At 45.9% G+C, this 71,245-nt stretch overlaps 2 protein-coding genes across 8 annotated transcripts; both read right to left on the bottom strand.

The window, feature by feature from the left end:
• Nucleotides 1–1,769: 1,769 nt before the first annotated feature.
• On the bottom strand, nucleotides 1,770–4,630 carry RPL37A (ribosomal protein L37a). The gene is made up of 4 exons (XM_077748660.1): nucleotides 4,562–4,630; nucleotides 4,055–4,183; nucleotides 3,447–3,529; nucleotides 1,770–1,893 (listed from the first exon to the last, which is right to left on the bottom strand). The coding sequence occupies exons 1-4, from the start codon at nucleotides 4,562–4,564 to the stop codon at nucleotides 1,830–1,832; spliced, it is 279 nt and encodes a 92-aa protein (XP_077604786.1). The 5' UTR covers nucleotides 4,565–4,630; the 3' UTR covers nucleotides 1,770–1,829.
• Nucleotides 4,631–11,900: 7,270 nt separating this feature from the next.
• On the bottom strand, nucleotides 11,901–69,559 carry SMARCAL1 (SNF2 related chromatin remodeling annealing helicase 1). Of its 7 annotated transcripts, XM_077748596.1 has the most exons (19): nucleotides 69,488–69,559; nucleotides 68,193–68,229; nucleotides 66,878–67,767; nucleotides 66,089–66,139; nucleotides 61,672–61,905; nucleotides 59,494–59,544; nucleotides 54,503–54,689; nucleotides 51,165–51,315; nucleotides 49,407–49,565; nucleotides 45,547–45,612; nucleotides 37,621–37,761; nucleotides 33,193–33,411; nucleotides 26,488–26,558; nucleotides 23,135–23,237; nucleotides 18,234–18,416; nucleotides 17,058–17,158; nucleotides 16,122–16,218; nucleotides 12,637–12,826; nucleotides 12,058–12,171 (listed from the first exon to the last, which is right to left on the bottom strand). In XM_077748596.1, exons 3-19 carry the CDS (start codon nucleotides 67,707–67,709, stop codon nucleotides 12,146–12,148), a joined length of 2,862 nt encoding a protein of 953 aa, XP_077604722.1. In that variant the 5' UTR covers nucleotides 67,710–67,767; nucleotides 68,193–68,229; nucleotides 69,488–69,559; the 3' UTR covers nucleotides 12,058–12,145. The 7 variants fall into 7 exon arrangements, with proteins under 7 accessions (XP_077604718.1, XP_077604719.1, XP_077604721.1 ...); XM_077748592.1 differs by lacking the exon at nucleotides 12,637–12,826 and having other exon boundaries at nucleotides 11,901–12,171; XM_077748593.1 differs by lacking the exon at nucleotides 12,637–12,826 and having other exon boundaries at nucleotides 11,901–12,171; nucleotides 69,435–69,518.
• Nucleotides 69,560–71,245: the final 1,686 nt, after the last annotated feature.

Genomic DNA, 71,245 nt, shown 5'->3' with positions numbered 1-71,245 from the left:
AACATGGAGTCAGAAACCTAATTTTCAGCCCTGCCTCCAACACCTACTATAACCTTGCCAAATTATTTCCTTATCCACAAAATATTTGTTTTAACAGCCTCCTAACTTGCCTCTATGTCCCCAATCTACTCTTCAAGTATCATAAAAACCATATTAAAAGCAATAAGTTCCACGGTTACCAACTCTGAAGCCAACAAAGCATGGGTTCAAATCCCAGCTCCATCATTTAGTTACATAACCTTCTCATGTGTAAACAGGGATATTATCTACCTTTCCTAAAGTTGTTGTGGGATTAAGTGATACATACTACCTAAGACTATTCAAGCTTAACAAATGTCAAACATTATCTCACTGCTTACTAATTCTAATGGTTCTCTACCACCTCCAGAATCATATCCAAATTCCTAAACAAAGTAACACAAAGCCTTCAAATGAGATTCCCAATTAGCAGCCCTAGCTCCCATCATACTCCATTTTACTACCAGACATAGCTCAGGAAACTGAAGCACAGGTTAAGTAACACAGACCACATTAACTACCTAGGCAGTTTGGCTGAGTATGGAGACTGTTAGCCCCAGGCACTTCATGTTTGTCCAACTCCCTACGATGCAAAACCAGGGGATTCTGAAGACCTTTGACAATCATTTCCAGGAGGTCTGAAAATCCTATTTATCAATCCTGGTCCTATTTGTACCGACCAAGACTACTCACTATTTCAGAGTACAAAATCACTCAAATAGTAGGTACTAGGGAACCCATCATGAACGAAAACTATTGGGGACAACAGCACAAACCTATAGTTACTGCAGTGAGTTTTACAGGAGCTTGACACAGTGCATTACCCTGAGGTAATGTTCGGGCACAGCCAATGTTGAATGAAGTAAAGGAAAAAAAATCTGCACAGATGTTACAGAGAACTTAAATTATTTAGTAATGGGCCAAAGAGTTACAGAAGGGCAGTCCATGAAGATCCACAAAGATGTGTACTCTATCCTAAGGACACAGGGAATCCATATTTTTATCACATTTGGGTTCCTATAGAATCCCGGTCTTTNAATCATGGTCTTTGGAGTGTAGACAGACATACCTATTGTGAGGCTAAGGAATCCTTACCAGAGATGGCAGTTTCGACAGGGCTGAGAAAAGGCAAACTGGCAGAGAATTACATAATGGACTGAGTAAAGGCAAAGGAAGGTTAATTCATAACCATAACTCTCCACAACTCTTGAATTTCTCTATGGAACTTCATTGTTTATTAGTGTAACTGACCATCTAGATCAACTCTAGTGATTCAATGCTGTCAATCCTCTGAAAAAATTGAAAAATCAAGAATGGTGTGGACCTCTGCAAAATTTGTTTTAACGTTGTTTCATATTATTTTCTGAACATGCTGATACATCGTGTGGTAAGACAAAACACCCAAAAGTTAGGAGGCAGTATACGCCATCTTACCTTTTGAAACATGAAAAAAAAACTGTGATCTAAAAACAAAAGTCTGAGTAATTTGAACTAATGTACCTCAAAGAAGTTGAACTGCAAGAACACACATGTGTAGAAAGAGAAGATGCATACCTAATCTCTAGGTTTATATTTTTGTCCTTTATCACTTAACCATAGGAAAAAAAAAATGCAGTTATTGGGATAACCCACCTCAGCACCCTTTTCCAAAACAATTAGAAGGATTTTTAATTTCCAAGTCTTTTGAGAAAGCAAAATTAATGCAACACTAATCAAAATATCTAATTAATAAATTTAACAAGCCAAAGTAATTTTGTTATATAAATTAACCCATTTATTATAGGCTAGCAATGTTTCAAATGGTGAAGCTTCTACTGGTCTTTCAACTCCTTCAGTCTTCTGATGGCCGACTTTACTGTGACAGCGGAAGTGGTGCTGGAAAGAAAAACAGAAATTGGTTCCAACACAGTTAGCTATGCTAACATGTGAAATGGCAATGAGTAAGTCCTGCTTTTTAACAATACAATCTTGATGATAATGGCATCCTTGAACAACGAGAATCCTATCTTCACGCACTTGCAGAATTACATTGGCAATCTCATGCATCTGATTTCTCAAGGAGCATAAAAAAATGAACAGGGAGGAATGAATGGTTGCAAGAGGCTGACCTAAACTCATTAAAAGCGAATAGGCAGAATGTCAGAAGAAACTAATAAACTGTAAGACGGTAGAATACATTAGAGATATCAAGAAAACAATGTCGAAATAGGCAGAACAGGCAAGTTTATTTTGGAAAGGCAGCTATTAAAATGACTACAAAAGTTAGACTTAAAGAGTCAGGAACTTTATCTGGAAAACCCATAACCATCACATACGGTGGGCACAGGAACACTAGTTCATTTTTTATCATCACAACTAAGAAAGCACCCTAGTCTCCACTTCCCTTTTTGCCCTCACAAACCCCCATAAGACACATATATAAAAACTATCATTTCCATACTTTTCAGTATTTTACACTAGTGCAATTTTTGCTTCATGTCCACCGCAGGGCTTCAACTCACAATCCTGAAATCGAGACCTGAGCTGAAATCAAGAGAAGCTTAAATGACTAGGCTACCTATGCACCCACACACTACTGTTTTAAATCAACTAAAATTAAAAATTCAATTCTTCAAGGTGCCTGGGTGGCTTGGCTGCTTGAGCATCTGCTTCAGCTCAGGTCACGAAATCGCGGTTGTGGGTTTGAGCCCTGTGTCAGGCTCTGTGCTGACAGCTCAGAGCCTGAAACCTGCTTCAGATTTGGTATCTCCTCTCTCTGTCCCTCCTCCATCTGCTCTGAGAAATAAACATTAAAACTTAAAAAAATTTCAATCCTTCAACTACACTGGCCTGATCATACTGTATGTGGGAGGCTAGTGTATTGGACAGCAATACCTAGGTACTAGCTAAAGGAAGAACACCTCAGCCTTCAACGTCAGCAATGAATTCCACAATGAGAGGCCTTCAAGGGCAGCTTTAATTTCCAGAAATAGATTAACTCAAGGGTCCACTCAACCAATAACCAGCACAGATAGGTTGATCTCAGCAGTATCACCCCCCAGGCACTTGTCAGGGTCACAAAGCTGTCGCGGTGCAGGTGGTCTCATGATTCCAGATACAGCAACAAGCTAAGTGACAGCTTGCACTACAAGTCCAGGCTCACTATGCATCCGGACTCACTAATGGACTTACAGTATCCTAATGCTCAGCGAGGACCCTTATGACCCCATACAATTCTAAAGTACGTCTGACTTTATTTCAGTAGTTTTGTTTCTATGCCTTAAATAACTGAACACAAACCACAACTCTCAAAGAGTTGTGAAAAAACACAAAAACACGCTTACTTTCTTGGTCTCGTAAGAGTTAAAACCAGCACACTCAGTGTCAAACCTGGAATTCTGACATGATCCACACACTTGCCAATAAATGCCAACAAGAAATGGACTCACTTGTAGGTCCAGGCACCCCCAGCTACGGTTTTCATGCAGGAACCACAATGCCAGATGCCCACAGCTCGCCTCTTCATCTTGGTCTGTAAGAGAATCCATTTTCCCCGTGAACCAATGAAAAGTCTTCCGTCACACAAACATCCAGGGGTCTGAATTACACTAGAAAACCAAAGCTGGTGCGTTTTAGGTTCTGTGTTTCCAAAACCCTGAAGTTCTCTAATGCAAAATCTGCATTCCTCATGGTGCTGTGTCACCAGGATGTGAGACTCCCTCTGCCTTCCCCCAAAAACAGTACTTCTGCATACAAATATTACCCCAGCGGACAAAACGGACACAATCATTCCCCACAAAGCAGGTTAATCGTGAGCTGGAACTCAGTGGCAAATTTCTTATCCTTTGGTTCTCAAAAAGCATGTTACAAAATCCAGAGGTATCACTAATACCCTATGATACCCTATGGTCCCATAACTGATCCTCAAACGTCAGTAAATGCAATCCTAACAGCTCAGCAACTCACACTCGGCACACGGTTTACAAACTCCCTTCACAAGACGGTTCACTTCGGAAGAAAGCCTTCCCCTACCTCCCCCCACCAGAGACCGTCTTACTTTGCCACAGAAGGAGCAAGTGTACTTGGCGTGCTGGCTTATTTCAATCTTCTTCACCATTTTCCTGAGGGAGGCACCATAACGGGTCCCGTATTTACCGACAATTCCGACCTTCTTGGTGCGTTTAGCCTGTTAAGACAATTAGAAAAATCAGCTATATGAGGCCCCCGCGACGGAGACCTGGCCGCCGCCAACCCCCTTTCCTCCAATCATCCAGCCCCCGACTGTGACTCAGCTCCCCCTCATCCCATCCCTGCAAAATCAGAGCCCAGAGCGGGCCCGGGGCTCTGACGGCACCCCGTTAACCCGGCCCGGCTGGGCCAGGCGCTACCCAGCCGCCCCCGCCCCTCCGCCCTAGTCTGCGTCCCGGGGGGGCGGCGAGTGCACGGAGGCCGAGAACGGCGCGGGGCAAGACGGGTGAGCTGAGGCCGAGCTAGGGTGAATAAACCAAGAAAAGGTCCGATGCGGGTGGATAGAGCTCCAGGCCTCACCGCCACCAACACTCACCATGTCGCCACAACTCAGGTCCGAGCCCAGAGAGGAAGAGACACACTGCGCAAGCGCGGTTTTAGGCGAACAGGCGGAAGTGGCGAAGGGGAGGCCCAGCTAGGAACTGAACTCTATGCTCCGGAGGTTTCCTCGCCCCGGAGGCCTCCTGGGAAGTGTGGCAAGACTTCTCGCCGCTAGGGTTGCCCTGATTCACAAGATTGTAGCAACAAACGGAGCACCTTCGCACATCCACATTATCTTACACGTATGTCCCCAAATCCTGCAAGGCAGGTACGATTGCCTCCATTGTACGGACAAGGGAAGCTTCCGATTTTAAGTGACTGGCTGCGCACGTGGCTTGTAGAAGTGCTTAAAGCTTATGATTCCAAGTGTTACTGCTTTCTACGTTATACCTTCAAAAAGTCGTGGGCCCCGTGCAGGTGGCTGGCCAAAGGGGGAATAACCACCAAGGCTCCACTCTCGTAATTTCAGCCCAACCAGGAGAGGGTCATAGGACCACGTTCACCAGTTCCAACATTACAAACTGACGATAGCTCTGAAGGAGGTTTTTACTATGATCCTTTGAAATCAGAACAGTCGCTCTCTGCATTATTAGGATAAAGAAAGGCTGTCTTGTGTAATGGACATCGGTCTGGGTTCAAAGCAGGACTCAGCTACTTAACCCTTATGGGATCTCTGACAAATTATTTTGCTTTTTCTTCATCAGCTTCTTCAACTGTACCATCTGGATAATTATACCTGCCTTATGAAGTTGTAAAGAGTCAATGAATTAAATGCATGGAAAGTGTTTGCCACAGTGTCCAGAACATACCAAACACTATACAGTTATAACTACTATTATTATTCCAGGTGAAGAAACTAAGATTCAGAGAAGTTAAGTAACTTGCCCAAGGCCACATAGCAATAGGTAGTGAAACTAGAACTCAAATCCAGGTCTTTCTGACCCAACAGTCAGCTCTCTTCATTATTAGCATATATCACTCTAACTCATAATATTTAGCACACTGAAAAATCATAACAGAAGATGTACTTAACTTGGAATCAGGTCTCTGGGCCTTGGTCCAGGCCAGGCTCTGCGACTACCTTGTGGAATGACACTTTTGGTTAGCCACGGTCCCTACATGGCCTGGAGAACCCCCTCCCTGCCTCTCAGCAGTGACCCTCTCTACAATGAGGGGCTGGACCAGATGATCTCCAAAGGGGACACTGAGGCCCAGAGAGATCAAATGACTTGCCCAATAAATGACTTCCAGATCAGTGTTCTGTCTACAATATCATAAGCTTCAAGCTGTTTCCCTGGCTGCTTTTTCAATCCTATTTTTTGTTCAGGGGTCAACAATAGATCTGTTTTCTACTTTCCCTTAAAAATATGCACATCTCTTTTTTCGTTNTTTTAGCTTGGGTACGATGAAACTATTGTAGTCATGGCTACTGCTGCCTGAGGCCCACTGGGGAATAGGATGTGCTCAGAATCTCCCAGCTCCACCACAGGCTCCATGTACCTCTGCCCCTTTAGGTGGAAGAATCGCAAGGGGCTGAGGGAACAAGTCTCTCCTCCCTCAGGAGAGAAATGCACTGAATTTGGGGTATGATTTCTGGAAACCTCTCCACCAAAACTATGCCCTGCTTCACTATAAATTAAAGCAAAAATATATTCCTAGTGGTGCAAACAAATGGGACTGGTGGAAGAAAGACTGAGAAACAAACACTCCTGTGGGCCTTCTGTTCCTGTCTGTGCCTGCAGGCTGGCCTTGGGTGAATGTATAAGCAGGGCCAGCCTTGTCTGGGGGTGGCCCACACTGAGGTGAGCCCTCTTGGGCTGGCTCAACAGCTTAATTCAGATCATCATTTAGCAAACTGACCATCTCCCACTCCATCCCCTGTGTAGCCTCCTACGAGACTCAGGCCTTCAAGGGGTCTGAGAGAGAGAGCAAGAGAAGACAGAATGCATGAATAAGAATGCAATAGAGTGGCTGAAAATGAAACACTCCGTAATTGGAGGAAATTGTTCATGCTCAGAGCAATTTTGTTAAAACTGAACAATTCTCTTTAAATAGCAAGCTTGAGGATGTACAAATAGCACTCTAGTGAAATCAGCTCTATGTGGCTTCAGAGAACTGTGCACAAAGTCTCAATTTGTCTTTTCTGTGGGCTAATAAATCTCCATCCCCATCAGACGACCATCAGGTGTAGAGATTAACCGTAGTATGTACTATAAACATCTCAGTAAAAATCTCTGCTGAGTCACCCCAACTCCTCAGGAGCAATCAAAATTCACTTTCACCTTTAGAAAAGGAAGTTAAAATTTGCCCTAGAGGAGAGTTCTTTTAGGTGTTGAGCCAACCAGGTCTCTTTGGGGCATATGGAACATTTAATTCTTGAAAGAAATCTCAGGTGCAAGCATCTTCCCCAGTTTATCTCATGCTGGAGACCAAAAGGGTTTATTCTGGAGTCCTAGGCTCCACGCTGTCCTTCACTTTGCACCTAAAGAGCTCTTGCTTGCCCTTCACTGAAGTGCCTGGTGGCCACAGACAAGAGCCCTGTGGATCATCCTCCACATGGGACAGTCGATTCAGCAAGGGGAAGTGAGCCCTGCCAAGGTCAAGTCCTAATGGCCTAGAAAGAACAGGTGTCCAAAATGGATTCAGCTTGTGGATTCATTCCCTCCTCCCTTCTCTCCACAAATTTACTTTAAATTTGTCATTCTAGTTGTTTTCTTTTTTAATTTTTAATCTCTATACTCAGTATGGGGCTTAAACTCACAACCTTAAGATCAAGAGTTGCATGCTTCAACGACCCAGCCAGCCAGACGCCCCTAGTTGTTTGCTTTTTGTTTTTAATGGCCATTTCACAGAGCATTGACACAGCTAATGCATCCATCAGGATGGGAGTTACTTGGCAACTCGTGAAAGAGATTATATCAATCAATATAAAACAATGGCCAAATATATTACGTGAAATGGGCCATTTTTAGTATGAAAAGTTTGATAAAATTTTTATGAAAACAATTCCATGTATATTTATATATTTATATGCATAGGGAGTAAATTATCAAAGGCTCCATCTCAAGTTGTTTATATTAGTTTCTACCTATAAGAAGTAGGGCTAGGAATGGAAGGAATGAGAATGGAGGGCTTTCATTTTTTTACTTATATATTTTTAGATTAGTTCATTTTTACATCAAATTTATAACAGAAAAAAGGCACTGCAGACACTGAATGGACAGTCTTTTCAACACGTGATTTTGAGGGGTGTCTGACTGGCTCAGTTGGTTAAGCATCAGACTCTTGGTTTCAGCTTGGGTCATGATCTTCATGGTTCATGAGTTTGAGCACCACATCAAGGCTCACAGTGCAGAGCCTGCTTGGGATGGTCTCTCTCCCTCTCTTTCTGCCTCTGCCCTGCTCTTGTGTTCTCTGCCTCTAAATACATAAATAAACTTAAAAGAGAATAAGTGATGCTAAGAAACTGCATATTCATATGGAAAAAAATTAACCCTGACCTTGTCTCACTCCCCGTACAAAAATAAACTGCAATTGGATTGTAGATTTAAGCATTAAGAGCAAAACAATAAAACTTCTAGAACGTATTGTATTCGTAACCTTGGGGTTATAGTTATATGAGTGTTTATTTCGTAATATTTTGTTAAGCTGTAAATTTGTTTTACGAACTCTTTTGTGTATGATATTTCACCCCAAAAAGGGGGGTTAAGGACAAAGAGGAAGAGTGGCTGGCACTCAATAAATCACAGGAATGGGTTGGTGGGGGGAATGTGGGAGCAGAGGGTGTTGTAAAACCAGGTAACTGTTGGCTGTCATAATATCCCAACTACTGTGACTCACAGGCTTCTCAGTGTTTTCTCCTGTGATTAGGAATCCATTCCCTTCACTGGGACCTCAAAGGAAAACACAAAACCAAAATAACACATAGGTATGAGAAAGTTCTCCAACAAATTCTCTTTAAGCTTCTGTGCTATTTTAATCCTGCATTGGTACGAAGTGAGAGGATAGGGTAGGAAATAAGGTTGGACTTCTTTTCATCCCTTTTACAGTTTAAAGTTCATTCCTTTTATTTTGAGAGAGAGGGAGAGAATCCCAAACAGGCTCTGCACTGTCAGCACAGAGCCCATTGTGGGGCTTGAACTCATGAATCGTAAGATCATGACCTGAGTCAAAATCAAGAGTAGGACGCTTAATTGACTGAGTCACCCTGATGCTCCTCCCTTTTACAGTTTAAATTTCACCTAAAAAGAGCTTCAGAAAGCATCAGGATTCCATTAGACAAAAATGCACAGACAAGGCGAAACCCAGGAGTCAGCAGTGAGGGGAAGGCACCTCCAGCTGGGTTTCTTAGCTGTCCCTCTGACCTAGAAAAAGGCCCATGGGAAGCCAAGAAGGAAAAGACCCGACTAATTCAAGTATAAATGGATCAAGACTAACAGCATCCCTTGCTCCCTCTAGGAGTCTTCCAGACGCCAGCCAGCCCGGGAGGCAGAAATTAACCAAGGTCACTCAGGGAATAATGGCTCTGGTGAGGGGAGGTGGAGCCCGCTCCAGGGTGGGTAGGGGGGCCTGAGGGCACCACTGGTGGCAGGGACAGGAAGTGGGACGAGATGGGCCCAGATTTTCTTAATACAGCTGGCATTTCCAGAAAACACAGTGGATGGTGGCAGGTGTGTCTGGACTGAGTTGTGAGGAAAGTAGGAAAAGGAATTAGTGTGGAAGTCCTTCCTTGAACTTGAAGGCATTCAATCTCCATAAATAAGTCTAAGTGTATTTTCTGAACCACAAATTAATGGCTGAATGGTTCTCCACAAGGTTTAGAGGTGCATTTGGGATGGGATAACTTAGAATATACAGGCTTTGTGGTATCAATAGAATTTGCTTTGGAAGGCCTCAGGGGCATCTCAGAGACAGTTTTTCTCCAGAGCAGCTGAAACTGAGATTTAACTCGGGGCTTCAGATGGAGGCTCAACAGGCCATATTTGCTAAGACTACAGAGCAATGGTGGTTTCAAACATGCACACCAAGTTGTAAGGACCAAGGGCAAACCCTCCCAATGGCGGGCATTGCTCTGAAACCTTTTGCAGCATCTCAAGGGCCACTAAGTGTGGCAGGCCACGAGGTGAATAAAACAGGGATTTGTTAATTTAACAATGGTCAGTGATTCTAAGCAACACTGCATGTGTGTGTATGTGTATATATATATATATATACATACACATGTATATATATGTATATATATATACATATGTATATGTGTGTCTCAAAATCACTTATACCTTTCACTCTATTTCTGAAGCATACTTATTGCATTCTAGCCACAGTAAGGAGGAACTCCTTATAGAAGGAATGAGATCCTACTACCTTAATCTCTAAGACTTTAAAAGAACCTGACCACACTACAGTGGAGCCCGTGAGAAAGCTGCACCCAAACTTCTCTCGACATTCTGATGGGGACCGAGTGAGCAGCAGGTGGGTGGCAGGGTATGTGGGGACCTCCACTGACTCCAGAAGAGGGCTCCTTAATGCTTCTCAAGACATGTGACATAAGTACAGAGAGCAGAGGCTATAGATAGGCTCTGGGGCAGGCGAGGAAGAAATGCTTTCTGTAACTCTCCCGGAATCTGTGATCTAAAATCTTTCTGCTTCCTGGGCCTTTACTCATTCCACAGATTTCCCCCTAATGAAGTGACTGTGTTGTTTCCATTAATGAGCCACCAAGACTGCAAAAATCACTGCAAAACCTCACAAAGTTGATACAGGATATTAGCATTTCTTTTCATACAGATTCTCATCCCACTGGGCCACCTCCCAGCAGGTCACCCAGTGCATGATCAACTGTATCTGTTTCCAGATCTACGCTGATTGCTGTGTCCACTGCAGATTGATTATGCAGCCACCTATGAGGGGACTTAGCACAACTTATTTGATGACACAGCAGCCATTGCTCTTAATTACTCTTAGACAAATACTTAAAGTGGCTGTTTGGAACAAAGAGTAAACTTGAGACAGACCCAATATTAGTCCACTGGAAGCTTCCAGTGGGTCACTGGTACAGCTAATAAAATTTAAAAATAAAATGGAGAGCTGGAGGTGAGATACTAAAAGACCACTTCAGGTGGCCTCAATGAGAGCCCAGACAAGTATCCTCTCCCAGGCCTCTGACTCTGGATTTTCTCTAGAGAACACTGGGTCATTCTTGTTTCAGGGAGTAATGAGGAAAGCAAAGGCCTAATTATCTATGGAGATGTGGCACCACCACAGAGCTCCTCATGGAAGGACAAGCCAGCGGAATGCAGCTCATCTGCACAATCTGTCTCAGAAAGACAGGAGAAACATCTCGCCCCATAGACGCAGATGTCCAGGCTGGACTTCCTAAGGAGCTCTGACCCAGCAGAGAAGCTCACAGCCATAGATCAACACAATAATTAATAGGAGGCTCAGTAACCAAATGCCAGGTTTAAGCAAGGAAGACAGAAAGTTGGCAACTGCCCCGCTATTTCTGGGGGGCCAGAGCCTTAACACAAGACATGGCCCCAAAGTCCAGATGGTACTGACATGTCAGTATGCCTGACTGCCCCTTGAACAGCAGGGAAGGGGCTTGGGTGGCTCTCAGAGATCCATCTCTCAACTGGAGCTGTCTAGAAGCTCAGGAAAGGGGACTGAAAGGCCCAAGAAAGTGTTGCGTTCCAGGTTCTTGTTCTAGTTAGAGCAGAGTTAGCTGGGAGCCTTCAGAGAGGGCAGCTCAGGGGTGCCTGGGTGGCTTAGTCAGTTAAGCGTCCGACTTTCACTTAGGTCATGATCTCACGGTTCGTGGGTTCGAGCCCCACGTCGGGCTCTGTGCTGACTGCCAGCTCAGAGCCTGGAGCCTGTTTCAGAGTCTGCGACTCCCTCTCTCTCTGACCCTCCCCTGCTCATGCTGTCTCTCTCTCTCTCTCCTAGAAATAAATAAAACATTTAAAAAAAAAAGAGAGAGAGGGCAGCTCAAGTTCACGGCCAGGGCTGAGCCCCTTTAGGAAGCGAGCCACACAGTAAACTGCTCACAGACGCGCCAGAGCAGCACTGAGCCCCAGGCCGTAGGAACCATGCACCTGCCCTAGGGTGGGCTCTGGAGGGGGTGGCATGGCTGAGGTCCTGCCCTGCCACTCCGTAGCTGGGACTCCCTTGGCTAGGTTCCTGCATCTGCACAATGAAAACATAACTACCTTCCTCCAAGACGGGGTTCACTGTGTCAGTACGTGTAAAGTGCTCGGCCCAGTGCCTGGCACCTAGTAAACAGTGCAGAAGTGAAAGCCGTCCAAGTCTAACGAACAAATGCACACAAAACACCTTACTGTATTTTAATGAATTCCATGATTTTTAAATGCTTTTATTTTTTGGCCCCTCTTACAGAGGAGAGGTAAAGCTGTCAAAATTATCAAAAAATTCAAATCTCCTTTTCTTCTGGGGGCTGCCCGTTAACGTGCTTTCGTCCAGCGTGCCTCCCAGGTCCTGGGAACCACATCCTGGGTCAAAGGATTCCGCAGCCTCCAGGAGCTCCATGTCGCTTCCGTCTTCCACAAAGGACTTCTGGAAGAAGTCATAGATCTGCTGCTGCTTTGGGTCCTTCATCAGAGAGAAAAAACAGACGATGAGAGGAAGAATGTGGGCTCTAGCCTGGCCCCCTCCACCCGCTCCTCTGGGGAGGAGACACAGGGGGGCTGTGTGTTTTATGTCGTCCGGTGCCACACGATGGCCGTGAAGACCCAGGTGGCCTTACTGCCTGACATCTTCCCATCTCTGCTACTTGTGGGGTAAAGGAAAAGAAAAAAAAAAAAAGAAAGAAAGACAAAAGAAGAAATGGTGTGAGAGCAACTGAAGAACCCGTTCTGAAACTATAAAATTTGTTGGAAATGTTTTCTTCCTTCTAGCTTTCCAAATCCGTATTGAAATTGCCCCAAGCTCTCACTTCCCGCAAAGACTTTTCTCCACCACGGGCTCATAGTTAAGTTGTGATTCAACTGCCAAGCCGGCGTGCTCAGCCACGGCTTACGCCTAATCTTCAGAGTGGTTAATAAAACAGACACGTACTTGACACACCGATGAGCAGATTCCCACACTGTTTCAGACGCCCACCAAGTCCATCTGTATGCCTGGCGCTTAGGACCACAGCACAGGTCGGGCTCGCCGTTACCCCTTTGCCGTCTTCTTGCAAGTGTGAATTCCTGACCCTGACCGTCTTTCCATCCAGAGGGACATTTTCAGTGTCTCCGCGGACCTCCTGGTTCCATTAGACTAAAGCTGTTTATACCAAAACCATCTCTCCTCTCAATCCTACATCCTCACATCAGGAGCTCTTTCTGAAATGCCCAGTTTTGACGGTCCCCCACCATTCTTCTCTCTCCCTGGCCTGCCATCACCAGGGCATCGCGACTGGAATGTCCTGCATCAAAGTGGCAGCCGGTCTGCCTCTCCTGTCTGTCCCCTCCGCGATGCTCCACAGCCACACTCTTCACTCAGGCCCGGCACTCGGCGCCTGCACAGACTGGCAGTGGCTCACCCGCAGGCCTCTTCCCACTTCAATCCCTGGCAGGTCTCTGCTGGACTGGTTTCTGCCCCAGGCTGTCCCTGAACAGGATTTTCTTGTCACATCCTGAGGTCCCCCTGTGTCTACCTCATTGATGCTGAAGTAGCCTCCCTGGTTTTCCAGCCCCTTTCTAATCAGGTCTCAAGCTAGCTGGCCTCAATTTCCTCACTGTTCCTTACCAGAAAGCCCTCCACACTGGGGACGCTAAGTCCTTGGGACCTGATCATGGAAGCAGGTCATGCAAGAGCTCCAGATTATCCAGTCAACCTGCATCCAACAATCCTTTGCCTTCAGGACCCTGACATTCCCCAGGAGGAGTGATACTCAACGTCATTAAGGTCAGTCTCACGTGATCTACCTATCTTCCTGCAGAAATAGTCTCATCAGGCTCTGTCTGAAGGAACTGCAAGGTCAGAGAAATGCTGCCCCACAAGGCAGCCTACTCCAAGTAAAACAGCAGTTAACCTGCATTTGATTGTGATGGGGCAAGACCAGGAGCTAATTCAGAGCATGCGTGATTAATGGAAGCAAGTTCTAAGATCAGATTAGGATTTCCCGTCCCCTCTCGGAAGCAGGCTGTCACAGCAAAACAGAAGCTTTTGCTTTTATCTCCTACCAGTAGGTCACATTTGCTTTTCCTACTAGTTGATGAAATTTTCAGCCCTATTTTAATTAAAAAAAAATAGATCTAATTATCAATCAAAACAAATATTGATAAATTGCATTTGTATTTTCTTGCATTTGCACCATAGGCAGAAATTCTTCACTAATTCAGAGTAAGGGCAGTATGAATAAGTGAGTACTAAAAAATTCATTCCTACTGGTTCAGAATCCTTTAAAAATAAGGCTACTTCTTTTCAAAGGACATACAATAACCAAGGCTCTGTTAAAGTATTTACCATCCAACTGAATTCGAGAGTTCTTTAAAAAGCTTAAAAGTAAGGTTGCTTTAGCATACTTCTCAAAACTAGAACAAACTATCCAAAAATTTGTATGGAACCACAAAAGACCCCGAATAGCCAAAGTAATACTGAAAAATAAAACCAAAACGGGAGGTATCACCATCCCAGACTTTAGCCTCTACTACAAAGCTGTCATCATCAAGACAGTATGGTATTGGCACAAAAACAGACACACAGACCAATGGACTAGAACTGAGAACTCAGAATTGGACCCAAAAGTATACAACCAACTAATCTTTGACAAAGCAGGAAAGAATCCAATGGAAAAAAGCCTCTTTAACAGATGGTATTGGGAGAACTGGACAGCAACATGCAGAAGAATGAAACTAGATCATTTTCTCAAACCATGCACAAAAATAAACTCAAAATGGATAAAGGACCTGAATGTGAGACAGGAAACCATCAAAACCCTAGAGGAGAAAGCAGGAAACAACCTCCTTGACCTCCACCGCGGCAACTTCTTACTTGACACATCCCCAAAAGCAAGGGAATCAAGAGCAAAATTAAATGATTGGGACCTCATCAAGATTAAAAGCTTCTGCACGGCAAAGGAAACAATCCATAAAACTAATAGGCAACCAACGGAATGGGAAAAGATAGTTGCAAATGACATATCAGATAAAGGGTTAATATCCAGAATCTATAAGGAACTCACCAAACTACACGCCCGAAAAACAAACAACCCAGTGAAGAAATGGGCAGAAGATATGAACAGACACTTCTCCAAAGAGGACATCCAGATGGCCAACAGACACATGAAACGATGCTCAGCATCCCTCCTCATCAGGGAAATACAAATCAAAACCACACTGAGATACCACCTCACGCCAGTCAGAGTGGCTAAAATGAGCAAATCAGAGAACTCTAGATGCTGGCGAGGATGTGGAGAAACGGGCACCCTCCTACACTGTTGGTGGGAATGTAAACTGGTGCAGTCCCTCTGGAAAACAGTGTGGAGGTTCCTCAAAAAATTAACAATAGAACTCCCCTATGACCCAGCAATAGCACTGCTAGGAATTTACCCAAGGGATATAGGAGTGCTGATGCGTAGGAGCACATGAACCCCAATGTTCACAGCAGCACTTTCCACGATAGCCAAAACATCGNACTGGGTATTATATGGAAACCAACTTGACAATAAACTATTCGTAAAAAAAAAAAAAGTAAGGTTGCTTTATTTATTTTTAAAATAGGTGTTTGAAATTTTCAACTTATTTATTTTTTAATGATTTTATTTATTTTTGAGAGAGAAACACAGAGTGTGAGCAGGGGAGGTGCAGAGAAAGAGGGAGACAGAATCTGAAGCAAGTCGCAGGGCTCAAACCCACAACAGTGAGATTATGACCTGAGCTGAAGTCAGGTGTTTAACCGAGCTACCCAGGCACCCCAAAAGTAAGGTCATTTTAAAATTAGCTCAACTGTTTATATCTATGAAGATAATTTATACTCTACATTTAAAAATATGATCTCTGTGAGGGACCTTGGTGGCTCAGTTGGTTAAGCATCTGACTTCAACTCAGGTCATGATCTCAGGGTTTATGAGTTCAAGCTATGCTTCAGGTGAGCCCCGCTTCTCTCTCTCTCTCTCTCTCTCTCTGTCCCTCACAGGATTCTCTCACTCTCTGCCTCCCTCTCTCTGTGCCCCTCACTCACTTGTGCCTTCTCTCTCTCAAAAAAATAAATAAAAAATTAAAAAATGACCTGAGTATTATTTACCTCGATAATTACAGTTGGAAGGAAGCATTTAGTTGCTAAATAAATGTAAACGACAAATCCTCAGACTCTCTAGTCTTTCTGTCACTCAAATATTTTGCTGATTTAACTCTGCTTCTGATTCTGGGCAGTTCCATGAGAAAAAGACACTGAGACTTCCAGATGAGCTACCGTAAGGCCACCTATCTGCAAGAGGCTGGGGGAAATCCCGAGGAGTGATCCACACCTTCTCTCGGGACCCAAGGCCTGAGCAGGCACCTTAATGCCTCCCCCTGCTCCTGCTCCAGGGGCAAAGAGCCACGTGCTGGCGTTACCTTGTGGAAATAATCAGTGGCCTCTGTCACTTCTGAAAAATTGGTCTCAGAAAGTCCGGCTTCACCCAGAACTTTAATCTTCTCTTGAATCATGGGCCTGTTGGGGAGAAACAAGCTGCGATGAATATAGGCTGCACAGCAGACTGATTAAAAGGGGATCATCCTCCTTATGCTGTGTCACTTGTTTGCAGCTCTCAAGGCACAAACCAAAACTACTTCCTTCCTCTCAGCTGTGAACCAGTTTAGGGCTCATATCATCCAGTTCAAAGCTCTTTCTACTAGAAGATGTAAAGGAAATAAATGTCTGATTACAACCACTGAACCTGGTGCTGTTATGAGCTGCCTACCTAACAAATGCACAAGTCCAATGACTGGGAAGTAGGGACAGCCTACTCATACGGCAAAGGCAAGACTCTTTAGTCATAAGGCTGGAACAGAGTAGTAGCAACTAAGGAGAGAATCAAGAAACTTAGTATCAGGAAGGGGTAAATGGCATTGGGAAGGAGCATTTCGGGAGTTTTTGCTTAGGTGACAGCATGCATGGCCCAGGGTGAGCCACTCTCTCTGGATGGTCAGCAGCACTGGAAGACGGCCTTTCTGTACCAGGGCAAAGGGGGACATCGCCGTGTCTAGCAGTGCTTCCATGGCTGGGACACAGCGTCTTACCAGCAAACCTGCACCCACACATCACAATTGCCCCCCCCGCCACCTCTGCCAGGCCAGTGGGAAGGGAGCCACATCGCCTTATTCCTCAGGCACCCAGCAAGCCGTGAGTGAGTGCTGAGGAGGAGGCCTGGCACAGTTACGGCGGTAGTGGGAGGGCATCGCTCCTGGGCCTTCTGCATGGGTCCCTGAAGACACTGGCAGGAGCTGTCAGGGAGCAAGGGAAACAGATCCCTGCCGTGGGCCCTGCTCAACCCCAGGGGCTGCCCATACCAGAGGTAATCGTCAGCTGTGCCTTTCGCCACGAGGTAGTGGATGCTCACGGAGCTCGACTGTCCGATTCGGTGCACCCGGTCCTCAGCCTGGAGCAGCACCTGTGAGGTCCGGGGATCAGGGTGGATGCGGGCAGCCCCCTGCCCCCGAGCCCACTGCCCACCACACCCTTCCTCCTCAAAGGGCTTCACTCTGCGACCCAAGGCAGCAGGCCCGAGAGCCTCTACCTTCAAACAAGCTGTCATCCAACCAAAGGGAGAAGCAAACAAAAACGCTGGCTGGGGGAACTAGAACCTGTGGCCGGACAGCTGTGAATGGACCTTTGGTACTGGGCACAGCGCTGGGTGCCATGAGGGAACGAGCAGTGAGCACGAGGCCACACTGAAGGGCAAAAGAAGGAAGCCTGGCACACTTCCATTCTCGCGGTGAAAGGAACCATTACCTTCTAAATAGACAAACGCATTGCAACCAAGGGAGAGGACTTATATGATTACGGATAGAGCGATTTTTAAATATGGTGGTAAGCCGTACAATAAATAAAACCCAAGAGCACTGTTTCTATTATATATGGCCTCAGCCTCGAAGCCCACCCATCACGAAGCAGTGCCCTATGTGTGGCCAATGACCCACATCACTGTCACAGCTCTCAGCTGATCAGAAAGGGGCAGTGGACACAAGGACATGCTCAGGGAACACCCACAGCAGTCGCCTGTTGTGGCCCCATTGGCTAAGCAGCCCGCAGTGATGGTTAATAGAAGGGGTACCGGCTGGAAAGCCAGAGGCCTGGGCTGCGGCTGCTGCCACAGGATGCCATTCGGGTACAGCTATGCACCTGAGCTACCCGTGCCCCACTTTCCTCACACAGGGATGGATGCTAAGATCCCTTCTAGCTTTCTAAAACGTCAATATTCCCATCGACAAGATGGAGTCAATAATCCTACTCCTTACAAGGCTGTTGTGAAGACCTAATAAGCCAATCGATGTGCGAGTCTTCACTTCTTTGAAGATGGATGTGTGGGGAGTAGAAATAAATGTGTTCACGAGGCCTCACGGAAATGGACAGAAGACGTGACTAGGGACGGCTACCGGGAGCTTTGTCTGCCAGACGGACGCTGGCGCCTGCTGCCCCACGGCCACGAGTGCGCCCGGGGAGTTCAGCTCTCACGTGTCCCTTACCCCTGGATTCCAGAACAGCTCGGCGAACACCACCAGGTCAGCCGAGGAGAAGGTGAGGCCCATGTTGGCAGCAGTGATGGAGAGCACGGCCACGGCGTGGTTCTCGAAGAGCTGGAACTGCTGGCACAGGCTGTCGCGGTCTGCTGAGGACGTGGAGCCGTCGATGCGGATGATCGGCACGCGCTGCAGGGACAGGGGTGCGAAGCGGGCTCTTCTCACCGCCGTCATCCCTAGAGGTCATCCAGCGCGTTGCACGCGGTGGTAGCTCTTTCCTCTTTTATGACCGAGTCCTACTCCGTAGTGTGGATGTACCACAGTTTTGCCGTGCACCTCTGGAAGGGACCTGGCTCGGCTCCAGTGTGGGGCTACCACACTTGTGTGTTCGTGTGCCGTGAACATCTGCACACGTTTCTGTGAACACACACGCTTTCGCTCCTCTGAGGTTAAGTGCCCAGGGGCCAACCGCTGGGCCACAGGGTTCTTGCCTGTACACTTTAGCTTTATTCGCTTTTAAGGTGCATTTGTTTTTTTCTAACGACAAACACAAACATTACTAAGAAAATACCAGTATCAGTCCTATTACTGACCTATTTTTTCCAGGTACTCTTTTCTCAACGTGTTTGATACTCTTTTAAACACCATGTTTTATATCCTGCTTTTCTCTAGAAAACATTACATTGTAAATAAACTATTAAAGTTTTCTAAAACACGACTTTTAATGTCTGTATTTTTAATGTGGCAACAGCATAATTTATCCTTTTGTGTATTTCTTCATGTTTGGGGGGGGATTCTTAATTTTCACTAAAAAAGGATGGGTTGGTGAATGTCCACCAACAAAATGGATGAAAACCATGGACTATGCATACGATGGCATGTTACTCAGCAATAAGAAGGAATAAACTGATGAAACACACAATAACAGATAGGAATCTCAAAATATGTTGAGAGAAATCAAATTGAAAGAAAGAGTGCACATCATATCATTCCACATTTATATAATGCCCTAAAAGTATAAATTAATTTACAGTGACAGAGAGCAGCTCGATGGTGGGTTGGAGACAGGGGACAGAGAGAGACAGGAGGGGTTACCAAGGGCACAAGGAAATTCCCGGGGCCAACAGACACATTCACTATCTTGATTCTTACCAAATTGTACACTGTATGTGTAGTTTATTGCACATCAATTATAGCTCTATAAAGCTATTCTAATAGAAAATTTTCTAATAGAAAAAATTTCTAATAAAAATTTCTAAAAAATTTTTAATGGATGGGTTAACAGAGGTTAACCTCTGTTCACGGTTCTTTGCCCATATTTGGTTATTTCCTTAGACAACACTATTAAAAATCAAAGTACCTGGGCAAAAGGGAGACATTCAATTTAAGGATACTGATATTATTGCCCAATTGCCTTCCAGTAAGTAACGAATGAGCATGTCCAGCTCACTGCACTATCAAAGTACTTGATAAAAAGTAGTGAGTGCTGCACATTTTTAAAAACTCTACTGATGTGACAGGTTTTCATTTATTTGATTATGAGCGGAATTGAATTTTTTCATATCTCAGGTTCTTTTTAAAGGGTCCTGTGATCTCTACAAAGTTAAGAACCATAGACATACATTATTATTTTTTATAGCTGAATGAACTATTATTTAACAGCATACCTACCGTGGAACATTTAGGTCTCTATTCGCTTTATAAATAATAACATCACAAATCTGAAGTGTAAATCTTTGAAATTTTATACATAAATTTTTGACTGGTTTGATTATTTCCTTAGAATAAATTCCTAGAAGAGGAGCTTGGAAAAATCTGAGTGTGCATAAAGTAACTGCCAAATTGCTCGGTGAAAAGGTACCAAATGTACCCAAAAGCCCCCTTGGTTTAACCACAGGGTATATGTGTGACAGAACGGATCCATATTTTTAGGTAATTTAAATCAAGTTTTTCCTATGTGATTTCATTGCTTTTATGCTTAGAAGGTCATTCTCCATCAAGTGATTAGCTATACATTCATCTATAGTTTCTTCTAATGGTTTATGGTTTTAATGAGCTTTGATTTGTCTGAAATTTAAAATAGTAAACAGTGCAGTTGAGTTTCATTTAAGTGTTCCACCCAATTACTTAGCCAATTATCCAAATTTTATTTGTTGAAGAATAAATTAAGCCAAATTTTTGATGACTCTTTGATAATACAATGTTTGGTTTTGTTTTTTAACTAAAGGGCTATTTAAACTAAGGAGTTCTTAATACTAAAGAGGGCTCTCCATTCTATTCCATCCATCTGAACCCCAGTTCTTGGACCAACATAGCTGAGTTTTATAATAGATTTTAATATGTGGAGATCAAGTGTATCAACATCATTCTTTTTCAACATTGTCTTAGCTATCTCTCCTGCTTATTTTTTGAGATTCCTTTAGCATAATAATATAAAGTTCCCTTAAAATACCCAAATGGAATATATATTAGGATTGAGTTAAACCTACAAATTCATTTGGGAAGGACCAGTGTTTTTATAGTCTTGTGCTTTTTCAGTGGAGCATGGCCCAAGTCTCTCCAATTCTTCATTGGTTTCTACACTCTTCCTGGTGAGATTACATTTAGGTGCTTTATGCTTTTTTGTGCTGTGACCTTGAATATTTACTAATCAGTCATAGCTGGTACATAAAAAGGCAATTTATTTAGTACATTTATTTGGAATCTAGGGATGCTCTTAAACTCTTGTGCATTCTGATAATTTTCCAATTAATTGTTTTGGGTCTCTTGAATATAGTGACAGCTCTGATTTTTCCTTTCCAGGGATTATAGCTTTTAATTCTATTGCTTGGCTTCCTGCATCGCATCATATACAAAATTCAAACCCAGGTGGATTAATGAACCACCTCTAAAATTTTCAGGAAAGAAATAATTGCAGGAGAAATCTTTATGACCTTAAGAAGGAAGTGATTTCTAAAATCATTCATAAAAATTGAAAACCATAAAGGAAAAACTAATAAACTTGAAATGTATTTCAATTGTAACAATTAAAGTAAAAATGAAAAACTTCTGTTCAATAGAAACTTAAACAAAATGAAAAGATAAAAACATGAACATAACTGATACACGTCCAGAATTTATAAAGAATTTTTCCAAATCAGTAAGAAAAGACAAACCATCAGACAGACAAACAGGGAGAACATTCACAGAAGAGAGCCTGAAATGACCAATAACCACAAAAAAGGACACAACTTTTAGTGATAGTCAGGGAAATGCAAATTAAAGTAAGAATAAGCTGAGATTTCATTTCCTGGGATTGGCAAAAGTAAAACGTCTGATAATACTAAGTGTTAGTGAGCTTGCAGAAGGAATTCCCAAATGCTGCTGGTGGGATTACAATGTGAATAACCACCTTGGGGAGAAATCTGACAATGCCTCATAGAGTTGAAGATGAGCCCATCCAATGATTATGCAAGATCATGCCTGGACATGCCCACCACACACATGTATGTACATGTATGTACGTGTATGTACACACACATATAAAAGCATTCATACAATAGCAAAACTGTAAGTAAAATTCTACATCCATACAAGAGAATGGCTACACTGTGCTACAGTGTCCCAATGAGGTATGTGAATGAGCTATATAACATTTTATGGAAAAATCTCAAAAATAATGTTGAGCAAAAAGGTAAATTGCAGGATACTTACACTATGCTACCATTTATGTAAATTAAAGAGTACGCACAAGGGCAGACTGTATATTAAGAATACGTACTTTTGGAGTAGTGTGTGACAACATGGAGGGAAGGACAGGGGACAGTGGATGCATCCAGAAGGAGGGCGGAGAACCAATTAGAAGGCTGCTGAGGGGCTGAGGTATGTTATTACTGAAAACATATACTTTGAAATAAATATAGCGAAACATTTATTAAATCTGGGTAGGGAACGCACAGGTGCCTGTTGTATGTTCCTCTGTACCCATCTCTATGTTTCAAACATTACATAAAATGTAATAAAAGATGAAGGGAGACAATTTACGGTGGTAAATCTAACCAAAAAGAAAAGGGAGGCAAAGATATGGTGTGTTTAGCTTTCCTGACTGAATTCTACACGCAAAAGCTGGTGAAGATTGGGAGTGGGCAGCATTTCCATGTGAAATGTTACAACTTTACAAGTTTTGTTTCTTAACTTGATGTGCTGTTTTAACAAACGTTTTTGGAAATCGTTCTGAGTATTTTTCCTTCAATGTAACAACAGCCGTAAAACTCTGTACTGGGGCACCTGGGTGGCTCAGTCAGTTAAGCGTCTGACTTCGGCCCAGGTCATGATCTCACAGTTCATGGGTTCAAGCCCCACGTCGGGCTCTGTGCTGACAGCTAGTTCAGAGCCTGGAGCCTGTTTCAGATTCTGTGTCTCCTTCTCTCTCTGACCCTCCCCTGTTCATGCTGTCTCTCCTTCACTCTCAGAAATAAATCGTTAAAAAAACAACAACAACAAACCAAAAAAAAAAAGAAGTACTGAACTCTGCAAGCTGCCAAGTACAATCAATAAAGCCATTTTGATGGTCATAAGGGGGAACAGAAGAAAAGGAGGAAGATATTCATATAACTTGTTTCCACACAAGTGGAAATCTCTGCCACCTCCTCCTTTGACTATCTTGTAATTATTTACACAGAGTCATGGAAAGTCCACTGGGAGACATTCTTAAAGCAAGACTCCGGGGACATCTGGAGGGATCATGTGGGAAATTTCATGACACTGCTAGGAAATATTTGGATCCCACTGTGGTTCAAGGAAGTCTTCAGCAACGTTTCTGGAAACATCACCTCACTTCCTTGGTTCACATCTGCCCTCAACCCGCACAGAACGATTTGGCAGCCAACAAAAAGCATATCCTGTGTTGAATTTCGAAGGGGGCTCACCTTTCTCTCAAGCTCTTTAGTAAGTGCATCCAGAACCACTTTATGGTGTGCGAATACTAGAAACTTCTCTCTTCCACTTTCCAGTAGGTCCAGGACATATTCACTGCGTTTGACAATGACAGCACAATGAATTAAACATATACTTATTCAGCTGAAATTATTTCACTGCATTTTTAGCAGACACCTTTGAGGTACCTGCTCTCTCCCCAGCCCTTTCCCTCCCTTTCTCTGGGAGCTGACCTCTCTGCCTTACTGCTCACGCCAGGTCACCTGAACAGAAGAAGCAAAGTTAGGAGCTACGGGGAAGCACCTTCTGTGCTGAAAGAGTTATTCCTTACTCTTATGTCATCTCCCGCATGCTAGTAAATCAAAGTATCATTTTTATGTGTCTCTAATATGTTAGTGAGACTTTCTTACTATTTGGGATCACGGAAGATAATTAACAGTTTTCACTTTTGCTGCTACTATCATTGTAATGTATTTTCAATGCAAACTGAAAATCTCATCTTAAGATCTGAAAATGCCTAGGCAGGGGATTAAGGGATTTTTGACAGTAATCAAATTTCTGCAAGTGCAATATCGAAACATAAGTAATAATACTGAAGAGACTGTTGGGAAAAGCTCCCTAGCACATTAGACGGCAAGCCACAAAGCCAACAGTTAAGTTAGTGGCAAGGGAGTTTTTTCCTGAGGCAAAGGAAGATGGAATGGAGTGCTTTATTTGCTCACTCTTTATTCTCCCCTTGATTTACTTCTCCCTTCCACAGCTGTGTTTTTTCTTGACTTCCCACCTCCATCTTTAGCCATGGCCAAAAGGCAGGCAGCTACCCCAGGGAACTGTAGGGTGGGGGGTCACCCAGTCAGCAAACTCTTATGGCTTCTGTGGGATTAATGCCCAGCAGAGGGCTCACAACCCCGGGACAGGTCACTATTCCCACAAGGGCAACGGGAAGGTAGGCCTCCTTGGACACAAACAGGACTCACTCTGCCTGAGGCCATTGTTGCACATGGGGTGGGTCTGGGCACAGAGTGGACATTGCCCTCCACGGAGAAGGACAAATCTCAAAGGTTTCCGCTAAGCATCTAAGAATTATTTTCAAGCGACACTATGACCAACCAGGGAGTGGGTTTGAGTTTAATTTGTGAATAGTTGGTACTAATAGAATCTACTTTAATTAGTTTGAGAGACATAAAATTTGCCATGATATAAGCAAGTTTATTGCTATAGCATCAAAAAGTCACAAAGCCATAAAATCAAGTTGGACAGCTCATTAACAACTAAAGGTGCCAATTTTCCTAATTCCTCTCTCTCCTCTACATCTTAGACATGGCTTTGTATTTCTACCCTTCCCAAGTCCCTAAGTTGCCAGGCAGGAAATATCTGCTTACCACAATACCAATGGCTTTTATATCAAAAGATGCCCATTAAAGTGAAAACAGACAAACAGCAGCAAAAAAGGGAAGAAAAACAATTAGCAGAGGAAATTGGGATTTTAAGATTTATAATCTAATTTCCACTTAACTAGTTGTATGACTCTGAGGTCCCGAGATATACATGAGATTTACTTAGTTTCTGATTTTAAAAATGGGACCAGTTTCACTTATTTGACTGATCTCACAAAGAGGTTCTAAGTGTGAGAGGAGTTAACAGATGTCGAAATGGCTGGAAACAATGAAGCACTACACAAGTTAGTGTGGAATTTTGGAAAAGTATGTAAAAGGCAGGTAACAGACGGGATGTCTGTGCCCTCCTGCACCAAATCATGGTGAGTAATAACCCCCAAGGTGAGGGTACTGCGAGATGAGGCCGTTGGGAAGTGATAAGGTCATAAGGACAGAGCTCTCATGAATGAAATTAATGTCCTTATCAAAGAGACCCCAGAGAGCGTCCTCGCCCCTTCAGTCATGTGAGGACACGGTGAGAAGACAGCTGTCTGGGAGCCAGGAAGACGGCTTTCACCAGGCACTACATCTGCCAGTGCCTTGATCTTGGACTTCTTAGCCTCTAGAAATGTGAGAAATACAGCTCTGTTGTTCAAGCCACCCAACCTACGGTATTTTTGTTATAGCAGCCTAAATGGATAAAAACAAGATATTATCAAAGTTTATTCATGAGGTGGCAGAATGGCTAGATTTAAACTTTCTAAGTAAAATGGGTGATTCTGTGTCCAGCACTCAAGAGCCCCTGGATTTAGTAGGTCACGAGCTGAGAAAGTGCTCACCCCCTTGCCATCTGTCATTTAGCAGCTCGTGAGAAATGGGGTGGTGGGGGCGATTGAGATTAGTGTCTGAGAGATAAGTTTCCAGGTTGTGAAACCACATCTGGAGTTCATTAGTTTCCTAACAGGATCACAAATGAAAAGGGCAGTGCCCAGAGGCTGAAGGAGAGTGGGCCACCATTCACCAGTCTTTTTGTGTGGAAACTCAGATTTGAATAATGCAGTGAACTCACTCCCTTACCGCATTTAGGGGTGCAGAGGGAGAGGCTGGAGAGGATGGGGTTTCTGGAGGCTGAGTGAGAGGGTGGGGGAGGCTGTGTGCGTCTCAATTTATCCACAGATCTCCGTCCCCACAGCCAAGCTGGCTCCGCTCAGCCCACACCAAGTTCATTTCCATTGTAATTAAATCACTTGGACCATTATCCTGCCAGAGCCTCACATGAATGTTAAACAATAAAAAATTAGGCAAACGCACGTCATGAGAATTGCCTCAAGTTTCTACCACAGTGAATATTTGAACATGAGTGGGCTTTTCCTTTCTTTAAGAAAAGCAGACAATTTTTCAAGTCAGTGAATACATTTAAGAATTGGAATTATGACTTCAGCCTTAGTTTATAAGGCGGAAGGAAAACTCAGTGTGACAATGGCCACTTGCCCATATCTTTTGAACAAACCTTGACAGTTTGTATGTACAGCCTTTTTATGTTTGTAAATAGTAGCTGAGACTTCCTTCTTTGGAGAAATCCAGCAGCATTTTCCATGAACCCCCTAAATTTTTTCTACAGCTAAGTGACCGCCGTTTTCCTACTAAGGGAAAAAGCTCCCTTTAGTGTTTGGTTAACCCCACCCTCCTGAGAAGCAGCTCCACTTATACGTGGTTAAGTCAGGGTCTCTCAAGGATCCCAAACTCGTACTGGCAGTGCTGCAGCAACAGGCCTGCCTCTGCCCTGTGGGGATGAGCCTGTGTCGCGCTAACTAAACCTTAGATGGAAGGCAGCTATAATTCTAATGTCTGATCATTTCTTAAAGAGCAGCAAAACCATTCTGGCCGACTAAGGTAACAGGTGTATCTTCTTAAAGATGAGAGAGAGACAGAGGGTGGGAGACAGAAGTCAACATACGGGGGCCACTTACATGATACACGGGATTTTCGCTTCAGCTGTTTTGTTGAAGAAGAGAAGGAGAGCTTCTTTTTGCTGCCAGTTCTGTGGAAAGAGAAGTCTAGGTTTAAAGTCTCCCACTCTGTAAACCCTGGGATAAGCGGACATAATTATCACTGCTTTGAGCTTTAAAGATTTTTTTTTTCTTTTATTTAAAATTTTTAAATGTTTTTTATTTATTTTTGAGAGACAGAAAGACAGCGTGAGCAGGGGAGGGGCAGAGAGAGAGGGAGATACAGAATCCGAAGACAGGCTCCAGGCTCTGAGCTATCTGTCAGCATAGGGCCCGATGCGGGGCTCGAACCCACGAACTATGAGATCATGACCTGAGCCAAAGTCAGATGCTTAAGTGACTGAGCCACCCAGGTGCCCGAGCTTTACAGATTCTAACACCAGTTATTGGAACCAGGAGACCCTGACTTTAGCCAACCCATGGGAACTGTTTAGACTCTAGTTTGTCATCAGAAATGTGGCCTGACAGGTACCTAGTCATCTCCCAAGAACTGTTGTGAATATGAAAGCCCCTGGAATCGGGCTTCACCCACCATCCATGCCAAGCTCACATGAGCGGCTGAAATGCAGCCTTGCTAAGCTATTTAAGCCATTTACTACAGCCTGGTGACTTCCACACGCCAATGGCCCATGCTGTTCTTGCCTCCTCTTTCTCTTCTGCCACATCGTTTCCATACCTGTTTACTTTTTTAAAAGTTTTTTTTTTTAATTTTTTAATGTTTATTTTTATTTTTAAGAGAGAGAAACCGAGCATAAGCAGGTGAGGGGCAGACAGAGAGGGAGGTACAGAATCCAAAGTAGGCTCCAGGCTCTGAGCTGTCAGCACAGAGCCCGATGTGGGGCTGAAACTCACCAGCCATGAGAACATGACCTGAGCCGAAGTTGGATGTGTAACTGACTGAGCCACCCAGGCACCACTAACTAAGTTTACTTCTGTCTAAGACATACTCAATTGATTCCACCTGATGCCAATTAGCCTATTCTAGTATCATCTCAAAACTATTATTTACATGTTTTGGCCCGGCTCTCACATTAGGTGATTGACCTCCCAGGAGAAGAAACCATGTTTTCTTTATAGTTTGCATCTGAATAAATACTACTTGAGAATGCTAACACAGAAGGCGCACACAAAGCTTCAAAATATTATGAGATAACATTTTCTATCACTCTGGGCCCCAGGGAGGACACTCTTGTCACCATTGCTAGGGCAGCTCTCTCCTTCCACCAGGAAGGGTAGGGTTACAGATGCCTCTACTTTTTCTGTGCCTGGGCCCTGTGAGGCCAGTCACTGACACAATGACACGATGGCATCTTCAGAGAACAAAGAAATGACCCCACAGTAATAACACATATGGCCCTGAACTCGAGGATAAGTCAGGAAAGCAACCACAGGCAGGCTGTGAAGCCTGCTTGGGATTCTGTCTCCCTCTCTCTCTGCCCCTCCCCCGCTTGCTCTCTATTTCTCTCTCTAAATGAATCAAAATAAATAAACATAAAAAATAAATAAAATGCTACTCATTACATAAGTTATATATATCTCTATATAAGTATATATGTATATAACACATATTTTAAAGCAAAATATACATATGTTTTATAGAAAAACTACCAATGACACCTTAAACAATGGGTGGTGCAATGGCACAGGAGCTCCCTGGTCAAAACAGCTCCCCAGCTGTTAACAGCATCTTTCCTCCAGGCGTTGATGAGAAGGAAGTAACCGCAGGAAGCTGGGGCCACTGACAGGGAAGTAGTGGCCACCGTCCCTCCTAGCTTGTGACCAAGGTCCAAGTGAACAATTCAAACCTCCTGGGAACTCTCATTGGAGACGTGATCCCATGGCAGGGTCTTAAACTCTTTCTCAGCTACAGACCCAGCTTAGACTCTGACGCAGCTCTGGACACACACAACGTTTCACTTCCGGCCAGTGAGCTCACAGACGTCCTCAAGTCCATTCACGTCCCTTCACAGGGTCCTTGCAGCACGCCAGGCCCTCTTACGTAACAAGGTCCCTTACAGCATACGCCAAAGGGACAGAGTCAGCTTCCAGGTGCTGACCGTACCTGCAGCAGGCGTGTCACAAGCACACGGCATCCCTGTCGTTCTTGGTCCTGACATTCACTCCCATGCCCTTCGGACACCGCCACCACTCTTGTCAGGTCCCTCCCTGCCACCCACACTTGCTCAGTCACACTGGCTAACAGAGAGAGAGAGAGAGAGGAAACAACAGACAGACAAGTGGCAGGAAGTGCTCTGAGAGACCCTGCCCCTGTGAGATTTGCTGAGAGCTGAGATGAGGTGTGGAGAGCAAACACCAAGGTCCACTGGGCACCTGCGATGTGCACCAAAGCCTGAAAGTACACACGTCCCTGTATCTCAGCGACTTTCTCCTTCAAATCTACCCTCACCATATAGTCCACGTTCACGAATTCCTATGTAAGCTATTACTTAGAATAGTGGACTGAAATAACTCAAATGTCTGACTCAAAATTACCGGCAAAATTTTAATATGGGCACGGGGGAAAACACATATTGTGTTTTAAAAGGCGAAAGATTTATACGATCTGAAGAGAAATCAGAGTACAACACATATTGTGTTTTAAAGGAACATTTAACAACATAGAAAAGCGTTCACAATGTGGTTTGGTCACCCCATATTCTTACCTGGCTGATGGATGGTTACAGGGTACTCATTCTGCTTTTCAAATATGTTACTCATCTGGGGTGAGTTTGGATGGTTAAGCGTCTGGGTGGTTTGGATGGTTAAGCGTCTGACCAACTCAGGTCATGATCTCGCAGTTTGTGAGTTCAAGCCCCAAGTTGGGCTCTACGATGACAGCTTGGAACCTGGAGCCTGCTTGGGATTCTGTCTCTCCCTCTCTCTCTGCCCCTCCCCACCACCCTCTCGCTAAATAAATAAATACTTAAAAAATACATAAAAATATGTTACCCATTATACACATAAATTATATATAACTCTATTTAAGTGTATATGTGAGGAATACATATTTTAAAGCCAAAAAAAAAAGAAACTACCCAAATGATATATGCCAAAACTATATGCTATAAAAGATGGGTGACTCTTTTTTTATAGTATAAGAAACAATAAATCTTTCTTACAAGTACTTTTATTTTTCAGATTTTAGGCAATAGATAGCTACTGTATTTTTAATGTAAGAGAAATAGTTGTATCTTAAAAAAAAAAAAAGCTCCAAACCTCCCCCAAACTAAGTAGACATAATACTGATCCATTAATGATGTCACTTCATTTGCCAGCTGTGGGCCAGGAAAGTTTAAATAACCTGCATTCTCTGTTCTTGTGTCCTTGACTTGTACTAAATTAGATCCATTGGGGTTTTGAGTCTATGTTTTTGTGTTGGAATCTGAATGTATCGGCAAATGGCAGAGGCTGAATAAACACCGGCACCAGGGAGGCTGCACGGACTTGTTCCATTTTTCTGCCTAGTCTTGCTGACGAAAAATTACTACAGACAAAAGCCGATTCGAATTAGAGTCAGCTTTTCTTAGCCCGTGAAGAGATATCTATTATTTCAGCTGAAAATAAGAAAAAGCTTTTGTTGTATGTTACGTTTCATAAATGGGTTGCTTCGCCTTGGCTTCTGTGATTTAAAGCTTTTTAAAAAACGTCTTCCTCCAGATGGGAAGATGTGAGGGAAGAGAGAATCACTTCTTGACAGGCTGGCAGCGCTTTGCTGGAACCACCAGAATGCACAGCCCGGCAGGGAAACTTGGGGCTGCAAGGTAACTATAGAAATGGGAGGGCACCTTTCTGCAGATTCACAGAGCTTCCTTACTTGGCTAAAACCATAAAACCACAATCCCCGAACATTTTATCTTTTTCAACTCAGGATTTCACAGCCAGCCAGGGTTTGGAAGGGAAGTCAGTGGCCATCTGGTCTCACTCCCAGCTGACACTGGCTCCCCTTCCTGAATTAAGTGAGCGTGGTGCCTCTGACTGGATCTACAGTGGACACAGTGGCTTTGGAGTAAAAAGGTTCTGGCGGTCCAAAGGGCGAAACTCATGAATTCATGTTCTATTTCGATTTTCCATCATAAAAATGAATTGACATTAAAGAACACAAAAGGAAACCAATTTTTCAAGGATTTGTCTTGTCATTGGGAAGAACCTAGTGACCAGCTTCGGCATAATGCTGAAGGTAATCTGTACCAACTCAAGTTCTCTCTTTTAGGGACAAACTCTTAATTTTTCTGAGATGCCAAGGACACATAGCAACTCTAAGCACTGAACTAAGGAGAGCTCTGGGCTCTTTCTCTGCTGGATTCTTTTTTTTTTTTTTTAATGTTTTATTTATTTCTAGGAGAGAGAGAAAGAGACAGAGTGAGCAGGGGAGGGTCAGAGAGAGAGGGAGTCACAGACTGAAACAGGCTCCAGGCTCTGAGCTGGCAGTCAGCAGAGCCCGACGTAGGGCCCGAACCCACGAACCGCGAGATCACAACCTAAGTGAAAGTCGGACGCTTAACCGACTAAGCCACCCAGGCGCCCCTCTTTCTCTGCTGGATTCTTGAATTACGCTGCAATTTAGGCTTTTCATAATCTGTAAAACAGTGCTAAGACTCTGGGAAGAAGGGCGAGGAGACGACAATCACACAACAGGAGGGACTCAGAGCAACTAACACTGTCCTCAGGTACTTTTCTAGCACCAGGACTAGGAGGCCAGTACTGACTCCCCTTTTTAGGTAGGAAAACATCAAACTATGCCAAAGAATCAGGGGATTTACATAGCCACCGGAAGTTATAAAACTACCCAATATTCCTGAATTCCACGGTTTAGCCTCATCAATTTCACATTATCCCAGTAACCTCAGAGCTCAAACTTTCAGATTACATCTGAAATCATCTTTGGAAAGAGCCCCGTTGCCTAATGTGAAGATCTATATAAGTCGGTAAAAAATTTTTTAAAATGCTGTCAAGTCTTGCTGCACTAAGAGTTAAAAATTCCCATACTTCGATTTATTTTTTTCTTTTTAGCGATACTGCACAATTTACAGCTGCTGCTTGGCCACTCAACATGGTGTCCCTGCTCAATTCAAATGCCCACTGACTGCTTCTGCTGTTGTCTGCACTGACTGTTCTCTACCTGATTTGGGAGGGGGCCAGATACAGGTGAGGGGGTTTTCTGGGAAATTCCATGAAATATCAATAGGCTTACTTCCACCATACACACAAGGAAGTAAAATACAGAATGTTCATACACATTCAGATCTTTGCATCTAAAACTATCATGCATCTGAATTTTTCCCATTAATATTATATTTATTGTACCTGTGCATTGGTTTTCTTGCCAGTAGAGTTCACTCGTGTGCAACCATTAATAAACATTAAAGACTTAAGAAAATTATAAAAGCTTAAAACTGAGAAAAAGAATTTCCATTCAGTGAATTTTTAGCTCTAGACATCAGAAAAAGACCACCAACGCTGATTTTAGCAACAGAACACCTGCTTCTGCTCATGGTTCCACTGAAATACAGTTTGAGAATGGCTGGGCTATGTGTCCATGTCCGTGCTGGGGAACTTTGCTGTAAAACCCCACAGCAAAGAAATTATGCCTCCTTACTTCCTCCAGACCACCCAGATTATTAGATGTAACACAGCATAAGTTAAACAGCTTGATAGCTTACCACTGCCTCCTTCACCCTATACTCTGTTTCTTAAAAGTTACATGCTGGTCTTGCTCATAATGTGGTAAAATAACATAAAAAAACAAAACAAAACTGCACGCATTCTGCTTCTCATCTCATCTGGATCTCATCTGGATCTAAGTTTCTTTATAAAGGGTAATAACAGGCCCAGATAATGCTTTATGATAATGTCAAAAAATGTCAATAACTTATTTTCTTGGTAATGAAAACTGCAAGGTTTTATCTCAAAAGGACAGAAATGGAGCTGGTGTAAATTACTTTATAGCACTTAGCACAGTATGACACTAAAGACAGATATGAAAGTGTTTTGAAAAGATGAAACCACCAAGGTGGAAAGACCTCAAAACACAGGGGTAACAGGCTTGGTTCTAGCCTCAGCTCTGCCATGCAGCAGCCATAAGACTTTGGTCAGATCACCACCTCTGTGAGCCTTAGTTTCCCTTCCTGTAAAATGGGGATGCCAACTTCTTGCCAACCATAAATGACTGTAATAAGGATAAAAGGTTAAGAGGGCTTGAAAACTCCACTTTGTTATAAAAATGTCAATTTGTTATTTTGACTAAAATAACATGGGATGGTCAGAGTGTTAACATAGAAATCAAATACGCTTAGGACTAATTCCTAACTGTTACTAGACTGAGTAACAGTTACTAGACTACGGCATTCTCGAAATACACTAAACATAAATTCCAACTTTCTTTGACGGATTCAGAATATATATCACCATTCTGCAGTTACCATGGGGTTTATTTTTATGACCATCTGTCAACACATGCATGAAACTGCAAATTAGTAAGAAGTTTTAGAAGTAGATGAGGTAGGCTGAGAAATGACATGGGCTCACCATCCTTGTCCAGAGGGGTGGGAAGAGGTCACGGAAAGGCAAGCTCAGAGGACTCAGGGTCACCCCCGCAGAGCCTCTCCCAGGAAGGAACGGTTGTGGACACATCACCCTATAAATCCCTGTCTCCAGCTCCAGACTCACAGTTTTCTCCTTGGTGGTCATTTCCTTGGCGGCGGCATCCAGGGCAGCTCTGGCCTTGGTGCTGATCCGGCCTGGGGCAATGACTACCATCTTGCGCTGCTTGGCTGGGAGCTGGGCAAGGACATCACTCTTGAGGCGTCGCAGCATGACCGCCTCCTCCAGCAGGAGCTTCAGCTCTCTGAGGTTGGAGGAACCTGAATAATCCCATCCCCATGGCTGCTGTGGAAGGAGACACACGTCCAGTTAGGTTCTCCCAGGGCCAAGTTAACCAGGCTGTGACCTCAACCTTCTCACAACCTTCTCTTCCTGTGGCTTTGTTCAGAGAACTTCATGTGGCTCTAAACGATGATTAAAACCTCATATAGGGGAGCCTGGGTGGCTTAGTCGGTTACGCGTCCGACTTTCGCTTGGTTCATGATCTCGCGGTTCGTGGGTTCGAGCCCCGCGTCGGGCTCTGTGCTGACTGCCAGCTCAGAGCCTGGAGCCTGTTTCAGTCTGTGACTCCCTCTCTCTCTGACCCTCCCCTGCTCACGCTGTCTCTCTCTCTCTCCTAGAAATAAATAAAAACATTTAAAAAAAAAAAAACCTCATATAATACAAATGGGAACTATGAAGGGAAAAAGAAAAAGTAAGGAATGAAGTGAACACATATCATGGCGTTCTACATGCTAAACTTTCTAGCAACAAATGCAAGATGCCAAGAGGTCTGGAATCCATTACATTCAAAGGCAAATAAGACACCCCGCTACTCAGACTATTTCCATATTCAATATAAAGAAATCATCTTCCCTAGGGCTTCTCCTAGAGTTCACTGCACAATGTAACAAATCATATTATCAGTAATATCTTTATTTGATGGGATGCATTGGGATTTAAGATGCTGTTGCTCCTTAGTAAGGGCTACACAACGCAACCAAGTGCAGTGACATGAAGGTAGGGTGTTGCTGCTGCTGGTACGGGCTGAAGGGAGGAACCAAGAGCACAGGATTTTGCCAGTGTGGCTGAGACCAGAGGTGGGTTTCAGGGTCCTCAGGCAGCCCTTCACAAAAATGGTTTTTTCATTTCATAGCTCATGAAAGGCAATGAGCAAGAATATCTATTCCCCATCACATAGCTAGGTAAGATGCTAAAATGAAAACCTTATCCTTCACTAATAATCTTATTTGAAATAAGAACTGAGATCTACAGTCCCATAGAAAATCAGGGAACCAGGGTGTCTGCTGCCTTATGTTTCCAGCTGCTTGTCTCCTTTCCTGTCTCAGCCTCCCCTGGTCCATGAACCACCCTGAGTAGACGCTAGGCTTGTTCATTTTCAAGGCCCAGTGGACCTGGGCTCTCATCGTGGAGATATGGCGGGTGTCCTATAAACCTATGCTACATAGAGAATAGGAAGAGATGGTCTAAGGCAGAGTAAAATGATCAAAAACTGCTTCTTCTTTAAAAAAAAAATACCCTGAAATCAAGTGGAAGTGTCAGCAACTGCCTTTTTGCTATGGGGTCAAAAATGAGCTCAGCATGGGGCATCTCTCAATGCAAGAAGCTGGCCAGAAACAACAGCCACAACAGCCACAACCACAACAAAGCAGCTCTGGCCCACCAGCTGCATTCAATAAACATGATGCTGACACAAGTGGATAATGCCATAATTAATCTGGATACCATGCTCCTAAGTGCTACTATTGTTGGCTTTTAATCTTGTAGGTTAAAATGCAATAATACTAAAGCTTTAAAATTTGGAATATTCACAACCCAATAAGCTTTCATGGAAAAGTTATTATGTAACAAGCACTGGGCTAGGTGGAAGGAAGGAAAGGCACTATGTTTGTGTTCTTGATTGTTGGTTGGCGGGGGTGGGTGGAGGGGTACAATGAAGAGAGAAAGGATGAACGAGGATGGTGTGAAGACTGGGGAGATGGTGGACAGAGACTGGAGACCCAGGAAGGGGCAGTTTGGGGATTATGGCAATGAATTCTGTCTTCAGCCCCTATCATCATTGGCTAAACATTCCACCATGGGCTCAGATAGCTGAGGAAGAGAAGGTCCTTTTCAGAAAGTGGGTCATTTACAAATAGGACGGAAGTACAAATCACTCGTGAAGAGTTTTGTGGCACCCCGACAACTATGCAGAATCTAATCTGGATTGATCCATGGGGAAAGTGCATTACAGATTTCGTTAAAGTGGTGTATGGCTTAAAATACATTTAATAACAGAAATTTCCTGCCTCAATAAGCAGCTAAAAATGGTTTGCAATTAACTTCGCAAAGCACTACAATTTACATTATAAGCACTTTGTTTGAATGTAAGTGGGTATTTTTAAAGTACTTGAAAGTTTTTTGAAAGAAGCAGTTAAAAAATAAGGCAGACAATCTTATTTACATCACAAACTTGCACAGCAAGGCTTTTTCGGCATGCATGTGGAAGGAGTGAGCTGCAGCCACTTCTCCAATGTGTCAGCATCTTCGATGCAAATAGTGGCTCAGTATAGTTGTCATTTGATCACAAAACCGGAGGTCCTAGAGTCCAGTTGGAGTCTTTGCAGCCGGGGCCCCGCCCACAAGAAAGAAGTCAGGGGAAGCCAGGGGTGGGGCAGACCAGCTGGGGAAAAGGAGAAATGATCTACAGTTGAGAGACGGGGCTGGAGTTTGCCATTTTCATTCAAGGCCGTGTGGACCCTCATGGGAAAAGACGTGAGGAGTTGAGGAGTCTGACTTGCCAGATGAAGGATTGCTGCTGAAGGATAAATTCATTGCCCTGGCCCCAGTTTCAAAGACAGAGTAGAAAGAAAAATTAATAAAACTTCCGTCTGGTTTCCGGTTGTGGAAGTCCCAGAGCCTGGACCAGAGGAAGCTACTAGGGGCGCAGGAAGAAGATGCCACCCAGCCCCACTCCCATCCCAGCCGCCAGAGAGGTCGGGGCTGCTTCCGTCCCCCGCGGCCAACCAAGGTCCTGGCACACCAGCCAACAGAGGAGCTGTGTCCCACAGGTGAGTCTGGGAGGGTGAAGATGGCACCAGAGCCAAGAAGGAGGAGTCCAAACCCACAAGAGAAAAAAAAGCCCAAACCCAGAAGAAAGCAGCTCAGCTGCATAAGGAAAAAAAAAATGAACACCTAAGCAAACAAGGAGCTGATTTTCTGGGTCATCCTTCCTTGAGTTATTTTTGGGGAAGAACATTGGAAACGTGCACAGGCTCTGGCCAAGCCGGTTATGGCTGCCTGACACGGACAGGCCCCCAGCTCAGGAAACATGCTGTGCCCCCCAGGACACACTGCTGACATGGAAGGAGGCACAGTTGTAGACAAGGGGGGAGACAAGGCTCTGGTCAGGAGCCTCCTCTGCCAAGGAGGACGGTACCCCACGCTCGGCTGGCTTGGTCAGACTGAAGAACACTGACGGACTCAACGGCCCATCAGGAGGAATGTAGGATTGGTAAATAATGTAAACATTTAAAAAATACTGGTTTTCTCATTTACAAAACGAATCCATTTCTTGTACGTTATTTTGTGTATATTATCTTCCAATCATATATGAAAGAGGTGCAGGGGAGAGGGAAGGGGAAGGACAGGCACAGAGACAGGGATAATGAGAAAGAAGGAAAGAGAACAAATCAATGAATGGATTATGGGGAAAATTTTGCCTCCTCCTTTTTTCCCCACTTTTGTATTTCCCCATGTCATGAAATAAACATTTTTTTTCAGTTAAAAAAAATCAAGGCTTTAGAAATCAAGATTTTGGGGCACCTGGGTGGCTCAGTCAGTTGAGTGTTGGACTCTTGGTTTTGGCTTAGGGTGTGTGCACATGTGCTCTCTCTCTCTCTTTCTCTCAGAATAAATAAACTTAAATAAAAATCAAGATTTTGATTGCAATGGCATTTGTGTTTACAAGGCTCCCTCTGTCACATTTGGAGATGGAAGCTGTGCAATGTAGGTCCAGAGGAACCCGCTCTATTGGCACTGTGTTCACAGGGATAATCTGTAGCTCACAGGCTGCTGGCCCACTGAGCAGGCCCAATTCACAATTCAAAATGTCATGAGTCAACATTTTGACCGATGAGAGCCCACCGAGGCAGCTCCAGATCACACCCCGCCCCCCACCTGTTTCGACGCCTCTGTTGCCTTTTTTGCCCCAGCCTCACCTCTAGCTCGCCTAGGTGCCCTTCTCAGAGTTTTATGCACCTCTGCATCAGCCACTGGTCCCTTTATTGGGAAACACCACCCTGGAATCACAAGCATTAAAACTAGGAGGGACTGTTCTTATCCTTGAGGACACTCGAAGGTCAGAGTTAGGGGCAAAGCAGGACTAAAATCTGGGTCCGGCTCCCTGGCCAGTGTGCTTCTGATCATAACCACGGCCAAAGAGAAGGAACAGAAAGGTAAGTATCAAAATCAGGGTAAGGGGCGGGTTGGGGAGAGAAAGGAGAGAATAAATACCCGCTTGGCATCACAGTAGCGAAGTCCAAATGCATGAAACTGAGGGAAGAAAGTTGGCCTGACCCCGATGATCTGGGTGTAGAGCTCTGCAGGCCGGGACATGGCTGGCGTGCCAGACAGTAGGATCACCCTCTTGGCAACCTAGAAAACAAACAGCCAGAGGGGCTGAGAGTACACAGAGGAACACATAGGGAATATTCCAAATGCCCCACTGGGATAGAAGCTGGGTGTCCCAGAAACAGCAAAATCTGCTGGAATGTAGCAGAAGCAGCTCTTACTTCCTGGGCACTCTGACTGCTAGCAGTTCTCCAGTTTACTCCTCAGAACCCAGGGAGATCTAGATTCTGAAGACACTGCAGGCTGGCCCACACCCGGGAACTCAAAGCAAAGGTGCCATGGCCAGAGGTGAGGAACACACAAGTTCCGCAAGCCTCACCGTGTGACCCGCGTTAAGCAGCTGGACGCCACCTTCTGGGCTGCCTCTGGCACAGCCATGCCCCCTGTATCAGGACCTAGCACATCATCCTGAATTCCATGTTTTCTGTCTCCCTCATTAGATTGCGTGTTGGGGGCACCTGGGTGGCTCAGTCAGTTAAGTAGATCGCGTCTTGGATCAGGGCTGTGTACACCTTTATCCTCTGTTGCACAGTACCCAGCACAAAGCCATCGATCTATAAATAGTCTCTGCATGCTGAAAACTATTCAGCTAACCAGTGTCTGAGGGAAGACAGAGGAGACTCAAAGAATCCAGTATTGGAAGTGGAAATTGGGGAGAGAGCAAGAAATCTGACCTTCTTCCAGAGGAGCTCTCTGATCTCTGACATCTAAGTTGAACCTCTGATCAGATGACAGAGGACAGGAGGAAGAGCCAGGGGTGGCCTGTGAGTAAGCCTCTAACTGATTTTCTTTGGAGGAAAAAAAGGCTGTCGCTAATTCAGCGACACAATGTCTTGGGCCCAGAGAGCTCCGATTTAGCTTATTTTGCAGTTAAAAAGGACTTGAAAAAGTGGGACCCGGGTCCATTGACCCTAACCTCGGCCCAGGTCTGCAGCAGCCTGCTCAGCAGTGGGTAGAACAGAAATAAATGGTCTATTCCAATGATGAACTCCCAAGTTCCCCACTATCCTGGCCCCAAGCTGACCCAAAGGAGTTCAGACCAAAATGTCCCACCTCATATGAAGATGGGAAAGAGGAGAGAATAGAAAAGGACACACTCCCCACTGTATTAGGGCAGGGAGCGGCCAAAAATTACTGGAGGTAACATGCATTTCCGCTCTGGGAAGGAAGCCTACCATGGAGCTTAGCTGTCTAGAAACACCTTGTTAACCACTGTAACCTTGAGTTAACGACAGGAGTGGAAGGCAATCGCATGCAGTAAATCACCTAAGAGAGGAAATTAGGTTTTCAAACAGATATGCTGCCTCATAAAAATAAATAAATAAAGGTGCATCAGAGGGAGGAAAAATGTTTCTTTATAAATATACAATATATACAACTCTCAAAATGCACTTTTGCCCTCTCAGCAACTGCCAATACCTAATTCCATTATGACAGGAGAGCTATGAATTTCTTCAGCTATAATTTTCCACGGTTCAATTACCCAGCCTTCTAATTTCCTGCACGGTTTAATGCAGACTCATTAAAATAACAATGAGCTTCTTGAATGACGTCTGTAGCACTGCTTGCGTTGGCTCAAGACCATTTCAATGAAATGGGAGAAAATGAGAAGGCTTATCAATAAGAAAAAATCAGCCTATCATCCCAAACCTATTCCCCACGTTGCTGCTGTTGCCTGGGGGTGGAGCCTGAGCAGAGACAGCTCACAAATCAGGTGATGGAAAATAATTGCAGGACAGTGTTAACTCGGAGCCAGTTCTCTCATACGCTGCCCCAACTAGGGCTGATTAAACCGTTGAAAATGGACGTTTGTGGGTGTTTAAAAAGCAGAGGCAGCATTATGGAAAAGGAAAAACACCAGCTTTGAAAAGAAGCCAGAACAGAGTCTTATCTGCTCTGGAATGACGTAGCCTGCTACCTGCTCAGTCCCACTGCGGTGGTACCATCGTCGCTGCCACCCATGCGGCCTGTAATCCAGCCCAGCTGTACATGATTTACAGGTCACCCTCCACCTCTGAGAACTTCCAATTTAAGAAGATACAAATGTATAAAATTACATACATCAACACATAAGCTGAACACTTTACAGTTAACCCCTCTGGCTAAGCACAGAAAGCAGCACCCAAGAAATCCACAACGGAGCCTAAGAAGATACTGTGGTGTCTGGGAGAGATCATGTGATTCATGGGAGCAGATGCTGGAGGGGGCGGGGAAGATGACCTTCAAGGGTAGGTTTAGTTTCCTCACGGGTCAAGGTCATTAAGGCCAGCCCTCTGGAACAGGTTGCTGGCAGGACAAGTTGATATATGTAATTTGCCAAGGGGAACCCAATCCAACTCAAAGTACATAACCTACACACAGGTTTCTTTTTTCACATAGATTTTTAAATAAAGGCCAAGAGAATGTTCTGTTGCAAAGAAAAGAACCAAAATTATAAGTTCGTACAAAGTGAGAATTCTTCCTCACTTTCCACCGTTACCTTTTTTTCCCCCAACTGACCCAATAACTTGTTTTACTGAATTATTCTGACCGGTTATAACACACTTCACCAAGACTCCAGACCGGGAAAAATGTCGTGCTTCCCAAAGCCCAAAGTTCTTGCGGTGCCTGGGTGGCTTAGTCGGTTAAGCATCCGACTTTCGCTTAGGTCATGATCTCGCAGTTCGTGGGTTCAAGCCCTGCGTCAGGCTCTGTGCTTACTGCCAGCTCAGAGCCTGGAGCCTATTTCAGAGTCTGTATCTCCCTCTCTCTGACCCTCCCCTGCTCACGCTGTCTCTCTCTCCTAGAAAAAAAAAAAAAAAAAGCCCAAAGTTCTTGCCCAGTGTTACTGCTGATGGTACTCTAAATACAGCTCAAGCCATAGGCGGAGCCCGCTGTGATTTAGAAGTTCACTGTGAGAAGACTGGTGACATCTGGAAGCAGGTCAAGCCTACACTATCAGAATGTCCTGTTACACACGAGTTCTGTGTGGCAGGGACACTAGAGCTAGGCTGTCACGAGTGTAGAAGTCATTACAGAATCTTCAAAAACAGGAGAGGGGCACACACAGTTTGGGGACACGGTACACAGACCAAGAACAAATGCAGGGTCACAGTCACTACCCAAGAAACAAATAAAGAGTCAACATCTGTAGTTAAATCTAAATCCTGAGAACAAGAGGGAAACCTCAAACTTCAGGAGAAATTCAATGGCTGGCTCTGTTCCTCCCCCTGCTCTCCATGACACACAAGGCTAAACCAAGACAAACAGCATAATTACACCCCTGTTGACCAGAGGCCACCCCAGGGATCAGCAGAGGCTCACCTACCACTTAGTTCTGCCTCATAAATGGCCTGAGTCTCTGGTTGGGTCAGCATATTTCATATAAGATGGTTTCCTTCTAGGTTCTAGCCTTTTCCCCAAAAGAGACACAGCTCCAGTCACAAGTCTGAACGCACTGCCAATACTGAACTGATCTGCATGACAGCCATGGAACTTTCAAGCCAGGGGAGCGTCACTGCTCTGATATTAATAAAATTCTGATGCCATGGAAAAGGCAACTCGTTCTGAGGTAAGAACAGAAAGAAGGAAGAACATGACTACAGTGGTTCTAGTTCAAAAATACCAAAATGTAAGAGAAAACACAAAATAGTATAATTATAGCTAATTAAAGTTATGTTGTTTTGACCTTCAAGGCATGTGTGGGTATAGGTATTACTAATAAAACACATATGCTCAGATTAAATACTAAGTATGTTTTTTCTCTCTGGAAAAAAATAGTCTATTTTACCTTAAGTATTAGATTCCAATAATTTCATTTCTGACTCTGTGCTGAAATGGAGAGAATTCATACCAGAACAGCAGGACCACAAGGGACTCTTCCTGCAACCCCACCAACTAGGACAGCAGACTCTCCAAAAGACACCACTGAGAGGGGTGATGAGCTGTCTCTTGTCGATGTGGAGGGACTGGGTTTTCTACCACCTGCTTGCATATCGTATGAAAAGACGGCCACTGCAGTACTATATGTAATGGCCAAAGCCTGGCTACGACCCCACAGAAGGGAACAGATGAGATGCATTATGGCAGAGTTATACAACACCATACTCTCTGTAAGAATGAGCTCACGTCATCTGAAATGAGGCGGGATGGTTTCCACGATACACTATTAAGAGATAAAAGGAAGGAGCAAAGGAGTGGTTGTGGAGCACTCTAAGGAGGGAGGAAGGAAACCCAGACTCACATACTCACCGGGCACAGACTACATTCTAGAAGTAAATGTGAGAATCTGGTAAGTCGGGCTGCCTTTGTAGACAAAGATCAAGCGGTCAGGGGCTCAGAAGTGGGACGGAGTTATTTTTCACTGTACACCCTTTTGAATACATCATCTATTTAAACTCATTCAATGAGAATGGAAAAAAAAGGCTCACACACTTTAGACCACTACTGTCATTTCACCTAACCAATCAACAGAAATGTAAAAGGGGCTCTATTCACACAAAAAGAATAACAGGTACTTATTAGGAAAGGATAGTGGGGATTCTGGGGGCTTTTTCCCTCTACTGAAATAACCTGACACTGGTTTGACAGTACGAAGCATGATAAAGCAAACGTTCCTCGCTGCCCAAAAGCAGGAGACTGAAAACCACCAGAGCCTGAATCCTGTGGAGAAGACCGTGTGGTTCGGGCTAAGGGGGAGAAGACACGGTCGCGCTTGGCCACGTGGGATTCTATCAAAAAGTGAAATTCTTACCCAGCAATTCGCCATGTAGGAATCTGTCCTAATAGGGTCGAAATATGCAAGCTGCAAATACGTGGGTGATGCTCACTTGCAGAATTATTTATAACAGCAGAACAACATCAAGGGTTAAATTACAGGACGCGTCCGCACAACACGATGCCCGAGAGCCACTAAGAATGATGACCCCACCCTCCAACTGCCATGTTAGAAAAATAACCAAGTGGGGCGCCTGGGTGGCTTAGTCGGTTAAGCGTCCTACTTTCGCTTAGGTCATGATCTCACGGTTCGTGGGTTCGAGCCCCGCGCTGGGCTCTGTGCTGACTGCCAGCTCAGAGCCTGGAGCCTATTTCAGAGTCTGTATCTCCCTCTCTCTCTGACCCTCCCCTGCTCACGCTGTCTCTCTCTCTCTCTCTCTCCTAGAAATAAATTTAAAAATAAATAAATAAATAAATAAATAAAAGAAAAAGAAAAATAACCAAGCTGTTACTGGCGGTCTTCTCTGATGGAAGCCATAAAGGGGATCTGAATTTTGTTCTTCATAGCTTCCTGTCTTGCCTACTTTCACACATGGATACATAAAAACAGAACTACCTTTCTTTAGTAGCCTAAACAAACAGTGCTATAAAAGAAAGATGTCACACTTTCTAGGGGACAATGACTCCAATTTCCTACAACCTCAACCACACGTGCCCTGTGTGTGCCTGCCGTCACCATTTCCGAAGCCTGCACTTCCAGGACGTGATCTGGCCAGGCCGACTCATGGAGTGCATGATATAACCTAATCATGCACATTTGCTGAACATGTCTTGAAATATTAATCATCAGAATTAGTTCTAGGAGATGCACCAGTTAGAGGAACAATCAGGTGGTACCAAATTAGGCCCTTGCATGGCTTTTCAAGGGCATATTTTACTTCTCCCAATTCTCCTCTTGTTCCAAAAGTATTTAGATTCATCTCTTTGGAGTGCCTACATCAGTGGTTCTCAACAGAGATGGGGAGCAGTGATTTGTCCCCCAGAGCATGCTTGGCAATATCTGGAGACAAATTTGGTTGTCATCACGGGGGGTGTGGGGGGGTACTACTGACAATCAGTGGCTAGAGGCCAGGGATGGAGCTAAGCTTCCTACAGCACACAGAACAGCCCTGCACAGCACAGAACGGTACAGGCCACAGGATCAGTGGTGCCAAGGCTGAGAAACTGATCTAGACAAAAACACGGTGGAGAGATAAAAGGTGTGAAGCAGAATGCCTCGGCCCCAACTCCACTCAGTCTGGTCAACAGTCTAGAACACTGTGAACTCAGCCTTATGTACGAGAGTGGCTTCAGGACACCTACATAAACAGCAAGCTATGTTTGTGGGTCCTGTCTTAAAGTGCTAACGCATCCCAGTTCTACAGCAAGTGCAGAGTACTCTATGCTAGTCAACTGCTAAAAGATTTGTCTTAAATATATCAATTTGAAATCTACCCATGATATTAAAGATAGAAATGCTGCTTTAAAAGGTCTGGCTCAGAAGCACATGTTTCGGCAACAAGGATGCATTACCTTGCCGGGCAATGACCACATTGACAACATGGCTGCTCAGAGCCTCCCCTACTACACCTTTAATGATCTACCCTGTTTACTGTGCCTTTTATTTCACCTAAACAATCAAGGTACACAATTAATTTTAGGTATGGCTATAATACTGGAACCACAGTATGAAGATCTGTTAATATTCTTCAAAAGAGAACATATTGAAGCCTCCCAAAAGCAGGATCACCACTCTGGGAAACACATTTCATTTAAGTGTATCCATAAATATTTAGAGGTAACATGAGCAGAGGATCAAGGCTTTTTAAGTAAAGGACTTTTATTTCAAGTTTGGAGGATATGACATAATCCTGCTTTGGAAGATGTATCATATTACTTGTTATTCCTAAAACAAAAGAAAGCAAAACAAAACCTGAAATGAGGAGACGGCTGTTCGTCAGGGGGAGTTGACAAAATTAAGTGAATTTTCAAATGTTAAAAAGCTCCCCCAACACTTAGCATATTTGTTTTCCCTCATTTAGGTAAACCTAAAGCTTCTTTAAAGCAATGAAAGTGGCAGGTTTAAAGTGCCAGCATAACACCAAGGCTGCTTTAATAATGCACAAGACAAACATGTACTTTGGTTTGCTCAGTCTACATACACCAAAGCAGATTCTCCCTAAGTCATCTGTGGGAGATTTCTACCTGCTGAGGAGAGAAAAAGCTACTTTCATAATGGTAGTATTGTTCCCCAACAGTAAGAAGAGCGCCCCACAAAAAGAAGGAAGGAAATTTGGGGGCCTCCCCACTGTCTGGGGTAGAGAGAGCCGGGACACAAACCACAGCCACGGGAGCGTGTGCCAGGCCAAATGTGGAACTCATGCTCCATGTTGGAACAGAATACTTCTAGATAAAGATCTGAAGTGCCGCTATATCCACACCCCTGCCTGCTCTGAAGCCAAGGCTCAACCAATCAAAACCCTCATGCCCCTGTTTAGACCACCACAGAAGGAGGTATGCATGGCTGTTCCCCTCGCTAGCGAAAAAGGCTTAGGGCGAGCCCGGGAAAGGGCGCCAGCTTACGGGCCACAACTCAGCTTCGCCAGTGCCTCCTACTGACCCCTGATGGCCCGGTTCCAAGCCTGTACGACTTGGTTCCTAACACCGTGAGAGCTGGGCTCCCACAAGTGACTTAGAAGACAGGCAGCTTCTCCTGAGCTGTTCAGAGGACATGATGCTGGTAGCTCCCCTCTGCTTTGTCCGAGAGCCTGAGGAGGACCTAAGATGGAGTCCCCATCCAGCCCATGACCTTCAACAGGCCTTCATCTTTGAGAGACAGAGGTGACTGCCCAGCCGCCAGTTCCTTAGTAGGACGTCAGGAAGAACGAGTCTGGCACTGACGCCCTACACAGTGACAGCCTCAGTCAATGCTAAGTCATGTCTGTGGCCCACAGTACCTGGCCCTGGACTTATAGCCCCTGCTCTCCTTGGAACCTCTACCAGCCTGAGCAAGATGCAGCGGGACCTCAGTGCTGGGTAGGCTCCAGCTCCAAGTCTATTCTCAGCAGGACTCACCTTGAGGATGGGCATAGCTGCACGACAGCGGGCTGTCTTCAAGTTCTTGAGGAAGTGAGACTCATCCTGAAAAGAAACAGCCACATCCTGAGCGAATGGAGACAGAGCTCACGTTAAGCTTGACCTGGCATGGTGCTGCACTGAGGACACCTCCCTTGGCGGTTTCCTGTTCAGGGAGACAGCTGTGGGTCCAGGTAGGATCCAGGTTCTGGTGCGGCTTCCCAGTGTTTTTCCAAGCAAGTCGCTGTACAGTGTTCCGACTATAAAGTGGGGGTAGTGACTCCCCTGCCCGGCCCACTGTGAGGGGTGAGCTGAGCAAAGTGTCAGAAGGTGGCTTCCCTCATGTGTGCTTGGTGCCGAGGCAGGGTGAGCCCACTGTGTGCCCTGTCCTAGCATGAGGTGCTAGGGCCCAGCACCTGCCCCCGGGGCTCACTGGACAGGAAGGGGGGCAGCCACTCCATAGCCAATCAGACAAGTTGTAAGTGCCACCACTGAGGGAGTGTGACACATCATTGTGGTAACTTGGAGGGGAAGAACACCCGATTCCTGTGCTCAAGGGGCCGTCAAGCTTACAATGTGGAGTTTGAGTATCTATAGCTCTGCGTTCTAGGTGCAAGCAAACTAGAATATGTCATATTTTCCTTTTTTTTAAAGATTTTATTTTATTTCATTATGTTTTAATGTTTATTTATTTTTGAGAGAGACAGAGTACAAGTGGGGGAGGGGCACAGAGAAAGGGAGACACAGAATCCAAAGCAGGCTCCAGGTTCTGAGCTGTCAGCACAGAGCCCAATGTGGGGCTCGAACCCACGAACGGTGACCTGAGCTGAAGTGGAACACTCAACCGACTGAGCCACCCAGGAGCCCCTAAAGATTTTACTTTTAAGTAATCTCTAAATCCAACATGAGGCTCGAGCCCACAACCGACCAAGAGTGGCACGCTCTTACCAACTGAGCCAGCCAGGCGTCCTGGTCATATTTTCTAAAGCCAAATTTGTAACTAAAACATTCTTAGTATTTTGAGGGGAAGTTTCTATCTGGGTACATATGCACATCACTTGCTTTGTACCTGAGCAACTAACAGACCTCTCTACAGTTTCTCCGTCGATAAAATGGGTGAAATACCACTACCTGACGTACCAGGTTGCTGCATGTCTTAGTGGGCCGACACATGTAAAATCCCAAGAGCCTTCCCAGCTAACCTAGCAAGTGTCAGCCACACTGTGACGGGGACACTGGAGGGGCCTTGGCTCTACCTCTAGAGGGGATGTGTGAGAAACCTCCTGCTCCACTGCAGCTATGGTGAACCGAAATGGACCTCAAAGCAGAAGGGAGGGGAGTGTAGTGAGGTGAACTCACAAAGGTCATGGGATCTGTTCCTAGAAAGCCAGGCTATCATATCCGTACTGTTGGAGGATGCATGCACGTGATGGCCAAGGAAAGGGGTTCATAGAGAGAAACAGCAGCAAGTACAGAGGACAGGGAAGGAAGAGACCCTTTAAGCCAGTGGGCTAACGTGTTCCACTACTCTAACCACCAGGAATGGCTTCTATCTGAACTCTCTTCTAAGAAGTGTGACATCTTAGAGCTGACACTTTATTCCTTCTTATAACATTTCTCTGAAATCAGAAGACTGGGCTTTTAAATAACTAAACACAAACCAACACTGCTGGCAGGCGGCTTGCCAGAAATCATATGGCAGGCTAAGTGTTGAGCCAGAAACAGAAACACATGAATTCTAAAGCCAGACTCAGTCCAGCTTTGATCAGTGACGCCCCATCTTGCTGGCTTCACGCCTGTGGGCAAATCATGTAACCGCTCTCACTGTCAGTTCCATTAGTGGTGAAATGGAGACAGTGTCTGCCTTAGGGGGCACCGGGAAGATTGGTGGTTACGTATAAAGTACATGACACAGGGTAACACTCAAGAAATGAAGGCATTATTCGTCCTACATGTTGTAGAAACATCACCATCATCTTGGGATACTTTTTTAATGTTTTCATTTTACAGGGATGCTACCATTTTTTTCAAAGCCACACCTGAACTTGCACCAAACCAGAAATGACTCCCTCATTGCCCTTACAGCTGTGGAAAGATATAAACATTTGGAGCACCTGGGGGGTTCAGTGGGTTAAGCATCCAATGCTTGATTTCTACTCTGGTCATGATCTCACAGTTTGTGAGATGGAGCCCCACGTCAGGCTCTGTGCTGGCAGCGTGAAGCCTGCTTGGGATTCTCTCTCCTCCTCTCTTGTCTGCTCCTCCCCTGCTCACACACTGTCTCTCTCTCTCTCTCAAAATAAATAAATAAACTTTAAAAAAAGATATAACCATTTAAGTTTGCTTAGGCTAAGAACAAAGTACGGTTCTCATGTCCAAATCATGATAATAGATCCCTAAGGTCAGCAACTATGCCTTCTTCTTCCCTTCTCTGAGCTCCCACAATACTTGGCTCCCACATCTATGGAAGCACTAAAATGTACTCTAATGATCTGTGCATGTGTCTGTCTGTCCCACTGGACTGGCATCTTGGAGAACAGGGCTGCCTTTCCTCCCTCCACACCCTGAGCTCACAGCACCGAGCAGGGTGCGGAGATGGCACTCGGCTCTGGGCTAAACACGTGGATGAACGAGCCTCCCACGACAGCCAGCCCCGTGCCGAGAAACCCAGAGGCTCTGCTGCGATCCTGCTGGCTTTTCTGGGCCTCCTAAAAACTCATTCCTTTCTCTCCTGCTAGATGAGGTAGGCACTACACATTTTGAGCATCAAGATTTGGGAAGCCACTGTCAGAGAATTCTATGTTTAAGAGAAGGAAAATACCACAGGCTTTGACCATTCACACATGTGAATAAAGAAGAACCTTTCCTATCAATCGGAGGTACTGGGCGTCCCTGTTTTACTGGGATGACTGAAAATCATCCACTGCAGTCTTCGGCCCGGAATGGCTGCAAGTGGTTACCTGGATGGCGGATGGGGATGGCACACCTCTTCATAATCTTTGTGAGCACATGAGGGGCGTAAACAAGGAAAGCCAGTGACTGAAAGATGTGCTGTCACATCTGTGAGCAGCACGTGAATAAAACAACAACAACAAACCTGACGGAAAAGTATGGGTGGCCCTCGAGCAATACAGGGATTAGGGGCACTAACCACTACCCCCACCTCGTAAGTCAAAAGTCAGTGTTTACTTTGGACTCCCCCAAACCGTTACTCATCCAGAAGCCTTACTGATAACATGTACAATTAGCACGTACTTTGTATGTTACAGGAGTATATGATGTATTCTCACAACAAAGTAACCCAGGGAAACAGTATTAAGAAAATCATAAGGAAGAGAAAGCATGTTTACAGTACTGGACTGTATTTATAAAAAAAAAATGTGGCTGTAAGTGGGTCCACACATTCAAACCCGTGTGGTTCAAGGGTCAGCTGTACTTTTTGAGGTGGGGGAGGGAGTGTCTTTACACTGGCTGGAAACAACCTTATTAACTGTCTGGACTATATGCCTGAGCCACGTGGACAAGAGGGCGCCACATGAAGGCACACACCCTTGTCGTCCACACCAGCGGCCCCCGTCCATGACCTCTTGTCAGAGAGATGGGCTGCAAACCCCCAGCCCAGGCCTAGTAAATGACACTTTTCAAAGAGCACCCCGGGAGGTTCTAATACATAGCTAGGGTTGAGGACTGCTATTTGAGATGAATAAAATGTCAGTGTCCCACAAAATAAAGACAGTGATTTCTATTCTCTTAGAAACAGAGGGAGGCTCCCAGAGAGCACAGGCATCAAAGTTCTTGGCGCTTTTAAGAGAAAGTTTCCCCAGAGATAAAGTACTGAAAGTCTTTGCCAAGTCACTTACGATGATGACAACTTTAAAAGGGGTTTTTAGCTGTTTTTCCAACTTGCTCAGAAGGTCAAAGCTGACAATGTTGACCAAGCCAGCCGTCAGGCGGTCCTTGCCGGTCGCCACGACATTGATGCAGTCTGAGCTCAGAGACGGCAGCCACCGGAGGAAGGCCTGGAGATGAGAGGAGAGAACAGAGCCTGGGTGGCCCAGCCGGCCCATCAAGGGCACCCCCTCAGTGAACAATGCTACTGCTCCCCGAGAGACGAACTCAGAGCCTTTCTCTCCATACCTGTCTGCAATTGCTGGCGCCCTTGGGCCCATGAACAGCAATCACCTCCGCTGCCCTCTTGCCCGTCCACCCCTTCACATTCCACTAACGGGACACTGCCTTCCTTTGTATGCAAGCATCGTTCGCAGTCACTGTGCTGTCTGCGGATTTCATCCCTCCAGTCTCTAACTAGACGGCAAGTTTCTGCAGGGAAGGAATGTGATTCTTTCTACGAGGAACTTTATAAAAGGAAGTTTTAGCAGATGCTGGTATATACCAAAGGCACCGATAACGACAAAAATACTTATCACCTGCTCTCTCCAGAAATCTTCCCACCTCTAGCCAAAGTCCCTGGCTGGAACTGATGGGAGGCCCCCAGGAGCCTCCGTGTCAGCGGCTGGTGTCTGGGAGCCCCCCAGCATCCTGGGCTGACACTATTGTGATGTCGAGCGCTGGCTCTTTCCCCACTTGTGGTTCTGTTCACAACCAAGTGACCACCTGATTCTTGCAGCATTTCTGTGGGTACTGTGGGAATCTAACACGCGCCGAATAAACATACAGTGAATTGATAGTTTCTAGAGGCGGTGGCAGAATTCAGGTCACGAGGACAGGTGTGTGTGCAAAATAAGATATTGTATCGATGCACATTTTTAAAGTTTTGGTTTTTCTTCAGTTGGAAGGATGCATCTGTGCCTCAGGCTGAGTGGCTGTAGGCAGAGTCGCCTCTTTTCCACAAAGTGGCTCACAGTGGGGGGGGGGGGGGGTTGCTGAGTCAGAAGCTGGCATGCAAGGAAGCTGACAGCTGCCACGAGTAGCAGGGAGCTGGGAAACGCTACTGATGATGAATTAGCTCCTCCTTCTCCACCAGGTTTGCTTATCTGGGTGTTTATTCCTTCCCTGGAGCCACTCGGATCTCTAGATTTGTGGAAGACAAGCTCATGGCTGAACAACAATATGATGTTCCTGTCGGCTTCTTCGGCTCTAATGGCACCTGGCTGACAGTGTACATCCTGCCCACACCACCCACGGCAGGGTGCAAACACCCTGACTTCAGGAGACACACCTTCAAGGTCCTATAACGCTCCCCTTCATCGGTGAGCACGCTGCTTCACCTCACTGAGACTGTTTTGTCATCTGGGGTTAACTACTGCATCCACTGCACACGGCTGCCTCGGGATTAGGAGGTAACTATTTTGAATGTAAGGCTGGTGCAGGTGAAAGGTGTTACCAGAGGGGGCACAAGACGGACTTGGGAGGTGTCTGCTGCCAGGCTGAGGCAACGCGTCTATGTCTGAGCTCACACCTCCTTGGCTTTCTTCCAAAATAACCTGATTCTAATTCAGAAAATCATAAGCCTGGCCTCAGAAGGCCATCTCCTCTCCCTTCCTCTTTCGCTGAGACTGGATCTTTAAAGCTCCCAGGCCCTGTCCCCAAACCGTTACTTGGTTGCTTTACCACCAGGGACACTTCCTTGTTAGAATCACAACACAAAGGGAACTGACCTGCTCCCACGTGAAGCGCACAGAGGACGGCACCACCACTAGGAGCGGCCACTCCTTCTGGTAAAAGGCCGCGATGCAGATGGCTTGGATGGTCTTCCCCAGGCCCATGTCGTCAGCGAGCAGCAGGCGGCCTCTTTTCGCGATGGCAAAACTGAAAGCAGACGAGGGAAGGACAGTGGTGTGGCATGTTTGTCGGGGGCATCAGCTAACCACATAACGAGACATGCACTGCCAGTGTGGGCCATTGCCCGAGGGAACAGGGCCCTGTTCACTAGAGACCTGCTCCCCCGACAGGGAAGGCGGGAGTCAATCAGGGGACAGCATGATCATAGTAACAGTAACACTGAAGAGTCAAAATAGGGAAAATGTGAAATGGTGGCAAAAGGTAGGGAGGGGGGTCTAGATGATAAGCGCATCATGGAAGCCAAGGGAGAGAATTTCCAGGGCAGGGGGCCCCTCAACAGTGTAGGTGAGCCCTGGGGGCATGGACTGGGGGATCCTGGGAACCAGCCCCTAAAGAGAGGCCAGGAGGGGCGCCCTCGTTCCTGTGAGAGGTCTGCCTAGGGAAAGGGAAGGGAAAGAAAGAAGGAAGAAATGATGGCATCGAAATTAGGCTTTCTCAAGGTCAGAGAGGACGTTTATGCACAGGGGTAAAGGGAAGGAGCCGGCAGATACAGGGCACTGGAGGAGGAGCACAGGCCTTGGGGAGGGTGGTACCGGAGCATCTACTGGAGCAGCAGTCTCAGCAGCGTGCCCACCAGCAGCCGCCGGGCCCCTCTGCCCACCCGTGTGACAGCCTCAGCTGACCCTGTGTGCACCAGGGTGCATTCCAGTCTCCTGGGGCCCAAGTGGCCTGGGGGGTACCCCAGTTCCACCGCTTTGCAGCTGGGGACCCTCACGCCACTTATCCAATCTCCTCACGCCTCAGCCGTAAGACGGGCATGAAAGGACCCGCCCCAGGGACCGCTGTCAGGCTTCAACAGAGCTAATGTCTAAAGCACTTAAAACAGTGCGTGGCACCATCCATCCGAAGTGCTGAGGAAGTGCTTCTCTTGTAACTGCTATTCCACAAAAAAGGAAAAATAATCAAGATGAACAGAAGAAAAATGACTTGCTTGACTCACAAGATGAATCAGTGAAAAGCGAAACGGATCCCAAGTGCCAGATGTCTGGTCTCCTGCTCCAAACAGCAGCCCTCTTTCCTGTGAATTCCTGGAAAACTGATCATTGGCTCAGAAACCTGATGAAAAGCCTGTCAACTAGCCTTCTTCTTTCCTTCTCACACCATCAAGACTGGGCGCAGCCCCTGTGGGCAGCAGTAGGTACGGCTGCCAATGGGCTTTTCGAGTTGCTGGAAAGTAGCGTTTCTGCCTTTGGGAAGCCAGCGTTCAGCAGAGGTGGAGAGGTGAGCAGTGCATCTGCAGGGAGTGAGCTGGGCGGACTGCCCGTGGCATGTCACGGCACCGTCCTCATCTCCCAGAGGCCACAGTGGCCCAGCTGAGGGGCACACATCCCCTCCTGCCCCCCAGGCTGTGACCACCACTCGCCTTAAGTGAGAAGGAAGGGGGCCCGGCACACTGTCACTGAGCTTGTCCAACAGACCCAGCCTCTCCTTGGCACACTGGCCTCAGAGAAATCTTCTAGACTGTTTCCAGGATCAACTTGACACACGGATGGCCAGGGTGGACAGGGGCATCTGAGCAACAAACCGCACACGGCCTTGTGCCGCGGCCATGAGAGAACCGCGGTCTAACGGAAAATACACTGCACACATGGATCACAACACTTGCGTGTCAGCTCCAAGCCCACTCTCGGAAGCTGAGTGGCCTCTGGCAGATGACTTGCTGGGTCTCGACTCCCTCATCTGTTAAAAGGGACTATTAAGATATTAGAGGAAGCTGAAAGGTATCTAGGAGATTTTGCTCCATACATTTAAGGGCATTTTCACTGCAGTTCTCACAAAACAACTCAGAACCGACAGCCCTTTTCCCTCAACCCAAACTCCTTCTCTTCAGAGAATGAAAGTTAAAACCTCAGTTTAACTGGGGAGTTCTGAAGAAAGGCTACATGTGCCATTGGCACTTTCGGAGCCACAGTGAAAAGGATGAAAGCTGCCGGCCAGGCTCTGGTTCAGACGCGTCTACACAGAGGCCCTCGGCGGTGACGGGGTTTAGTGGCCCGGCCGGCAGGTGCCACGTGGGCCCCGGATCTCTAACGGAGCCAAGAAGAACTGGGATGCTGGAGACAGATGCCGCCCAGGGGTGGGGGCGGGCCCACGCTCAAGCAAGATGGAGCTGTGCAGAGCATGTTAACTGTAACAGAGGGGAAAATGAGGGAAAAGGCGTGAGCAGAGCTGGGACTGCGGGAATGCAGCGAGGTGGGACCGCGCCCAGATCACAGAACAAAATCCCGTCAGAGACGTGGCCAAGCTTTTACCAACACCTAAAGAGCAGGCCGCAGGGCAGGTGGACAGGCTGTCTGTTTGCCAGTCCCATGATGATCTATTCTTCCCCTGCACGGGGCCATACCCCCAACCACACCACGGGAAGACAGATGTAGCCCCTACTGTCTCTGGACAGCCATCAGGACTGCCTTTTTCCTCTCCATGACCTCTGGTCTTCTCACTAGAAGGAAAGTTCAAACCTGTCACTCGGTTCTTCCCAAGCAGCTCTGGAACACAGGGCAAGTCATGATGCGGGCTTATCTTTTTTTCTCCCTATACTAGAGCACCCTTTCTTTTGGAAAACCACCACCTTCTACTTGGTCCAAGTAACTGGGGTGGGGCAGACCCTCCTCGTGGCTCCAGGGATGGGCTGGGTCTGTCATCCATTCTCACCAAGACTCCCCAGCCCCCAGGACACAGCAACTGGTCCTGGCATCAGCACGTTTCAGGCCCTTCAGTGTCAGGCCCACCGGGGAAGAGGTGCTTCCACTGGGTTACTGAGCTGACGGGTGCAGGCCAGAAGTGCGAGGCAGCCCCCGACCGCCACACCTGAGGAGCACCTGGCCGAGAACAAAGCAAACTGAGGAGAAAGCCAAGCCGGAGTGAGACAGGGAGTCTTGATGAGATCTTTGGAGACCTTCGGTTTTCTACTACGCGCACTGAGAAATCTCTTTCCTTGTTGGGTGTCTGCACACCTGCGATCCAGAGTCCTGATTAACTCATAGAATATGCAATCAATGGTTATAATCAGGCTTTGCTGACAGCACACCTGGCTGTTTATCGCCTAGCTGCTTCTAGATGTCCATGGAAGATGAGCGTTCCTAAAAGAAGGAGCGTCTGAACCTAGTTTGTATCGAGTGATGGAGTCCAAGCAAGAGGAAGACCGAGAACCTACTTGACTCCCGCTCTCTGGAAGGGCAGCAGACTGGACACGAGCTTGGGGTCTACTCCAGAAAGGTCTGCCTCGGGGATGGCTTGTGGGACACAGGGAGACGTCTTCTCCAGCTGTGAAGCAAACGCCAGGGTGAGCGTCTTGGGCAGAGGATCCAGCTGAACTTCGGGAAGCTGGCGCACATGTGCAACTAGAAAGGAGCACAGGGGGGTGTCAACTGAAGGGCTAACACCTGCGAGAGCGAAGGACAGGGAGCGGGCTTCAAAATACGGAGCTCAGTGGCTGGAATTCTGACGCATGCTGTCTTCTCTAACTGGAGACAAAACCGAGGGCTGACGTGTCACACCCCGAGCAAGTCCATGAGCCTGGAGAACTGGTTTGCCCTCTCTGTTCCTCAGTTTCTGCAAATATGAGGGCAGCCACTAATGCCAAATTGATTTTCTATACTACAAGGACACTCGGAAGAATTGCAAATGTTTCTGTGGCTGACTCTTTTTTTTTAACCTAAAGTAATTTAAAGCAATTCTGAGTATTCCCAGAATAAATAAGGACCCACATTCTTAAAAATCAAGCCCAGAAAGACTGATGAAAAAGCAAGATGTAGAATGAATAAATCTTGTCATTTCTATTATCTTCATGGTTTTTTTAAAGTTTATATATCTATAGAGAGAAAGCGTGAGAGCAAATGATGGGGAGAGAGAGAGAAAGAGAGAATCCCAAGCAGCCTCTGCTCTGTCAGGGCAGAGTCTGACTCGGGGCTCAAACTCATGAACTGTGAGATCATGACCTGAGCCGAAACCAAGAATTGGATGCCTAATCGACTGAGCCACCCAGGCGCCCCTCTTCATGTTTTATTTGGGTTTTGACGTTTGAGAAATTGAGAACTCTAAGTCACCTGCTGTTGATAGGCAAGGAAGCACTGTGTTCTGCACAGGGAAGCTGTTAGGGATTTCTAAGAAAGATCAGGACAGGAGGGCTATTTATAAACAACAACAATAGCAATGACAAGGGGGCAGAGTCCACGCTGAGTCCACCAACTTATAAAAACACAAATGGCCCTGCACACTTGTGACTCTTTCTGTAAGAAAGAATACCGACCTCCGCTGGAGAGAGGGGAGTTTTACAGCAGTGATGTCAATGGTGAAGCAGCTGATAAGTCCCTTGGTCTGGAGGTGACCAAGAGCACCCTGCCTCTCCTCTAATGCAGGCTGGCAAGCTTAGACCTGTGGGCCAAACCAGCCTACTGTCTGCTTTTGTAGATAAAGTGAGACTGGAACACAGCCGTGCCACCTTGTCTGACGACTAGCATGGCTGCCTGCTTGTCACGATGGCAGAACTGAGTAGATGGGTGACCACGTGGCCCCCAAAGCCTAAAATACTTACTATCTGGCCCTTCACAGAAAAAGTTTACCAACCCCCTGCTAAGCTCAGAGTCTAAACTGTTCCTAAGAGTGACCATTACTCTGATTCTTTCCATTAAAACATGTATTTAGGGGTCTTTACTTTTCCTTCTAGGTGTGCTGGTTCCAGACCCCTATATAACAGACGGGGAGATCTCTCCTTCCAATCAGAGCCATCACCCCATGTGCAAAACATCCACGTGGGATCTACAGGATATGAAAGGAAATTAATTTCAATGGTTTTGCTTTTTGAAAGAATTTAGCCTCACCTGATTTTAAAATTAAGAAGGGGGGAAAAAGCTCTTTTATTTAATAGAGAAACTGAAAAAGAATAAACCAGGGATACAAACAAAACAGATAAGTCTGAGGGTGGGAGAGAGACAAGTTAAAAACCAAAGATGATAGATCTAGTCGCTGGTGGTAGAATTATCATCAATCTGCTAATCGCAGCCTGCTGTCCTAGGGGAGTTAGCTTTTGAGATGTCCTTCTCTTTTATCACTGTCCTTTGTAAAAGCTAATTGGGAGAGTAACTCCTGTTTGCAGATCTTATGTTGTTCTTTATCCTTTACCTTCTCACGTGTACCCTGGGAATCACAGTAACCCATCAAGGGGCTAATTGTCTTCAGAAACCTGGTAAAGGGAACCAAATAAGAAACTGGGTATAATTCATTTCTACCCAATAGTACTTGAAATTCTAAGGTTGTTGGTTCATATGCCACATGGCCACATCTTTCCTTAATATCCACGTCTTTTGCCACACCATCAAATGGCCACCATTGCAAATATTGATCTCAATATGGAGGACCGAGCCATCTACTGCTACCTTCAATGGCTTTGTATCCTCAACGTATTTAAATCCATTTCCGTTTCTCACTAAATGTATATACCAGTTATTTCTGGAAACAGTTTGTGTGAACACAATCACCATGATAAGAAATTAGGTAAGGTTGACAGCTTTAATATAAAAGAGACGTCCCATACTGATGGAGAAATACATTTTATGCCTCCAAATTAAATCTGCACATGCTGATTCGTGCACACTTCAGGAGACTGAGCACTCCATGTGCTTTCAGAAACCATTTTTATTCTAATCCTGGTGATTGCCAGCATGCAAATACCTGATGAAAGCTACGAAAGGGCTGATGATCCGGCCGGTGTGAAATGTGCTTTGTAAGCATAATGTTCTTCCAGCCGTTCAGGAGGAAAAAGCAACCTCCGCTCTGTCTCCCCCCAGCTACTGCCCCCACGATCCTATGCTGCCAGTTCAGCCAAGTGGGTATGTTTCTGAGAAAGTCCCCCAATTCACTCATGTCCTTTCCAGGTGCTGGAAGATGACAGGAATGTGCTGTCTGGCTTCATGAGTCATCTAGAAATCGCTTCTGTAAAATCGCTCTTTGGCAGAATGCTACTGAGCCACACAGCAGAGAGATGTTAATGTTTTCAAATAGCAGCTGACAAGACAGGATCGGTGAGGGGGATGCAGAACCCTTCTGGACTGTGACAGCCGGGGGAAAACAAAAGGCCTTATGCCAATTTCACTGTGGGCGAAAGGCCTCAAGTTACTTGGAAAAGAGGGGAGAAGGAAAGCTCTTAGATTCACCTCATCTGGAGAAAATGATTGTCACCATGTCATCAAGAAGCATTTGTGCATTCAGAAGGTCTCACTGCCATTTCTTAATGACTTTCATATGCACACGCTCGGTAGGTCAGGATCAGGAATCTAACTTCACACACAAGGAAGGAGGGCTGGGGGCAGAGGAGAGGCGCAGAGGCCCCAGGTTTGCAGTCTGTTAACAAAACCAGAGCTAACCTGGGGTATTCTGCAGAGCCTTGCCTCCTCAGCTTCTTGTTCACGGGCTGGCATCCACATTCCCAAATGGGTCACGCTACAACCTCGAGATCACCAGCCTGGTCTGATTTCCGTCACTGGCATGATTGTAAGCCTACAATGCTGTCAGTTAGGAAAACGACTGCTTCCTCCTTTTTCTGGGTCCATCTATGAAATGTGTAGAATCCGTCTTACCTTCCACCAGTTGCTGTCACGACAAGATGGCACATAAAGCACCAATCTGAGTGCTGACACTAGAATTCTTATGATCTGTGTGATTATTAACATCAAATGCAAAATTTCATGTGTGGCCACTATGTGCATTTTTCTGGTTGAAGAATCCATCGTTTTCCTCAGGTATTTAAGAGTCTACAGCCCACACAGGATTTGGCACCATTACGTAACGTTATAGGAGTCGCGAGACACGGTTTTTCATTACATTCCTCGGCTAACCGTACATGTCCCGCTTCGTGTTGGTCCATAAAAACCAAAGCCTTTCCAGCTAATATAATGATATGCCTTTCTGCGGCTGAAAACCAAAGGGGCAAGAGGGAAACCCTCACTCCTACCGCTCATCAAAAATCCAGCTTTGGCCCAACAGTTCACTCTGAACCACAAGTTCCAGATCGCAGCAGCCTCGGGACCTCAGCTCAACGTCGCTCATGCTCGCTTCTCAGCTAGGGTTTGCTGGTGCCAAATAAGGGCCCCGTCATAAGTCACACTTAACCTTGGGCCTGCTGCAAGTCCTTCCACAAGGAATCAGAAACACTTCTATTTAATTTCTGTCAGTAGGATAGAAACAGTGAAGAGCCCTTTTTTCACTGAAAGGGCAGAGGGGACCCAGAATGTTGGATTATCTACCCAGTGTCACCTAGTAAGTCACCTGAGGAGGAGATGGAGGAAAGAAACCCAGCTTCTCCCTCTTGCTGAAAGCCCTGGCTTGGGGGGCAAGATGCCCAATGACTCAGAGCTCCCCACTGGCTCATGTCTCTCCTGGCCTGACTGCGACCAACACCGGCTCAGAGGCCCACCAACTCCTCAGGGGGCCAAGCAGGAGGAACCTAAGTGGCGCCTGCCACACGCCCACTGCAGGAGTGTGCAGCTTGGAAGATGGGTGACAGACGGGCGTTCTGGGACAGGCTGGGCTATGCCTGTGCCCCCTTTCTCAGGCACAGTAGAATTTACTGCCCCACCCATGCAGAGCCCGGAGAAGAAAAATGGTAAGCCCCAACTGGGTTCTCTCTCTTATACGGACACCTGCACACATATCCCTTCCTTTAGTCAGTCTTCAAGGACTTATTAAGTGCTATGCGCCCAGGCCTGTTACCAAGTCCATAGCCACCTAGACCCTCCGACCTTCAATGATCATCTGGTTCTCCTAGTAAACCAAGAGCCTTTCTTAGAGGAAATCTACAGTGGCCTCCATCTATGCTAAGCAAACCCAACTCCAGTCTGATCGCCAAAGTCCGCACCTAACACTTCTATGAGGGGTGGGAAGTTGCACGGGCCTCAGGACCTTGACTGCTTGGCTGCATCAGATGGAAATGGAGGCCCTGCATTTGCCTGGGCTACCATAAAGCCACCATCTCAGCAGACGGGGTGTGGCCACCTGGGCCCATCTTCACTTTCACACATCCTGGGTACAAGCAGATGAAGTTACCATAGGCAGGGGGTGGGGATGCTCTTTAAAAATACGTTCAATTTAAGGCAGATAATTAAAGCATAACAACAGCATGATATGAAACAAGCAAGGAAGGCATCTCACTTAGTTTATTGTGCTCTTCCAGGAGAAAGTTCCACTTCCTGGTCTTGGCATCTGCAATGACAAGAAACACACAACGTGACAGCCTGCCCTCCTGCTACGTTATGACACTTCCTCGTTCAATCCCTGGTTTCACAAATCTCCAGAAAGCCAGGATGACGTGGCTGGTCCTGTGCCCGGCACTGGGGACACAGGGATTGAGAACACCTGCCTTGGCGGCTCTCACAGAACTCAGGAGGGAAAGACAAACTGATGTGGCAACAATACTGTGTTGTTAAGGGGGAGACAGAGACTCCTATGGGGACATGGGGCTGGGGCTGGCCTGGCAGGTCAGAGAGGCCCTGAATCTCCAAAATGGGGATGACAATGGTAGCTCACACTTAACCAGGGCTTACTCTAAGCCCGGCACGGAACCAAGAGATTCCCATGCTCCTTACAACCCACTAAGCTGGGTATCAGGCTGAGAGTGGTCAGGGGGCCTACGTTCAAATCCCAGTTCTTCTGCTTCCTAGCTGTGTGACCTTGGGCAAATCATGTAACTCCTCTGGGCCTCAGTTCCCGCACCTGAGAACTGAGGACACTACAGCGCCTGAGTAACAGGGTTCCCAGGAGGATGACATGAGATTTAAGCCTTGAATGCTTACGAAACTGTGCCTGGCAAACAATAAGCACTCAAAAGAAAGTGAGCAACTATAAATCATTAGTATTGTCGCTATCAGCGTGACGCCATCTGTTGCAGTAGAGCGCAGCCCACTCCACACACCGTACTAACCAAGAAGGGTGAGCATCCCACTACCCAATGCCACCTAAGTTCTTAGAGAGGCTTCCCTACTGAGCTACCTTATGCAAAAACCGTGGTGCTTCAACTAGATAAATGCCTCTGGACAGCAAACATGCACTCTTCTCTGGAGGACCACCAAGAAAGCAAGGCGGTTAGGGAACAAGCCGCATACACATAGTAAGTAGGCTTCTGAAAAAAAAGCAAGGAGGCCCCCTGTGTAATCTGACAGATCAAAGGCAGACAGGCTACTCCCGCGGTGAGAACAGTACAGGACACTTCCTGACAACAGCTTGACGCTGACAGCGGCAGAACAGCAAATGGGAAAGTCTGTGAATAGTAGTTATGGCAAAACAAATAAACAAACAAAAAATCCAATCATGGTTTCTAGATGTCTGAGTGTGCGCAGGACTGAATGCCAGTATTTTAGCTGTTCACATTTCCAGAATAGCAGACCATATCTGTTTGGTGTGTGATTTCAAAGGCCACACTTTGTGGAATACACACAAGCCTTCTGTACCGGCCTCTTAAGGGTGGGCTACACCACACTGAAGTCGAAAACCCAAGGGAGCCTGGGAGGTAAAGAACCCTGGCCCTTGTGTGAGTGACTCGTCTCATGACTCAGGCCAGGCCCCGGCACAGCTCACCCAAATCCTGGAACTCGGCAGGCTGCCCTTGTGAGTTAAAACTCAATCCATCCAAGGAAGAAAACAGTAATAGCAGGCATCGCCCTTCTCCTGAAGGAGCCCCCAACCCTGATGAAAGCTCACTGTGCAGGTGATTCTATAGAGGCTTCCTCCATAACACTGCCTGAACATGAGGTCTCAAAGGCATGCGGGTTCAAGGGTTTGCTTTCTACTCACCTAAGGAAAAGACTCAAACCATTTCAAGGATGGGAAATATCGATCCCAAGCAGCTACATAAAAGCCCAAGCTGAGAATGAAACCCGGCAGTTCAGAATTCTAACACTAACTTCTGCCCCTTATTCTCATGGGGCACCTTCTGAAGAGCCTCACAAAAAATAAAGCACAGGTGCTTCGCTTTGGCCAGCAGTTTTCGATTCTGGCTGATGATTACACTTTTACAAACACCAATGCCCAGGCCCCACCTCGCAACAATTAAATCAGTGTCTCTCGGTGGGAATTGGGCCTCAGTGTTTACTCTGGGAGCCAGGCCTGGCAATCTGTTTCACCAAGCCCTCCAGGTGGCTTGGGTGCACGTTCAAGTGGGACAACCACTGACTCAGTCTACCCAAGGGTATTTATTTTTATGGCATATGCCTGTTTTTCAAGCTCTCCTAGGGACAGAAATCATTTCTGACTATTCAGACAGAGAAAAATAACCTGCTCTGAGACCACGGACCATTGTGTATCCTAAGAATCAGATGGAAGCCAAGTACTTGCCGTAACTTTTGGAATCCATCTGCTTAAACAGTGCAATCAAAGGTTCAGAGTAGCTGATGTCTGCCTCGAAGCGGGCCCGGGAGATGAGCGTGCATTGCCCTTTGACAAAGGCAAGGGAGGGAGCTGGGGGCAGGCGGGTCTGGGCCACACCACCAGCGGAGGGGGACTCCATGCTGTCCTCAGTCTCTTCCAGAGGCTGCAGGGTGACGGAGGGGAGGCGCTGGGCTGCTTCCACTGTGGAAGAAAAGGACATATGTGACAACGTGGATGACTTTCACTGGGCCCTGTGGTGCTCAGGCAGGCAAAGGAGGAGGGCAAGGGTGGGAGGAAAGCAAAGCATGGTTAGATTAGGAAGGCCTGAAAGCATGCTTTCCCTGGGGCATTGGGAATTCCAGGATTACTGAATGTGACTTCTGCTCCTTAAGTGTTCCAATTAAACAATGCACAACTCAGAAATGAACAGGGGGAGGAGGGATCTCAACAAGATGTGTGAACTTATTTAGGAATTTCTGAGGCTGTGTTACAGAAGCCACTGAGGTCAACACCCAGAAGTCACCCCCTTCACCCAGTCCCCAGGTCACTGCTCTGCTACTGCTTGAAAGACCAGAGAAAGAAACACAGAACCATCAGTCCAAAAATGCAGTTTCGAGCCTTATTTTATCTGTTACAGATGCATTTTATAGATTAACAGATTGGACTATATAAAACTAAACTGTCAAAAAAAACCCAAACGGAATTACAAGGCAAAACTACCAAATAAAGATTTTTGCAAGAAATGTGAGCAGAGCTTGCTAACAAACTCAAAAGAGGGGAGAGATGACTAACATCTGGAGAAATGTTCGAGTTCACATATAATCAGAGAAATAAAAACCCATTTTTATTCATCAAATTTGCAAGATTAAAAAAACCAAAAAAACACGGGCACCTGGGTAGCTCAGAAAGTTGAGCATCTGACTCTTGATTTCAGCTCAGATCATGATCTCCCATTTTGTGGGTTCAAGCCCCGCAGCTGGCTCTGCACTGTTCAGGATTCTCTCTCTGTCTTTCTCAAAATGAATAAATGTAAAAAAACAAATAACCAGATATCTGCCTTGCTAGTTGGGAATAAAACCTTTTGGAAAACAATACGGCATTATCTAACAAGAGTTCTGAGCACTGATCATCATGCTTCCACTTCCAGGAATCTATCCAAGCTGACAACTGAAAACACAGACATTAACAGATAAAGGTATTGCTTACAGCTTAAACACTGGAAAAACCCAGAGCAGATACAAATGAAATAAAAGGGAAATGATTTAAGCAACTTGTGACAAATTTTGCCATGGAATGTTATGTAGCCATTAATTGTTTTTACTAAGAAATTTTGGAAAAGACAAAGATACAAAAAAACAGTATTAAGTTTAACTGTATGAAACCATTTTCTAAGAGGTCACAGTGGTCTAACGGACACCTGTCTCTTCCTGGCTCAGAATTAGTGGTTAACGTTCACCATTAATATAAAAATACTTCTGCTGGAACGCTAAGTAAAAAAAGACAAAATTGTATTACAAATATAAAGGGCATATGTTTTAACACATAGATAAAAGGCTGGAAGGAACAGAATCAGATGTTAATAGCGGTTAATTGAGTAGGGGGACTATGGAGGAATAATTGTTCTTCTCTGCACGATGATATACTTTCTATACGATGCAGGATGCGGTAGGGGTTATAAAGGCAAAACCCACAGGTGCGCCTAAAGCAAGTTGGCAGCAGGACTGATAGTCTTTACACGTGACACTGATAAAAAGTGTATGCTATTATGAAGACACGTCAGAAACCTATCTGAAATATAAAGAGCAAGGACAGATGGTGGCTGCCCTTGTGCTGAGCACAGCCTCACACAGAGCTGTTGAGTCACCATGCTGTATACCCGAAACTAACTTAACATTGTGTGTCGACTGTACTTCAACAAAGAGAAAAAAGAGCAATGATAAATACACAAGTTCACTGTCACTGCACGAGTGTTCAAGGCAGACAGCAGGTCAATCGTGCAAAACACTGGTAAGGAGGCAGAGGAGCAAAGTTATTCATAATCAGTAAAATTCATCTAAAAGCAATATGGAGAATTTTGTGCCCAATAATCAGTTTCTTTTTTTTTAATGTTTTTTATTTATTTCTAGGAGAGAGAGAGAGAGAGAGACAGCGTGAGCAGGGGAGGGTCAGAGAGAGAGGGAGTCACAGACTGAAACAGGCTCCAGGCTCTGAGCTGGCAGTCAAGCACAGAGCCCGACGCGGGGCTCGAACCCACGAACCGCGAGATCATGACCTAAGCGAAAGTCGGACGCTTAACCAACTAAGCCACCCAGGCGCCCCCATCAGTTTCTTTTTTAAGCTTAGTTATTTATTTTGAGAGAGAGCGAGAGAGCGAGCAGGACAGGGGCACAGAGAGAGAATCTGGAGCAGGTTCCTCACTATCAGTACAGAGCCCGATGTGGGGCCCAAACCCACGAACTGCGAGATCATGATCTGAGCTGAAGCCAGATGCTCAATCAGCTGGGCCACCCAGGTGCCACTCAATAACCAGTTTTTTAAAAAAGATGTGGGGCATTACAAGAAGCAACCATATCACACAGAAAACCGAAATGAATTTGCAAAAGCAGAAGTCATCCAAGTCACCATGCATTGTGGGCACAGCAGTGAAAAAACAACAACAAAAAAACCCAGCCGAACTCACTGGTCTAAACTGAGCAAAAAATGAGAAAACCAGCTGTTGAAACCTGCAATCTTAACCCAGAGTACTGGCTCTCCCCCTCCCAACACCTAACACATGGATTAATATAACAGTAAAAGTCAGTCCTCCCCCCAAAACGTCACCAGTAGCTACCAAAGGGATACCACCTGAAGTCATACATTTAAAGAGACACAGGAAATTCTGCAGGGGGCAGTCTCATCACCTCTCCCACCCAGAAACTACTGGTGGCTCCAGGCAATTCTACTGCATGCTCCCAACCTGCAGAGAAGTGACCTCAACCTGCCTCACCTTTCCCTATTTGAGCTGGGTGGGAAAAGAGGGGGCATAGGAAAGGCTGAGGAAAGAGAGTAGGAAAATGGGAGACCAGAACGCCCAGGGTTAACATGCTGGCAGAGACATAGGCTCCAGGCACCAAAGTGACGAAACCCTTGGTGTTAAGAGTCAGTACAATCTGAGAAGACAGAGCAGGGCACCTGGGGGCTCTGACGACCGGTCACACCTGGCTAGCGGTGCCCGCTGGGGCCTGTGCTCTCTGCTTAACCAGCATGCGGTGCTGTGAGGATGGACGCCACCTCTCGGGGTAGCAACCCCGCTGCCTGTCCTGGCTGGAGCCAGTGCTCTGGCGGCCACACGCGCTCTGAAGTCACACTGTGTGGGTCTGAATCCCAGCTGTGCGGCTCATTGGCTGTGTGACCGTACTTTAGTTCCTTATCCTCTCTGGGTCTCTGTTTTCCCAGACATCTGTAGAATGGCTGTTACGAGAAACAGAAGACTTGGCGTAAACAGGCATACCTTGTTTGACTGCTCCTTGCTTTACCGTACCTTGCAAATACCGTTTTTAGAAGTTGAAGGTTTGTGGCGACCCTGCATTGAGCAAAGCTGTCGGCGCCATTTTTCCAACAGCCATCTGCTCACTCCCTCTTGGTCATGTTTTGGGAATTCTTGCTGTATCTCAAACTTTTTCATTATTATTATATTTGTCATAGGGATTTGTGGTCAGTGATTACAACTTGCTGAAAGCTCAGGTGATAACTACCATTTTTTAGCCATAAAGTATTTTTTTAAAGTTTATTTTGATAGAGAGCGAGAGAGAGCGCGAGCGCACAAGCCAAGGAAGAGAGGGAGGGAGCGAGAGAATCCCTCACAGACTCCACACTGCCAGCGCAGAGCCCGACATGGGACTCGATCTCACTAACTGTGACATTATGACTTGAGCCAAAATCAAGAGTCAGACGCTCAACTGACAGAGCCACCCAGGTGCCCCAGCAAGAAAGTATTTTTTAACTAAGCTTTTTACATGTTTTCAGACACACCACTACATACTTAACAGGCTACAGCATGGTGCAAACGTAACTTTTACGTGCACTAGGAAACCAAAAGTTCACCTCAGTCACTGCATTGTGATATCTGCTTTACTGTAGTGGTCTTGAGCCAAACCTGCAAAGCCTCGGAGGTATGCCTGTGTAGGAAACTTAGAACAACCTGGCACATAGCAGCTCCTTTAAATGCTAGCTTTTGTTAAAATGGGGACCTGCACCGAAGACTGGTTCTTAGCAAGAAGGCAGAAGAGTACTGCGGGAGTGTCCTAAATGCTACGTAAACCATGAGCGGGACCACGTCTGAGGCTCCGGGAGCTGTTGAGTACCAGTCTCTCCCTGCATGCTGGGCAATGACACGCCTACTCACTCAGTGCCCTGTAGTCGGTCATGCTGAAGTTCCACGTCTTGGTGGCAGGATCTGAAAGGAAACAGAAGGAGGCTGATGACTGTCGTTACAAGTTGTACCCAGACATTCAGTAAAAGCTGGCTTCAGGAATGAATGAGTGTTGAGTTCAAATCAGGTGAGGAAGGGCCCCCAGCGATGTACAAAATCCCTGTGGAGAACCACAGGCAAACACAAGCGAGGACAGTGTTCCTACTCTCTGGAGAGGAACTCAGGTCAGGACCTGGGACGTTATGGTCTCACCGAAGAGGGAGAAGGTCAGAGGTGGGACTAGAATCCAAGTTCTCCGAGGCCCAGAAGGGTCAGGCAGAGCACGGAGAGGAGCATGCTCTCTGAGCTGCTGTAAGCCCAGCCACATCCTGGCTCTGCCCTTCCAGAAGAACCAAGGGCAGCATGTTACTTCGCCCTACTAAGCCGGTTCTATTGCCTTTAAAATGGAAATAACATTTACCTAGCCCAAAAAATTGTTGTTAGAAGTGCTACAGCACAAATAAAGCACCCGGCAGGGGACCTGACCTCTCAGGGAATATTCATCCATTCTCCATACGGCCCTGTGGCAGCCCCCAAGTTTGGCAGCTGTTTGGAGGAATGTCTATTACAAAAGGAAACATGAGCAAAAACAATAATTTTTAACAACTGGACGGACAGAATGTGCCAATGCGCTCTCTTCATATTTATGAGAACCTGTCAGATTGAAAGAGACTCTAAAATTAGAAGAAAAACATTGGAAGAACAAGACCAAAGACTCATTACCGTATCTTCTACTGGGCAGACTCTTGAAGACTGCAATGAGCTGTGCATTGTACCCGATCTTCACCTGGAAGCGCTCCCCATTCCTTATGCACGTTCCCTTCTGCATGCTTGCTGCTTTGTGGAGCGAGGCCCCTGGTATCTGTGGTGGAATACTTCCTTCCATCCCGGGTGTCACGCTCCCTGAACCACAGTGGCTGTCAGATATGTTCTGCCCTGAGGTGGAGGGCCTCACTGCCTTGGCGTCCAATCCAGGGTCCTCATGTGGTTGTCCAAAGGAAGAAGCTGGTGTCTTCTGGAAACCCTTTGCTTTGGCCAAAGGCTCATGAGTTATGTTAGCAAAGGGTGGGGATTTGGTCTTGTGTGAAGCCTGAGGATGAGCCTGACCTAACCGATAACACAGCAGCTGTTGGGTGCGGACCTCTGGAGGACTTTGTGCCAACGGAGGAGAGACCGTGGTGGCAGTCATTTGAGTCGGTGGGCCATGGCTCAGGCAGGCTGTGGGTGCATCTTCTTGCATCTTCCCGCTCCCCTTTGCCTGCTGTGGCGTGCCTAGATGAAAATGGTGGGGATTAGGGGGTCTTTGGTCACTGGTGGATGAACTGCTGAGATTCTGTTGCTTTAAAAGGACACCATGGCTCCCTGGCTTAGGAGGCTCCCTGGGAAGGCTGGGGGGCGGGCCCTGCTTCCACCCAGAAGAGTTGGTGGCAATGGAGGAGCCAGAACCCGCGCTCTGATGCTGTTCCGCTAATAATTTCTCAGCTCTACGGGCCAGGGCCTTTTGTCGATTCTCTTCGATTTTTTTCCTCTGCTGCTCTGTGAGAGGCAAGGACATTTTAACAGGGAAATGCTTATGCAGGGACGTCACTCCTCAATCAGAAACTTGGCAGAAGCTGAGGAAGCAAAAACAATATTGAAATAAATACCACATATATTTATTTGCCATGCTCCTACCTTGATTTTCACAAGCTTTTGTCCCAGGAAATACACAAGGAACACAATCAAGGGATATGTTAAAGTTTCTTTTATAATTAAACACACACACACACACACACAAACACACACAGGGGGAATAGGGAGCATACACTAACACAAAGACACTGACAAAAAAGCAAAAAAGCAAGGTGAGATCGAATCCAAAGGTAATTTTGCTGCAATATTTTTCTCCCTCTCATCGCCACCTCCCCCCACAGCCAATGTGAGGTATCAGATTCCCAAGGAAGTTATGCAGTGCAACCTAGATCTATCAGATGAGAAGGGTGACAGTTCAAACCAGAGGTGATCATGGGTTAGACTGACAGACAAAGCAGCCACATACCATGGTGTGACACCTGCTAACATAGCCTGTGGCCAACCTGGAAGAAACAAAGAAGGAAAGTAGCATTAGCCTCACATAGACTGCACACTAAATTCATCCCTCAAATTCAATCCTGTCATCATTTCTGGCAAACCAACCTGGAGGAGGCCAGGTGAAAGCCACAAATCAGTCGGCCCTAGTGCCTGCCGTGCAAAGTGCATCACCGTAGTGCAACCACGACTCTTTTGGAAAAATCAGCAAAAAAAAAAAAAAAGTAATGCACGCTCATTGTGCAAATTCAGATGCTACAAAAAGATGTACAGAAAAGAGTAAAATTAGTCTGTAATCTCACCACCCATCAATAAGCACTGTTAGCGGTTTAGAGTAGTTTAGAGTGATTTTTTAAAATTTCCATCCACAGATGCATGCCACATCTTCAAGAGAAACATGTGTTACAAAAAAGGATCATTACATAGTTTGGTATCCTGATTTTTTTTTCAATTTATTTACTTGGACTTTTTCTATGAACAATACAACCTTTTACAATATTCTAGAACCAAGGAGCTGGACACCCACTTCTCTGGCTTGGTTCTGACTAGACTTCCATCCGTGAATGTTCGCAATGATGACATGGGGATGGAGTCCAGCAGCACCGTTCGGCCTCTGAGAGGGTTTAAAGCTTTCCTTGCTGCTGAGACTCCCTTTGGACCGAGCTCTGCAACACATGGGGTTTCCATGGTGCCCCCCTGAGACCTTTCACCTCCTCTAGTCACCAGCAGCTACGAAGGATATGGCAAAGGCTTTGTCCCCAGGTCAGGGGTGAAACCTTCAGGCTTCCTGGGTAACACCTCCTAACTTTCCAACCAGGGCTCTCCTGCACCCCCAAGTTATCCAGGCCCAAGGCCGGGTGCGCAGACTGCGGGAGGCAAGGCCAGAGTATGAAGAAATCCCACTAATCAGCCCTCAAATCCAGAAGCCATCCCCACCCACCCACACCAACAGCCCGCTGCCTCTCGGCTGCGACCCCCTGCTCCACCCCATTCTGCGGGCGCGCCTTCCGCCCCGCTGGGCAATAACAGCGCCACGCCCCACTCCCACCCCTATTATCTACACTTGGATCCACCCTTCCCCGTGGCCCCACTCCCTCTCCCAAGCTGGCATTTGGTCTCGCCCGCCTTCTCACCCATAGGCACTGGACGCGAGCCACGTTTGAGGCCTCCCTGAACCCAGGGGCTTCTCCAGACCCCTCCCGAGCTAGATTACCCTTTCTGGTGATCGGTTAAAAGCGGGTATTCCAGCACCGCCAGCTTGCCCACCTTATTGCCGCGCTTGGGCCTGGAGGGGGAGGGGGAGTCCAGTCTCGGCGAACTTCGCTTCCCAGCGGGCAACGCGGCCGCAGTTACGCTTCACAAAGTGAGAGTGATGAGCCCGGTGATTGGACTGGTGCAGCAAGGTCTTCCGGGACCTGTAGTTTGAGCCATGAGCCTGGCGGGAATTAGATGACACGCAACGACGTGGGCGGGGCGGAACTGGAGTAGTGCAGCCTGGGAATTGTAGTCCTCCGTTCCCACAAAGGTTTAGCCAAATTACCAGGTCTTGAAGTTTCCAAAACTGGAAGTTTCCAAAACTAGAGTCTCGCGGTCTCAGTTGTCTCCAGGGGCATCCCAGACAGCGGATTAATTTGGTAGCTCTTAATAAAAAGTATCCCCTGGAGCGTCCATTCTAGGTATCGATAACCTCGCAATTTAAGCCCCCCTTCTTTGTCCAAACTTCTACCTGACTTTCACGAACTAAGGAGAGTTGGCGTCGTGGTCATCATCATTGTCTTCACCGGTGGTTGTGCTGGCCATTTAATGTGAGTTATCTTATTTAATCTTTACGATAACCTTTTGGAACATATGTTATTCGTATCCCTATTCTTTAGATGGGGAAACTGAGGCAGCTATTTGCTTTTTCAAGGCTTTGTTAGGCTATTTGTGATTCTGATTCCGAAGTTCCTGTTCTTCAGGGAAATTTTCTAAACTGACACTATCAGAGTCAGTTTACCCCATTTCTGAGCATCAGTACCCCTTTCCTTACACAGTCCACTCAGTTATTACACATTGGTGGTAAATATAATATTTCTTTATCAGTGTACACAAAGATTTCTATTCTGTTTTCAAACATGGTTCACTTAAAACCAAAGAGGTAGATCTCTACTTAAGGACTTGAAAAAATGGCCAAGATATAATGTTAAGAAAAGCAAAGCACAGCAATGTGTATAGATTGATCCATTAAAAAAGGAAGAAGGAAAGAAAAAAGCCTTACCGATAAATGCATGTAAACTCATTAAAAAAGGTCTGGAAAGGAAACCCAAAAACTCACCAAACTGCTCAGGACCAGAGCAGGATGGGACACACTCTTCTTTTTAATCTATATGTTTTTCTGAATTATTTGGATTTTCTTATAATACTATAGAATTGTGTGACTTTTGAAACACAAAGTCACTTTTGAAACATGTAAATCATTTTAACTGACAAAGACATTGGCTTGTCTTAGCCAACTTCAGAGACATTTAGGACTAGAAAGCATGCAAATCTCACTCTACCTCTTTTATGACCACGCAAACACAGCGACTGTGCCTCCATTTTCTCAACTGCAGAGTTAAGGTGGAAAACAATACCACCTTGCTAAATCTCCTGTGGTGAGGATCAAAGCAAGACAAGAGAAGTACTTAGTGAACTGTGAAATCCCAGAACAGATGCCAGATGGATGTTGCTATTATTCAAGGTAAATCTTCTTGGTCTTTCATTTCTCTTCACCCAGCAAGAACTTTCTACTATACAGATGAACAGAAATTAATGAACACCTTTACTTGCCCTCCTTGTCGCCCAACAAAGTCCATTAATTTGCTAAAAATGTTGGGTGCTGTGTTTTTCACCCGTGTCTGTCCCCTATTCATATAACAGCGACTTCACTCTGTTGTGCTCAATCCCATAAAACCTGTAAAACCACATATTGCCCTTTGATACATACTAGGAGGGCATGTGGACCAGTGTGATTCGGATCCTGTAGATTTGTGGATCTTATCCCCC

The sequence above is a fragment of the Crocuta crocuta genome, unplaced genomic scaffold, assembly GCF_008692635.1.
Source record: "Crocuta crocuta isolate KB4526 unplaced genomic scaffold, BGI_CrCroc_1.0 scaffold229, whole genome shotgun sequence".
NCBI classification, from domain to species: Eukaryota; Metazoa; Chordata; class Mammalia; order Carnivora; family Hyaenidae; genus Crocuta; species Crocuta crocuta.
The sequence above is the reverse complement of the archived record's forward strand: the minus strand, read 5'-3'. Positions and strand labels throughout refer to the sequence as shown.

Excerpts from the sequence above, each read along its gene's own strand:
- RPL37A (XM_077748660.1), bottom strand. Across the intron at positions 3,530-4,054 it reads CTTGCTCCTTCTGTGGCAAA|ACCAAGATGAAGAGGCGAGC; the intron begins GTAAGACGGTCT and ends ATTCTCTTACAG. Across the intron at positions 1,894-3,446 it reads GGGGGTGCCTGGACCTACAA|CACCACTTCCGCTGTCACAG; the intron begins GTGAGTCCATTT and ends TTTTCTTTCCAG.
- SMARCAL1 (XM_077748592.1), bottom strand. The coding sequence starts at position 67,709 with ATGTCCTTGCCTCTCACAGAGCAGCAGAGGAAAAAAATCGAAGAGAAT. Across the intron at positions 45,613-49,406 it reads CTTTTAAAGTTGTCATCATC|GATGAGTCTCACTTCCTCAA; the intron begins GTAAGTGACTTG and ends GTTTCTTTTCAG. Across the intron at positions 26,559-33,192 it reads TGACCACCAAGGAGAAAACT|AACTGGCAGCAAAAAGAAGC; the intron begins GTGAGTCTGGAG and ends CTCTTTCCACAG.